General features: G+C 49.5%; 9 protein-coding genes; 7 read left to right on the top strand and 2 right to left on the bottom strand.

Annotated features, from left to right (window-relative positions):
* The first annotated feature begins 16,137 nt into the window (after positions 1 to 16,137).
* CHC_T00002841001 (hypothetical protein) lies at positions 16,138 to 16,680 on the top strand. The gene has a single exon (XM_005713915.1). It carries the CDS (start codon positions 16,138 to 16,140, stop codon positions 16,678 to 16,680), a length of 543 nt encoding a protein of 180 aa, XP_005713972.1.
* Positions 16,681 to 18,715: 2,035 nt separating this feature from the next.
* CHC_T00002840001 (hypothetical protein) lies at positions 18,716 to 20,431 on the top strand. Its single transcript, XM_005713914.1, has one exon. The coding sequence runs from the start codon at positions 18,716 to 18,718 to the stop codon at positions 20,429 to 20,431; it is 1,716 nt and encodes a 571-aa protein (XP_005713971.1).
* A 45-nt stretch (positions 20,432 to 20,476) lies between these two features.
* On the bottom strand, positions 20,477 to 23,112 carry CHC_T00009113001 (Serine/threonine protein kinase). XM_005713913.1 is given in 2 exon segments: positions 20,477 to 21,627; positions 21,628 to 23,112. 1 exon segment carries the CDS (start codon positions 23,110 to 23,112, stop codon positions 21,628 to 21,630), a length of 1,485 nt encoding a protein of 494 aa, XP_005713970.1. The 3' UTR covers positions 20,477 to 21,627.
* A 2,851-nt stretch (positions 23,113 to 25,963) lies between these two features.
* CHC_T00002839001 (hypothetical protein) lies at positions 25,964 to 26,434 on the top strand. The gene has a single exon (XM_005713912.1). The coding sequence runs from the start codon at positions 25,964 to 25,966 to the stop codon at positions 26,432 to 26,434; it is 471 nt and encodes a 156-aa protein (XP_005713969.1).
* Positions 26,435 to 26,443: 9 nt separating this feature from the next.
* Positions 26,444 to 26,536, top strand: CHC_T00002838001 (hypothetical protein). Its single transcript, XM_005713911.1, has one exon. It carries the CDS (start codon positions 26,444 to 26,446, stop codon positions 26,534 to 26,536), a length of 93 nt encoding a protein of 30 aa, XP_005713968.1.
* Positions 26,537 to 26,965: 429 nt separating this feature from the next.
* CHC_T00002837001 (hypothetical protein) lies at positions 26,966 to 28,540 on the top strand. The gene has a single exon (XM_005713910.1). It carries the CDS (start codon positions 26,966 to 26,968, stop codon positions 28,538 to 28,540), a length of 1,575 nt encoding a protein of 524 aa, XP_005713967.1.
* A 271-nt stretch (positions 28,541 to 28,811) lies between these two features.
* CHC_T00002836001 (hypothetical protein) lies at positions 28,812 to 30,128 on the top strand. XM_005713909.1 is given in 2 exon segments: positions 28,812 to 29,948; positions 29,949 to 30,128. The coding sequence occupies 1 exon segment, from the start codon at positions 28,812 to 28,814 to the stop codon at positions 29,946 to 29,948; it is 1,137 nt and encodes a 378-aa protein (XP_005713966.1). The 3' UTR covers positions 29,949 to 30,128.
* A 637-nt stretch (positions 30,129 to 30,765) lies between these two features.
* CHC_T00002835001 (hypothetical protein) lies at positions 30,766 to 30,861 on the top strand. The gene has a single exon (XM_005713908.1). The coding sequence runs from the start codon at positions 30,766 to 30,768 to the stop codon at positions 30,859 to 30,861; it is 96 nt and encodes a 31-aa protein (XP_005713965.1).
* Positions 30,862 to 30,870: 9 nt separating this feature from the next.
* Positions 30,871 to 41,544, bottom strand: CHC_T00002834001 (hypothetical protein). The gene has a single exon (XM_005713907.1). It carries the CDS (start codon positions 41,542 to 41,544, stop codon positions 30,871 to 30,873), a length of 10,674 nt encoding a protein of 3,557 aa, XP_005713964.1.
* Between the last annotated feature and the right edge of the window lie 10,725 nt (positions 41,545 to 52,269).

The raw sequence follows: 52,269 nt of genomic DNA, 5'->3' as shown, positions 1-52,269 counted from the left end.
CACGCGGCGCGTTGGCAAACAAACCGGGACACAAACTGCGCAAGCAACCGCTACGCCCTATAACCATTACGCCACTCCCGCCCTCCCCCGCCGCGCCCTCTCTCTTTTTATACGCCGCGGCTGCTCATCATACGTGCGCCCGCGCCGTGCACCGCGCTCTCGCGCACCCGCGCAGCGCCTTTACGCGCCGCCGCCCCAGCTGGGGGGTGGTGGCGGGCGGCGGTGGCGGGCGGCGCAGGAGCGCTTCGCACAGGCGCTGTTCGCGATGGACAGCTTTTGACAGGAAAAGAAAGCGGATTGCGGGAGAGAGGAGGATCGCAGCGTCCTCCCTTAGACGCCGCCATGGGATCGTCAATCGTCTTTGATATCATGTCGAAAAAGTCGTCACCCATGCCGCTCGTACCGCAACGAAGGACCTCACGAATGATAAGTAGCTTCTTAGATGTCGTGTTAATAAGCCGCTTCTCGTTGTAGACGAAGTCAATGAAATTATCCGTCTCCAACTGGTCCGATTTTGACCAGTTTTGATGTGCTGCAGTGTATTTGGGCCGCAGCTTCTGAAACTCTGTACGCAAAGAGCTACCGTTTTGCATTCGAGAAGGGGGTAGCGAAGGATCTATGTACTCGAGAAATCCGTGGCCCTCAAACCCCTGCTTCGGGATAAATTCACTGTTGTTATTAAACTTTCACGCAATTACCTCCGTCCACGCAGAGTATCTCGTCATACCAGCGTCTATCTCAGCAGCTGTCAGACTTCTTCTAGTACGGCGAAGAGATTCCCTTCCTGTTGAGTCGCGAAGCAACAAGAACAGGTGTGCTGTCTCGTTTAATGTTAAAACGCGCACGGAGCAGTCCCCATCTTTTTTGCAATTGGTGCTCGGTATCGATTGATTCCCGAACGGTCCTGAAGCGCCTTGATTTTGAAGCTGACCGAACGATGGGGTTTCCGTATCAAGCCAATTTTTGGCTGTGCGTCTATCGAAGAGGGCAAACCCAGCACAATGACAGGAGCTTTGCAAGAAAGAAGTGTAGGCCTCATTGGTTCCACCGTTGGAGCTCTTTTGTACGTGAACGGTTAACCTCGAAACTAAATCTTCTTTGGCCCCTGACCTGCGGAGACCCCACTGACGACAAATCTTTTTTAGAGTTTCCCCCTTCATGTTGTTGAAATAGTTGTACAAAAGTAGCAAGCTGTCATCCATTCGTTTGTGCATGGCATCGGTGCCCATATTATCTCCCCCGCAATTCCCAATGATGGCGCTAGCACCTTCTCTTCCTTGTTCCAACAAGGGCTGCGTACCGTTGGAAGACAATACCCTCCCTTGCGATACAGTTCCAATATCCATCATCCACATATTTCTTCGCAAGGATTTGGTAGGGGTTTGCTCAGGCGCAGGAGTTCCAGACTCAGTAGTGCTCATTGTGCAGTGTTCTGCAAGTGATCGAAAGAATTTTGAAAGGATATATCGAGATTCTAGCACTTCTCGCGTCTCATGAATATGGCTAGGAGCCGCGAGTAACTTCTGATGTGTACGCCGAGGCGTCGGGACTGATACCGCGCTGCTGATTGTCCTTATAATCGTTTCGATGTACCATTCAACTGATTTAACAGATGTCTCTCGAGAACCTGAATGTTTGGCGAAGATCGTTCTTCTGGGCGGAGGTGGTATTCTGCCTAGAACTGATACAGTATAGTATTAGCAAAAGAGTGTGAAAGTGCCCTGGAAATGCAGAGTAGAGAGTGCACGTCGCTGGAAGAACGCGAAGAAACGGACGGGAGAAAAGCGGTCAAGATACCACGTCGAAGCCGCAATGTCGCGCTAAACTCGCAAAGAACTGAGAGGAGACCGAAAAAGCAAAGGGCGACGCTATGAAATTGAGAAATGTCGCTTGGTAGATAGATAACCGTAGAGCGTGGAGCGGCTTGGTAGAAATTGGAGCAAGGGAGAAGGTACAGGAGGGGATGGGTACAAGTGGGACAAGTCGGGTATAACCCGGGACATGTATTTTTTAATTCAATTAAATATTTCGTTTGAAAACAGCTCTCCCTGACAGACTTTCCGATCAACGGTTCTCCGTTGTAGCTGAACGGCTCCATGAAAGTAAAAGCTAAATATATACAACGCTGGATGACAGTCTCTTTACAGTTCCCGCGAAGAACTGAGAACGATAATGCAAAAGTACAAGTGATACGGGCCACATAAAATGGATATCAAAGCATAGTTCGCGGCAAAGCGAAACAGGACCGGAAAGAATCCAAAGAACGAAAGTCCATTTCGTGGGAAACAGTAAATGTAAGAATATAATATGTATAATAGTGGAGCATTCCGAAGCATAACGGCTTTTTCCCGTGATATTGGTACGTCATTGCTTCGCCATGACAAAGGCACAGCGGTATCAGAAGCGTCAAGAAGCTCGGCTCCGCGCTGCATTGCATTCCCACAAACAAGGCCTGCCAGTCCGCAAAGCCGCCTGCATTGCGCAAGTCAGCAAGTCCGCTTTTTATCGGCGTGTGCACGGCATGATTGGACAGGAACACCCCGCCACCCCATCAGCGAAACGCGGCTAGAATCGCGCGCTGTCGGACGAAGAAGAAGCTACCATCTGCCAACTGCTTGTTCGTGAAGCAGACCGCGGGCGTCCCCTCAGTCGGCGGGACCTCAATGACGCTGTTTACATGTTTGCATCTGCGTTGAGCCTTGAGCGACAGGCAAAACTTCCGTTCGAGAACCTCACCCCGGGAAGGGATTTTCTACAGAACTTCCTGAAACGGAACGCCGAAACGATTCGCTTGGGCCGTCCCGCAAAAGAGGCTGAAGAGCGATGGAGAGCGTGCAATGCCGATACGCTAACAACGCATCTAGCCTCTTTCGAGAACGTCCTGGTGGCAAATGGAATCACTGCTTCACAGTTGTACAATCTAGATGAAACCGGAGCTACTCCGAACCGCGATACGTCCAAGCGCACATGCCAAAAGATGCTTCTGCGCACCTCTATGTCCAGGACCACCCAAGTGTGCACCACCGATTTTAAGAATGTCGACAGGACAACGATGATGGCGACGGTATGCGCAGATGGTTCATCGTTCCCTCGGTTTTTTGTGTTGAAAGGAATGCGCATTTCGTACAGGGAAATCGTCGTCGACAACCGATACGAGATGGAATCAGTCTTTGATTGCCTCCCGGACGGCTCCCTGCTGACGGTACGCAACGAAACCGCTTCTGTGGATCAGTGGAATTTTTGCGGATTGGGCTAGACATTTCGTAACTGCGATGAGGCCGAAGACCATGAATGGGCGCAAGCTGCTCTTCACCTACGATGGATATCGTTGTCACATTACTCTGGGAGCGCTGGATATTCTGAGCAAAGGCGGTATTATCGCGTATTGCCTCCCGGCCCATACGAGTGGAAAAACACAGCCGTTACACGTTGGAGTATACGGCCCGTTTAAGTCCCGCTTGCATGACGAGGTCCATACCGCAGAGCAGTGTGGGTATGGTTCGGAGTTCGACCAGTTCGATTTACTCCATATGATTACACGGGCATACGCGGCGTCGTTCACGAAGACCAACATTCTGTATTCATTCCGGAAGTCTGGTTTGTGGCCCTTTGGCGGATCCGCTCTGATTGGGGTTCCACGCCCTGCTACTGCATCCGAGCCTGATGCAATGATTCCTGTGGACCAACTCTTTGCGATGCTGGACGCGAAGCGAGCGCAGGTGCGTGAGGGGAATTGTCTACAGCCAATTGAAATAAGAAGGGGGTTTCTGAACACTACGCGGGGTCTCGTAGTTTCGCAGGAGGAGGCCATGCGTGCCCTTGCTGAGAAGGAGTCAGCGGAGCGCCGCAAGAATGCGTCAAAGGCCTCAAAAGAGGCCGACGAGCAGATGGCCTATGCAAAACGGCGCAAATTGAAGCGCGCGGCTTTCAGGGAGTTTGAGATGTCCGCTATGAAGCGTCGCGTCCTCGCGTACGGCGATGCTGCTGTTCTGCCTCGCTCTTTCAAAGTTCGCGCAGCAGTCGCGAAGGACATGAAATCCAAGATTGGCATAGTGATCGATTAAAAATTGCACGATAATTTGCATTCTGCAAATTTTACCGCAGTCCCACTTGTTGCCGACTTTTCGTCTAAATATTGCCCGGACTTCGCACTAGTGTTGCTCGCTAACCAAATGTCCATTGCCAACCATTTCATAGAGTCATACAGGCCCTTGAAAGAGCTTTCTAACCATATAAATTTCAGATTATACGGACGCCTAGAGGACAAATACTTCTTCCATCTTTTGATTTGTCCCATTTAAAGACCCCCTTCCTGTACGAGGTTTGGGCAACGTGCTGAAAACCAAAAGCTGGAAGGTGGTACGAACAAAAGGAATGTTGATGTCAGTGGGGTGGGAAGAGACCTAAGTTTCCGTCAGCCTCGCGGGCAACTGGTATGTGCGTGTTGGCTGCGTACAGTCAACGATGCGAGATTTCAACCTAAATTTTGAGATTGCTCGAGCGGGCCTCGAAATCCGTGCAAATTGTGAATACATGCATACCCAATAGGAAGCGGTCCCCACCATTAATATTAACATTGCAAGGGACCAATAGAAATTCCGCAAGTGTTTCCGAAGCATAACATTTTTTACAGACCGAAAAAACACACCCAGTTTGGAGAAGCCCTTAGTGGCAGCACTGTAGTCTACAGCCTGTTTGCAGTCTAGTCCATCTCATGTACAGCGGGTTTCCCTAAAGTTCGGACGTTTCACAAAAATTTTAATTTAAAGTACAAAATATTGTGCTCTCGCATCGTAACTTCAGCAATTACTCCTAAGCGATGTGACGAACACAGCCACGTTTGATTGGTCACGATTGATCAACTTTCGCCGTATTTGTGAGAGCGCCTGGGGAAGCGTCTGAGAGGCCTTTCTTCAGCCAGAGGTGTCTTAAAATCCTGACAGCTTATCATATAGAATCATTCAAATTTTCTAATTTGGGAAGCCGGGGGGTGGGGGGGTCGAGTATAGTACAATTCCGCACCACAACCCCCTGGCGAGATGATAACCGCGCGGGAGGGCGGGTGCTACAGTAGTGAGCAGGCGTACACGCGCCCGCCGCCGTACACAGTAGTACCCCAAGGGTCCGACGTGGGACAGCCGGTAACAGCGGGCGTGGCCACGGGTAACACATGGCACCACCGTTAGCCGGGATCGTGGCCACGGGCACACGTGTATAATCCGTATGGTGGCTAACTAGTAATTAGTAGTTAATGGCACAAATTAGCCAATTTAGCACAGTAGCTGGTATACAGTAAGTAACAGCTACTGTAGCGGGACAGGTGTCCTGGCGTCCCACTTAGGGGTTAAGACCGAGGGCACCTGCCCAGTTCCAGTAAACGGGAGGCAGACTCGCCTCCCCTCCCTTTACGGCTAATTGCTATCCCGTTCCGGTTTCCCTTTTAGTCTCAGGCTTCTAACCCGTGACCGGCCGTCTGGATCTAACATTACCGACCGGCTGCGCGTCACCGGCCACGTGAGCGTTCCCTCTTTTCGAGTCCATCCATACGGTCTGCGTTCGCGCGTGGGTTACCCAGCGGGGCGCGCTCCCTTACCTCTAACCCCGCTCGTTTCCGAGTGGTCGGGACGAAGATAGTTATACCACATCGAGCCCACAGTTGTCGCACCGTCGGCAAAGATGCACCAACATTCTTCGCCATGTCCAAGGTCCTCTTCTTTGCGGCGTTGCGACGCTCCTTCAGTGTGCGAGGGGGCATGGCCATCCACTGAGCAAGCGGGATTTTGTTGATCAGCGCCCTTCGCATGTTATCCTTTGTTTCCCTCCCTTTGCGCACCTGCTCTTTTGCGATGGTCTTTGCTCTGGCCTTTTCCACCCTGGCCTTCCTCTTCCTTTCCTCTTCGGCCTTTTTTCGTGCATAAGCAACGTCCTGCACCTGCACCTTTTCCAAAACTGCAGCACTCGTTACTGTCAGACCGACTTGTGTGTCAATAAAGCCTCTGCGGAGTGTCGTCTGTTGAATCTCCAAGCCACCCCTGATCATAGTTTGTTTCTCCTCAAGCTTCTGGGTCAGTTCTGTCACGGACAAGGGCCTCGCGTTTTCGTCACTGGTCGCTGGAAGTGGGCGTTGCAAGAGAACTAGCGGATTTATTGGCCAAATTCCAGCTCGTCTGAACGCTGCCTGTATGTTCTCTTTTGTGAACGAACTTTGCATGGCCTGCGTGAGAAAGCGAGCAAAGTCAAATTGGTCGTAAACCATGGACTTTTTGCTGCTTGCCACTGAGTAGATGAGATCATTCAATATGCTTTTGAATGGGGAAAACACGCCAACGTCCAGGGGCTGTGTTGTGCCGCTTGTGTGTGCTGGCAAGCAGTAAGCAATCACACCGCCCTCCTTGAGAGTGAGAAGGACCTTGAAGCCAAGATGACTGCGGTACCCATCGTAGATGAGCAAGACCTTTCGATCGCCGGTCGTGAGATCCTTAACGCTTTTGACAAAATGTGTGGCCCATTCGAGAAAGTTTGTCTTGTCACATCCTGCAACATCTGGGCGTACCGTGAGTAGAGCATGGCGTGGGAGGCAATCCGCGATTGTCTCAGTGAAATCTTTGCCGTTCTTATTTATCGTTCTCGTCCGTAGACCGGTGCCTTTAAACACAAACATCTTTGTGCCAATTTTCCATCCGCGCAAATGGACGCCATCAACGTTAATCGATCGACATGGAGAAAAAGCGGACCGGGGTGCTGTCCACGGATGCCAGCGCGCGTGTACGTCTTCTTTGTTGTGGTGCCAGCCAGCCACATCTTTTCCAGGCGTTAAGCCGGCCTCGTCCATGTTGTAGACACGGCGCGCATCAAATCCCCATCTCTCAAAAGGTCTTCCAGTGCCGCTCCATGCGTTGTGAGGGTCTCGCCATTGCACGCCTTATACGTCACAGCCTCCTGCTTTGATGCTCTGCCAAATCTAATCTCTCCCTTATGTCGAGCATTGAATCCTCGAACCCAATTCTTTCCTCGGACTCCGTCTTTGAACCGCAACTTCGCGCGTCGTTCTCCAGGCATTTGTTTCACAAGCTCGTTCACAGCCTCGACATGGTCCGTTTGATTCAGAGGACAGCCCATGTCTGAAAAATATTGGAGCCAGTCGACCAGGGTCTGCTCCTCTTCTGCCGCTAAATCTGGCTGACGCCCTGGGCGTTTGCTTGCTACTCGATCCGATTTTTTATGCTTCGCAACGCGATCATGCCGAGTTGATTTAGGAATGTGTGCTTCTGCGGCTGCCTTACGCAAACTGATAGCGCCTTGGATGCATAGTTGGACCGCTTTGGCTTCGCGTCGGTCCTTTCTCACGTCTCGTCGAACACGTTTCTCCATCGCGTGCTGATGCCCGTTTTGAAATGCACGCAGAAACCGCGCATTCGGTTTTCATTGCGGTCAAGGGTGTGAGCTCAGACTGGCCATTGCAGTCGGTGATCAGCCACCTAAATGGGATAGATTATCCGCAAAACGGCCCTGGCAGGATGATTTCGAACCCTCGGTCAATCCCATAGAAAATAAGCAAATTTTAGATAGCTGTTCGAAGTAATACTCGCTTCCGTTTTGGCGCACGAGGTTTTCAACGGTCACCTGAGGAACGTGGAGGCCTCTCGTGATATGTGTGCTGACCTCACGCTTGAAATACTGTGCCTTATCGTTACATTTCTTGTGTGACGCTTGACAAAAAGGTGCTCTCTACGAAAATAGAAGTATTCCTTCCAGCTGAGGTGCCTTTCGAGCTCAAACCTGTGTTCAAGGCCACACTCCACCCTTCTCGGCTTTGTTGCGCGTTTTGAACATCTCAATCTTCATACCTTGCATTCAACCCCCACCAAGAAGTCAATTGCCAAGTCCATGCAATCATAATTAGTTCTATTGCCGTGACTGTGGGTGTCGCTAGTACCAGTAACGCTCTGCACCTCCCCAAACAATGGATGTTGACAGAAATGCGGTTCTACAGGATTCGGAGAGCATTCATGACGTTAAGATCATTCAAATGCACCTTAGAGGCGGCAAAGGTCTTCGAACCTACAATAAGGTTCATGTTAACAACTTCAAGCGAGCAAAGGGTCAAGTTTTTTTACTTTCGCGTGCACTTTCGATTCGTTTATGGCATCGTTATAAGACTGTCAACGTTTTAGACCGCTCATGGGATTCAACGACTGCCTGTGAACAGGCAGCAAGCATAGAGAAGATACAGATGCCCGGTGAACGTTGTAATACGTTTCTTGCCTGCATTCAAAGATCATTAGTTCGCAAACACTCACGTAATGACTTTCACGCCAGCTGGATTGCCCCTCGGACATTGTACACGCTTTGGTCAATTACCAGTTTCGTTAGCACGGAACTATTTGCGGACTCATTTAACGAAAGTGGTGTTCTTCGAGACTACTGTAGTTTGGACCTGGGGGATTTGGAACTTGGTTCTCTAAGAAGTTGGAACTACGTTGAAGACAGCATAGAAGGTGGTGAGGAAATCCACCCTTCAACAACGTGCTTTTAGAAGACCTGTTTACCAAGTTTGAGAAGGGCGTTCAAAAGGAAAGTACGTACTGTCGCTGTGTATTATTGCCTATCAGAAAGGGTTCTGAACTGCTAAAGCGAGTTCAGCTACTTACGTCAGAAGCGCATCTTCTGGTATCTATTCCACCGGGATGTCTACCGTTCAGAAATGAAAACGTGTTGCTCACACAGCACTATTTAAAGCCGAAACCGCACTTACACCAGTACATCGGCCTTTTTGTGTGGTGCAACAGGCCTTATCTACTTAAAACAAAGCACCTTTGAATATAGAAGACGTTTATCAAGCCTGGATTGATGACACTCTTCTCTGCCCAGAACGTGCAGTATTGCACAGCGAAGAGTTTTTAAGGGCTTTTCCTATGGAACTACGGGGAGAAGAGGGCATAGATGGTTTATTGACAAAGCTTTGGAGTACTTAATTCTCATTGTCTACAGTGTGTGTCAATCGCTTGGAGAAAGTAAGTACATGATACACCAAGTTTTAGTGCTTTCTATACATTTAAAAGTAAAGGTTCCATGTCGTCAGGTTCCATGTCAATTGTGGACGTACTTTCATTTGTGTATACAGAGTTATTGTCATTTTGCTCCTCTGAATCGCTGCTGCTCAGTACCACGGTAGATACAAAGGGTTCTGATTCTACTAGCAGCTGATGGTTGCTACGGGGTATGAATTCCGCCAGTGCTGAGTTAACTGCACCTTCATGTTCTGAAGTATCGGGAAAGTGGTTGGTGCAGACTACTTCGTTGCAGTCGCACCCAATGCACTTTCTTGCCTCTTTCACACATGAACATCGACGAGTAGAACATTCTCCCTTGCATTTGCAGGAGGACGTTACTTGTCTTGGTGTTCGTTTGCTTCGAGCAGTATTGAGCCATCTTCATGATAGCCATTCTCAGGTGCACAGCCCCCTATTGTTTCATGTGAAGCATCCATGCAGTGTGCCCTTCCCCAATACTTGTATACAACGAAAAATGACCTCCTTATCTGGAGTTCTAGGTGTTGTACGTGAGGTACTAGCTCATTAATGCTTTTTGCATTATCAGAAACGAAGTTACGTACGTCAATCTTCCATAGATGTGACCCGACTTCATGTGTTGAAGTGAAGATGCTCTTCTTAAAGGCTGAGAATTCTTTCTGTTCTAGAAGTCCGTTCTGTAGTTGGTAAGTTGCTTCAGTGAGAAATTGTCTCGTATGCGTTTTAGGAAGCAGTCGTTCTTTGCCATGCCTGAGTAGATACAATATACATATGAACGTTTCAAATGTTTCAATAGTTGTCTTGTTGATGCCAGTCTCTGGCGGCTCTAGATTAAGCAGATGTTTCCTCAAAATGGCCAACACAAGCACGAAGACTTCATGACTCATGCCAAAGAAAGAGGGTGTAAAATCACTGCCAGCCATACAGTACAGCATAGCTGCAGTCTTACCACTGCTATGTATAGAACATAAAGCGGAGATTTCATCATCAACACTACGAAAGTTGTCCTTCAAAACATGAACGATTCCTTGTGAGTGCATAACTTCGGAGCACAGTAGAATTATGAACACGTCCGTATCGTCTGATAGTATTAAAGACCCTGAAATCAGACTTGTGCTTCGTATATCCCTTGGTACTCTTTCCACGTGGTCTGTTCTTCTATTGGGTTCCATTACACCAAACTGCCTCTTAAACTCCTGGAATGGTCCGGCAATGTAAGAAGTGTACGTAGCTACAAATCTAGTCTCAGACTCACCCTGTTTCATTTCATGTTGACCGATGTATGCACCTCCTCTCGTCTCGAAAACAAGGCAACGATCGCGAGGAATCTGAAACAAGTTACCATCACTATTGCCATTCTCCTTCTCTCTTTTGAGGACAATACATTCTTGAGTTAACATGGATTCAGCATCGTTACTGTCCCTATGCGGTGTTAAATCTTTCGGAGTACAGTTTGTTAAATTCTGTTGGTACTGCAAACATACCTCCATGGAGGAATATGCAACAGTTATGCTGTAAATGTTTCAGCAACTCAAAAGATGCTACCGCTGCACAATGCAAATGCAGAGATGCAAGCTCGTCTTTTTCATCTCGGTTGTTGAGGAGGGAGCTCCACGGGACAGTAAGTTCATCGTCGAACTGTAGCCGCCTACAAGTGGTTTCCTGATCCACCTCACTCTCTTCGGGAGTACCTCTGGACCTGTTTTCGTCCCGCCGAGTTTGCTCTGATTTCTTATGCACTATAACCTTGCTTGGGTCATCAATATGAAGGTGAACCTGTCGTAAGTGTTTTGAAGCTGCACCTGTCAAGTATGGTCTCATAATTGATATCATCTTACCAATGACAACACTCTGCAGGGACGTACCCCCACCTGCATTGTCCCGTCTGAAGTGGAGAGAATTCATAACGTCTAGTTGAACAGAGTAGTAAGGTGTTAGCGACGAACCAAACATACTTCGCGACACTGGAGAGCTCGTACCACTGTCGAAGGGTATTTTGTTAAAAGAGTACAGAACGTCTCTGTTGTTCCTTCTTGTATACTTTAGAAACCTTGATTTGACTGGATGGTTAAACTGACCGTTCAGGTCCACGAAACAGTCAGCAAAAGTTGAAACAAGGTGTCTCCGATCATGAAGGGCGTCCCATCGCGCCATAACTTCCTTTAAGTACTCCCTGTTCCCGGAATTTATCGCCTTTCCTTCCTCTGCGTACAGCGCGTCCTTAGCTCTCGCCATCTTTCTCCTTCTTTCAACCATAACAGTAATGAACGAATGTTTGCCCTTAAGTCTTTTTATGAGACTCGGTCCATCTGTGACGCTGGCAGTCAGAGTGACGTCACCTCCTGAGCCAGTAATTGTGACCACACCACCGTTCTTTGACATAGACTTAGATGCTCTCGTAACTGCACGTGATCTAGTCCACTTTTTGAAACGTTTCCCTGAAAAGTGGTTGACCGCATCCTCTTCAGACAGTCCACCGAACGCATTTGGAAACATTACAGAAGAGTGCAGCTTGGTAGTCATCCTTCCCAGCTCTGCGACCTGCAGCAACCTGTTTTGGTCCTCAACTATATTCATTCGTTGGGGAGGGCTGGAAAAAACGTTGGTGAGCCACTCAGAACCGCGATGTGCGATGTTCAGAAAGCCTTTCTCTCTCATTACGTGCAACATTCTGGACACAGTTCTCCACTGAACAGCGTTTCGGTCAAAATGTGACAGGGGCCCTCCCTGCTCCCCTCCATCGTCCAGTATCCTCTTACGACCGAAAGCCCTTGACGCACCAGTGCAATATCTAGACAATGCTCTAAACATAGATACCTGCAGCAGCCATGCCGATGCATTCTGCAGATGACCTAGAAATTTGACGCTCAGGCTTTTCAAATGTCGACCGCCAGCATTTCAAGAGACTCATCCATGTGCACATAAGTCCATCCCCTTCTGTCTATGGCATCTTTTCCTCTTCCTGTAAAACTTAAAAGCTTGACAAGAGAACGGCCTGGCTTCTTGTCATACAGTTCATCCACCACGTATGTTGGTAGAATACCTCGGAAAAAGGCATAGTATAGACTCAACTCCTGATATTTTAAATAGGTCGTTGAGTGCAGGATGGGCATATGCTTGAACCAAAAAATATCTGTGACGTTACTATGACCAGTTCTAGACAGCACATGGAATCCAATGGGGGGTAGTAAGCATGAAAATAGAACAGTGTTCACAAAGTGCTGCCCATTGCATCCACGGCGAAATGCTTTCACTGCCAAATCCCTGATCCTTCTCCCACAGTTTATCGTATCCGCAGTAACAACCTCAGTTGTTTCTTTGTACAATTGACCGAACGGCTTTTCGTTTTTGTGCTGCGATGTTGCAGTACTAACACGTGCCCCCAGAGGTTCTTTAAATACCCCGTCGGCGGAGAGTTTTTTCTCAGAAGCGTTCTTATGCATGCTTGCCACTTGTCTGGCAAGCTCATAATTTTCCAATAGAAGCATATCAGTGATGTGAATAATCATGGCACATGCAAAGTTGAACAATACAGCACAGTTGTTACGTGCATGGGAGTGAGTAAGGATATTTGAGACCTGGCATTCAGAGAGGCCAGCACATGCAGCAATCTCATCTAACCCAAGACCGTCAAGCATTTCCTTGCGTATAGAGTACATGGCTTGCTTTTTTCGTATGGAAGAGTCCTGGGAAAGGAACTAGCCACTCATGTACTCTATAAACATCATCTATTATTCCAGGACTCCTGTTGGATGTCGTATTGCCATGCTGTTTTCTGTAAGATTCCATCCAAATCTCTACAAACATCTTGTACGATGGCTGGTCCCCTCCCACAACCACATGTCTAGGGCACCCTGGATGGCCAGGCCTTATTTGTTTCTCAATTATCTTTAAAAACCTTCGAATTGTGAGCTTGTCTGCAGCAATGTCTCGACTTATCTCGACGTAAACAACTTGCTGGTCGTATAAAGACTCATCTGTAACAGCCTTGCCGCCGTGCTGCTTAAAAGCTGAAAGAAGTAAAGTCCTGAAGTTCAGCCGTGCTTCAGTGCAGCCATGCTGAAACTCAGTCCGAACAGAAGTGTTGTACTCACTACCAAGACCCTCTTTTCCACCGACAAGACGGTTTCGGTAACCTGAGCACAGCCCGAAGACAATTGCACTAAACTCTGAAATAATTACATGGCTTTCGGGTGGCAATAGCTTGTCTACGAAAGAGCCCCTATCGCCACGGAGGCTCGAAGTTTTCCAGTCACCAGGTTCAGCTTTAAACCTTTTCCTATGGGGTTCTATATTCTCCAAAGGCCTCCACTTTTTTGTGATTCCTTGCAGTAGAGAGCTATTTACCTTCGGCATTGGGTTTCCATCAACCTTGACAGCATGCAGTGGTGTAGTGTCCCAGTTATCGAACTGGAGAAGGGGGAGTGCTTTTGTGTCCACAACAGTACTGTCCCAGGGACCATTCCTCTCCCTCTCGGCAATAAGATTCTGCCTATATCGTTCTGTTGTAGTATAAGAGAGAAAAAGGCCCAGGGAATTCAAGACGCTCACGAATGAGGGGCTAACCTCACAAATACCTGCAATTGAAATGCACGTCGTCAGGGGTCCTGACACTCCGTTTGTGCGACTTAAAACTGTCTACTCTATTGACTTCAGTGCACGAACACATAGGACAAGATCTGCACGTGGATACTCAGAACCATGGCTTAGAGCTTCCTCTATAGATGGCTGTGGCATCAACGCAGGGTTATTAGATAGAGGAAACACATCCCTCACCCTTTGACGACTAGCTCTTGCAGATACTGACCACGATACAATACGGCGGTCAGAAGCCCTGGTGTACACAACGTCTGTCCACAGCTCCTTAGGCAAAACTGATATCTCATCTGTCAACGACCAGTTACGCCCCCCACCAGTACTTTTGCTTGCTGTCTCGAAAGTGTTTGGCAACAGTATCAAGATATGATCTAATGTTGGAAGGGGTAGGTCTAGTCCATGTAAGTCCCTTTGAAGTTGTCTTCACACTGGCAGATAGCATTTGCTCAATTTGCGAAGCAACTACATAAAACCTTGAATGATACCCTAGCTTCTTTAAAATTACCCCCATACCAGCAAGAGAAGGTTCTAAACGCTTCTGTAATGTGCGATCATCAACACTTGCTAGCTTAGAGTGTGTATCACTCTTGCGAAAGCCACAAAGAGCTTTTAGGGCATGGCAAACATCAGAGAACGGCAGCAATCGGACTGTACCACAGTCATTTTCAATGTTCACACAGGAGAGCCGCAGAGTTTTGGCGACCGTTCTAATCTCCTCTGCTATAGACGACTCTTGCAACCGCAGGTAGTGGGGTGAGGTCTCTGGTTCAACGGAGAACAGAACGCATTTCACAAGCCAGCTTTCGATAATGCTCTTTAGACTGTGTGTAGAAAATATAGGTCTGCCTCCTCTCTTCCCTTCCGTGACGACATACAGACATGAGCGACAACATCGCCTTCCCATTACCTGTCTTGCACCAAGCGACCCCCCTGAATGGCTGTACACGCTGTCATCTAGTTTGGATAGTAGTTCGACGTTATTTGAGGTGTCTAAATCAATCTCGGACATCTCCCAAAGTCTTCCTATAGCCGTCTGGTCATCTATAGGACATCCTCGTCTGTAAAAGATGTACTTTGATGTTCCGGCCTGGGAGAGCTCGAAACGCCTTGCCTTTAGCTTAAAAAGACGTATGTGATTAATGTGGTTGTAGCAGTGATAAAATTTGCCTGGATGTTGAAGTATGTCATCAGCAGTTTCTCTGCTATACTTCAATAATCGACAGAGCTCATTGATGAATTCTGTCTGGACCTCTACACTGCACAGCTGAATGTTGAATAGTTTCCAGTCCCGAGAAGGGTTTCGCACGTTCTCTGCATCTTCTATTCTAGCTCTACTACACATCTCACACGTCTGGCGTTCAGCCCTATCCCTTTTCGGAAGATACCGAGTCTTCCAGGCAGCTAAAGACTTTCTTGATATTCTGGGGTACTTTCTAGACGCACATATCATATTCCAGCCAGATTTCTTATCTCGACAATAGCTGCAAAGGTAAACAGTGGTCTTGGAGTCATGTGGAAGTGTCAGAAAGGGGTGTGGGATGACCCTGGTATCCACACTGGACCTGTTCGAGATTTGAGAGACAGTTGGATGCACAGGGAGACTAGGAGTGCGCTCATTGCGCACGTTACAGGCGAAACAGAACCGTTTCGTACCCTCTGCTCCCATGAACGGATCGGGAGAAACCCTACCCTCAGAGTTCATACCTTGGTGTTTTCAAGAACTGAAAATGGTGATGGGAAGCTAAAGCTGCATGTATTTCAATGAAGGGGATGATTTTGTGTGTCGTGAACAGGAACATAGGAGGAGAGCAATCTGAAGAGTCGCCGTCGCGAGTGTGGCGAAAATATGCCTTTATAGCGTCGGCGGAGTCGATCGATGACTTGTGTCCAGCTCATCGACACAAAAATTTATCATAACTCTCAAAATGCGGAATGAAATTGCCAGATCACTGACTGATTGAGCCCTGGCGAAAATCATTTAACAGCTCCTGCGAGCCTCACCTCAACATTGGCGTGGGAAAAAGGCGCCATTCTACAATTTCGAAAGGCAAGGAATCCAGTGGCGAGGTCGGTATGACGTGGCGACGAATGGTTTACTGCTGAAAGCGCCCTGAAGGTACCCGGAGAGACCCTTTATGGTGGTCAGGAGGGCCCGAATCATGATTCCGAATAAAATTTGCAGAATTAGCTTGTGTCCGGGGGTTAGGGCATTTGTCTGAACTTTAGGGCAACCCGCTGTATAGGAGTAAACCTGAAAGCCTCGTACAGCAAACACCAGCCTTTCTCGAAGTTCATGATGAATAATATTTTCCCCAGAGAAGCGGAGATGAGTTCTAATATGTCGCCAAGTGAAGTGCAGGTCTTCAACAATTAGTACACGCATTTACATTGTATTCTCTTTGACATCCTCATGTTCGTGCCGTATGGCTTCTCCAAACTGTACTTTCGAGGTTGACGAATGGTATCTGTACTGGTGAACTGTCACCGTTTAGGGGTTTTCTCATCGGTTATGAATCTTGTTCTCTGTCCTATAAACTTGTTCCTCCAGTATGGCATTGCTAGCCTGCGTATGGGCGCCGGGATATCATTCTCAAAATCGTCCCTATCCGTCTGCGTAGCCACGATGGGATCCCGCCGCTGGACGGCATCCTCGAAAATGACGAGCGAGATCCTCGCTTGCTTCCCAGAAATTCGTTTCAAAACCGAATCGTTGAACTTTCCCTGCTCCTTACTTTCAAACAAACTCACCACTCTAGGCACGAAAACAGCCTCGGAAGCCCCGAATAACGTCACAGCATTCTCCCGCAGTTTTCGCACTTGGTCCGTGATCCCTCTTAACTCCCTCTTGCACCGCGTCGGGTTTGCTTGCACCCACCTCTGCACAGCTGTCGTCAGCCCTTTCGCGTCTTGCTGCAACAATTCCCTCTCTTCTGCGACAAGTTTGATATGTCTTTGCAAGGTGGGGTCGAGTGGCATTTTCCTGCTGAGCCATGGCACGAATAACGAGCGCTCGACAAAGTTATGTAGTTTCCAGTTGTCTTCAAGTATGTAGTTAAGGGCATCAAGCACTTGCTCGCGGGTACCTTTCCCAGCTCTTCCGGCAACGCACATCGTGGGAGAGGTGGAAAGACCACGCTCGAGGCGCGAAAGGTCGCGCACGATGCCCAGATGGTGCCATCGCCAGGCGCGCACACGGAAGTCGGGGAGATGGTCGCTGCTTCGGCTGGTGCGCTTGAGATGGCGCAGTTGAGTGCGACGGGCGATGTTCGCCGGTGACGTTATTTGACCGAACATTCTAGGTTGAGGGCGGTGTGCCACCTGTTGCCTGCATGGTGAAAAAGAATGATGGGGTTTTCGAAGTTTGGATGACACGATCGGAGAGCACAAAAAACCCTAGAAGTGTCCGAAATTCAACCTTGCTATTCGCCAGAGCTATACTGTATCGCACTGTACTGTTTCTCGAACTTTTCTTTATCACAGGGTATCATAGGGGTTTCATTGTATTTTCTCTATCACAGGGTATCATAGGTGCATATCCTAACGCATACGGTAGAAATAGGGGTTTGGACATCTTTGCAATGATGGAGCACTTGTCGTTAAACAAATGGGTTACTTGTACAGCGTTTTGAGTTGCAGCAGACACATCGTGAACAGCAGCAACATGACAGGGTATGGGCAGTAAAAAGAGTGATTATCTTCCTCCTCCTTGCATTGCCAACGGTTTAGACGTTCCACCACAGTATCCTACGAATCGGCTCTCAGTCAAGAGTTTTCTCTCGGGATTGCTTTAACAGACTGTGCAGTTCTCCTGGCTCATAAACACGTGCTACTTCACTCCACAGACTTCTTCTTCGAGTTGCAGATTTATCTTGAGTTCTCGCTTCCGATTTTCATGTTGAACTGCATCTTTCGCTTCTAAAAAGCCCAATACAGACCATTCAAAGCACTGCTGCTAGTCATGGCTCTACCTGAGCCGGGCGACCGGAGCTTAAGATGTGGGCAGTGTATGTATTTGGTTAAGAGCCATACGGATGGTAGCATGAAGGCTAATACCCATGCACGTAAAGGATGTTGACATCCTCTACGTGCATGGGTGTTAACTGACATCAGTTAAAGCAATCAAGGCTTTATTTCAGTGATTCAGCCCCCTTGCCGCATGACTCGATTGGAAATAAGTCGCGCCTGAAGAATGCTGCTGTTTCAACATTTCTACATGGTGGATGTTTGGTGATCGTAATTCCACATGAACTTCAATTGCAATAATGCTTTTCCTCTTGAACAAAACGTCACTCTTTCCGTTCATGAGATCGTATAATATTAATTGGAAAAGAAGGGTGATATCGGTATGCCTGCTGATATCATAAACGCTTATTATTCAATAGAACATCGTCGTATTACTCAAGACCAGGGCGCACCTTCGATGCGCCGTGTCCAAAGTTTTTTCGCAAAGATATAAACCATAGCCTCAATGTTTTTGCGCGAAGTTGAGCGAAGTCGTTCCCAGAGGGTCAAGGATTGACAGTTTTGACAGGTAACACGCACAGATGATGGCATAAGTCTAAACAAAAACGAGAATTGGTGATTCTTTTATGCGCATATGATTCTCGGTGCCTGGCAGACAAGAATTTTAGAATCCATATCGCAAGCAAGTTATTGACCAGTGCCACTGTATACCGCACTGCAAAGCATAGACGTTCCTCGAACTCTGGAGTAGAAGAGACAACCCACCCTGGCGCGCGTTGCGGGCAATGATCTGTCTTCGCAGGGTACTGACCTGTATCTCGATAAATTGCCAAACAGCCTGCGGAGTAGCCGCCAATCGTATACTTACAGTACAGTATCCCAGAACGATGACTGCTTCCAAGCACATATAAAATATCGAAAATACTTCATAACTTCCAAAAGACCTTTGCGGATATTGGGGCTAGCACATGATTCTCAGGGCGCCAGACTGCACCCCGTGATCTCATCTGCCAGTTGGGCCACTCGCATGGGCATACATTGAAGGTACACAGAGCAGTCCTCCAGCCCCTGCCTACGTATTCGTATTGCTGCGACCTTGTTCCATTCCGACATTCCGCATTGTAATGACAATGGCCCTTCGCCGCCTATCCTCCGCATTCGTAAGCACCTCCCTCCACCTTTCGCTCCGCCACATCCGTACCACCCCTCTTACCAGCCCCATCTCCCCACCACTTCGCTACTCCCGCCTCTCCCGATCCACTGTCTCCGCACCCACCATGGTCGCCACAAAATCGGCCCCGGGCGCACTCGACACAGACGAGTCGGGTGGCGTTCTTATCGCCCCGCGCAATGGCATGCTCGACATTGGCTTTTCTGCAGATCTCAGTGCCCATACGGGGGAAATTCTGGTCCTAGGCGTGTGGGCTCTGGAAGACGATGAGGCGGAGTTCAAGATCCCGCCTTCGCTGGCTGTATTTGACAAGGATGGCGTGCTGAGTGAGGTTGTCGTTGATGCAGAATTTAAGGGAAAAGCAGGCTCTTCTACAGAGATCGTGCGTGTCTTCGGGTCTGGGGCGAAGAGATTAGTGCTGTACGGTCTTGGAAAGAAGAGCAAGGGCTCCAAAGCCGTGTCTGGCGCTGCCAAATTTGCCGTAGAAAAGGGCAGGGGGATCAAATCGTGCTCCTCGGTCGGCTTGTACGTCGACGATGCGTCTGTCGGCGACGTGGCAGCGATCGCTGAGGGAGCGAACGTCGGAGCGTACATAGACGAGAGATACAGGGAGAAGAAGGAGTCGGAGAAGGTCCCGTCGGAGTTGCTGATCGTTGGCTTATCCTCGAAGGACGAGTACGCAAACGCTATCAAGCGCGGCACCGCGATTGCGACGGGCATCATCACGACTAAAGAAGTTGTCGCCGCGCCAGCGAACGCCCTGACGCCCCAGACGCTTGCGATTGCCTCGGAGATGGTGGCAAAGGAGACTGGGCTTGACATTAAGATCATGGGACGGGCAGAGTGCGAGGCACTGGGTATGGGGAGCTACCTAGGTGTTGGACGCGGATCGACAGATGAGCCCAAGTTTATTCACATGACGTATAAGCCGGAGGGCGGGGCTACTAAGAAGGTATGCCTAGTCGGGAAAGCAGTCACTTTTGACACGGGCGGGACGAACTTGAAGGTAGGAGCGTCTATGATTGAGTTGATGAAGTTCGATATGGGTGGGTCTGGCGTTGCTCTGGGTACGGCAAAGGCGATTGGAGAGATTAAGCCCAAGGGAGTAGAGGTGCACTTTATCATGCCCGCTGTGGAAAACATGCTGAGTGACAAGGCGATCCATCCCGGGGACATTCTCAAGGCTAGCAATGGAAAGACGATCGAGGTGCTCAACACCGATGCGGAAGGGCGCCTGTGTCTTGCAGATGCGTTAGTGTACGCCGAAAATCTTGGCGATGTTGATTATATCGTAGACATGGCAACTCTGACCGGGGCGTGTATTGTGTCTTTAGGAAACGATATGGCCGGGGTGTGGAGTTCGTCAGATGAGCTTGCCCAGTCGATAGTCAGCTCTGGTGAAGAGGTCGGGGAGAGCATGTGGCGCATGCCGCTCTATGAGGATTACGCAGAGCAGCTCAAGAGCAAAATAGCGGACTTGAGGAACATCGGTGCAGGACGAGCGGGCAGCTCGATCACGGCAGCCCTGTTTCTGAAGGAGTTTGTGAAGACGAAGAACTGGGCTCATATCGATATGGCTGGACCTGTGTGGAGCGAGAAGAAGGGCGGGGCGACAGGTTATGGTGTTAAGACGATGGTCAAGTGGCTCGAATCCGTCGTGGACGCATAGAAGGGCAACAAAGAATTTTGACACCAGTAAAACTACACATACGCGAGTAGAGAACAAACAGACGAGATCGAACTGGATCTGATTTCTGATTTTACAAGTTGGTCGATGTGAACGTATAGCAACGCAGCGCCTGGCGCCACCGCACATCCACACCAACGATCACTACTCCTGCTTTGTGACGATCGTATTCCCGGCGCTGAAGGTATAGCCGTGCACGCTTGAGTGCTCGTATTCGTTCTCCTTTGGCAGCTGGTGTTCCTCCTGTTGCTCTTGTTGCACGGTAACGACAGGTTCCTCTTGCGTGGTGATGTTGCTCGGGTGCGCGAGCACCAACGACGGCATCGGTGGTAAAGGTTGATGCGGCACATGGGCAGGCCCTCGGCCGCACTTTGGCGAGTGCGACTGGTGCAGGGCGGGGCATGTCTTTCCCCCGAGCGGCGCGCCGCGCGGCGGCAGAGCGGGTGAGCGTGTCGGAGACGAAGTAAGAGGGTCCATGTTTTTCGATGTGGCGTGAGTGAAGAAGTCGTTCATGCTACTCGGCTGGCTGTTGGTGCTTAGCCTTTTTGAAAATATCGGAGACTTGTAGATTCCAAAGAGGGGGCGGGATTTTAATGTGAGATAGTGCTTGTGCCGAGATGCCGGGCTGCATTTTGCAGAAGGCCAATCAGGTTGCAGCAATAGATATTCGCGACTCATTGAATGAAGCGTCGAGAAGCGTCCTGGGGGTGGCTGTAAGCCGAGAGAGTGTGGGCCATTTATTGGGAGGAGTGTACAGTAAGTACAATATCGGGGCAGTATCGGGGGGAGTATCCGGGGCAGGGGTTTTGCAGCTGGTGCCGCTGGTTGCGCTGTCAGTGTAGTGGAGGTGTGATTTGCTTGCTTGTCACACATGTCTGTTTTGTCGACGAGCTGATTGCTGGCCGAACGGCGACTTCCTTTTGAGTGCATACGGTATATTCAATTTCTGCTCGTGTCGCTGTGTCATACGCTGCAAATAAATCTCGTCACACCCTAAGATATGACACAAAAGCCTCGCAGCATAGAGCACAAACACCAGCATCGCGTACAATCTTTGAAGCCATTCTCCTCATTCCGGATTTGCAGCACTACTGAGGACATCCTTAAGAAACAGAGCGCGCATGATGTAGTTGCGGCAGCATCATCATTTATTGCTTTTCAACAAAATGCAACCCCATCTAAACATCGTCGCCATCGACAATCTCTACTGCCTTTGCCGCGTCCAGCGAAAAACTTTCGAGTTCGGCAACAAGAGGATCATCCTCCGCGACGGCCGCCGTCACCCCGCAATCCGCGGCTGCATGCGACGGCCCAAGGAACACGGGGCCTTCAGCGCTGTTACTGGTAAGAGCGAAACCGCTGCCCGGTACGGAGCTATGGAGCGGGGACCGGTCTTCAAAAGCCGGTGCGAGCTCGAAGTGAACCTCCATGCCAGGGGCCACAAAGGAGAAGCCTTGCCAGATGGCATCAGAAACCTGACCAGCAAGAGCTTCGCCTGCCATGGTGCCCTTCTCCATGGCGACAGGGATAGGGATCCCGTTGGAAGGGGCAGTTAAGGTTAGAGGGGAGTGGGGGGCAGAGTAGGCCATGCTTGTGAGGGAGGGGGAGAAGCACGCCGTCGGTGAGCCCTGGGTAGGAAGAATCGGGGGCGTCACTTGCTTCTTTTCCATCGCTTCCCAGTCGACGGTCTTGAACCAGGGATGCTTCCTGATTTCCGCGGGGTCTGTCAGACGCTTCGCCGGGTCCTTCGTTAGGAGTTTGCGCAGCAGTGAATGACACTGAGGCGTGAGATACGAAGGAAGCTTGTACTTGCACTTCAAAATTCGGTCATGCAAGCGCTTGCGTGTGAGCTTTCCCTTCTCATGCAGCGGCGAAAACGGCGGATGGCCGCACAGGCAATCGAAGATAAACACGCCATAGGCCCAGTAGTCTGCCGGCTTCCCCGTGTGTTGCTGGCGGGCGAGGATCTCCGGAGCCATGTAGTCCTCGGACCCGCACCACGAGTGTGCCTGGTCGCCCAGCCCGGTGATATCTTTCGCGAGGCCGAAGTCGGTCAAAACAAGGTGGCCTTCGTTGTCCAGCAGGACGTTCTCGGGCTTGATATCGCGATGTACGATGTTCATGTCGTGCAACGACTCCAGGGCGATGAGGAGTTCGGCCGCGTAGAAGCGGCCGGCGTCTTCGCTGAGCATGGCCTCGCGGCGCAGGTGGAACATGAGCTCGCCGCCGGCTGCAAAGTCCATGACGAGGTAGACGCGCTGCGAGGTCTGGAAGGCGACATGGAGTTGGACAATGAACGGGAGGTCGTATTGGCCGACCATGGCGAGAACGTTGCGCTCTGAATGGGCGTCACGGACGGCCTTGCGCTCGACGAGGACGTCCTTCTCCATGACTTTCATGGCGTAAGTGTAGCCCGTGGCCTTGTGACAAACGAGGAAGACTTTGCCGAAGCCGCCCTTGCCAATGAGGCAGACAATGTCGAAGGCGTCGAGACGCTGGCGGCCCAGCGAGGGCGGAGACGGGGCCGGGAGCGGCAGCTTGTTCATGAAGGGCGGCTCGGTCGGCGAGCCGCACGGGGTGACGAAGTCAGCGGGGTTGAAGTGCGGGGTGGACATGGCGGCGACGTCCGGTTCGAAGTTAAGGCGCGGCAAGACGACTTCCATGGCGGGTTAGGCCGGGGTTGAGCGGTGGTGGAGTTTGAAAATGGGGTGGGGAGCGGTCGGATTGTGATGGATGCGGGGCCCGTAGCTTCGCTGAGTCGGTGACGGCGAAGCTACGGGGCGAAGACAAGTCCAGTGCGCATGGCTGCAAGTGAGTAATGGTACGGGGTGGGGGTGCGAATGGTCAAGTGGGCCGCGGTGAGGGCGGGGGGCGTGGGCGGGTGTTGACGTGCTCGGGTGCAAGAGAGTAGGGCGGGTGGGGTGACATGCAAATTGGGGGTGGCGGGAAGGGAGTAGGCTGCGAACATATGCACAAGGGGGAGTTGGGTGCGAGGGGGAGGAGTGCAGCGATGCGGGGAATGCCGGATATGGGTGCAAATTGGGGAGGGCGTCGGGGGGTGTGGGCGGGAGTAGCAGGCCGGACGCCGTGGGCGGGGGTCGTGGGTGAGAGTAGCAGACGGGGACGTCGCGGGCGGCGGTGCGGCGGGAAAATGCGAAAGTGGTGCAAGTGCGACACCCCAGGCGGGGCCGTACAGTAACCGACGAGGCAATGCGACGTGTGAAAAATGCAATGGCCAACCAGAAGGCTTTTCCGGCGCACCTAATTGGCCGGGGCGTTGGGGCTGAGTTCAAGCAGACCAATGAAATGCGGCAGGGTCACGGCCTTACATGCGCATTGCCGGAGGGGCTGCCGGAGGGGCTGCCGGAGGGGCCCGCGAGGCGCTGCTGCTCCTCGGCAGGTGCGTGCCCCCTCCGCCGCGCACGCCCACGTTATCATCTTTATCGCAAGGCATCATACAGGCATACTGTACCAATCATACCCATGCCATGTACTGCGCTTGTTCAAGCGACACTTGGCACAACCCTCCCTCTCTCTCACCGCCCATTGCACCTCTGCACCAAAGGGTGTGCTCCCCTGTGAATCTGGTGAATCTCACATGCATTCGCATTTCCTTCACCAGCCCTGCCGATGTGGCCCGAAATCCGCCACCATCGTTGATCAAAATCGACGTCAACGGCGCAACTGGAAGCCGACGCCTGAAGGGAAAAATCGCTCAAGAAATCCACACATCGCCGCCGCCCACCTTCCACTTTTTCAGCCCACTAGGTCACGGGGCCACTGGCACGTCATACGGCACTGAACCTTTCCCGTGAATTCCACCCCTCGAAATTCCTTACTGTAGACACTGTATGCGGCAAGCTCGCTACACATGTATCAACAGACGAGACTCGAGACGGCGCTCCGCGTCGTCTTCACTTCAACGAGCCTGCACCTGCTCAAAGACTGGCCCACGTGCACGCAGCGCTCACTACGGGACAGGGCGAAGACGATGATGCAGTAGAACACCGAAACTGCGCATCTCCACAACGCTGACGTCTCTCCAACGCACGACGATTCTCCCCAAAGCAATGCCATAGCCTAGCATCAAAGGCCCGAATCTTCATCGTCTTGTTCCAGTCCGCAGTACACGCCGAGTGAGAGTGCGAAAGTGCACGGTTTCGTGACGACAGTTGATCTGTTTGCAGAGTTGACTCAGGCGATTGCCTGCTGTTGCGTGCGGTCCCAGAGAGATCTGCAAGTCCCCTTGGCCTCTCGGCTTGACATGAAAGGTATCGTTGGATAGGGCCGCAGGCGCGACTTGTGGTGTCTCTTGTAGATGCTACCGGGGTCGAGTGCTTCGGAGCGCCAAAGGGCTAAAAGGAAAACATGGCACAGTCGCGAAGCGGAATAGAAACATCCAGAGACCTGCTCGTGAAGCACGCGCTTCGGGCCAATGGCATGCGAATCGAAAGTGCCTTTCCATTTGAAAACTTTCTAGAAAACTCTCTAGAAAGCACTCAAGCTTTCATTTTCGTGCAACCGACGAATTGAATATTTCGAGCGGCCGCCAGTGTGCTGGAAAGATCCAATCCACCCATACTCTGCATTGCTGCATTGTACGGTATCATATAGAGTGGCTGGAAGGCGCATTTCGCTCCCAGCCCCTCCTCCCTACGCTTTGGAGCTCGAGTATCTTTCAGCGCCATCTCTCTACCATCCCGCGCAGAAACCAAGGCCCAACTCTACAATGCCGCTTCCGCACCGCCACGACATCTACGACGACACGGGCGCGGTCGGCCCGCGGCACACGCGCCAACCGGGTCGCCGGTCGGAGCCCCCGAGCCGCCGGCGCCACGCGCGCGCCCCGCCCGACGCGATGAACGCGTTGGACGCGTGGGACCCGTTCGACATGGACGGCGCTATGTCCCGCCTGCAAGAAGAGAGCGAGCGCGCGCTTGGCGCCTGGGGCTTCGGCTCTCTGTTCGGGGACGCACCGGCGCGCCGCGGCGGGCTGTTCTCCTCGTTTGACGGCATGTTCAACGACTTGTTGGGGTCGGCCACCACGAGCGCGGAGAGCAGCTCGACGTACGTGTACGTCGATCCCGATGGCCGCGTGCACGAGGAGCATGTGCGCACCGTGCTGGACGAGAACGGACAGCCTAGGACGAGCAGGACCGTCAGGAACGGCGAGGTCGGCGACGGGGGATGGAGCGCGTTCGACCAGGCGATGCCCGGGATGATTGGGGGCCCGCAGCAGGATGCCGGCGTCATCGTTGAGGAGTTGGATAGCAGCGGCGACGAGGCGCAGGGCGGGGGACATCATGGTGAATGGTCGGCCAGGACTGGCCAGGAAGGTGTGGAGGTTATCGAAGAGGAACGTGAAAGGCCTCGGCCGCATCCGGCCGAGTGGATGCGGCAGAGGTACAACCAATGGATGAACCTCCCATGAGTCGACGGTGTAACTCATGCTGACGCCGCAACTGCACAAAAAATGCTAGAACCTTAGACTAGCGTTAGATCTTTTATACTCGAATGCTCTCACTTATACTTGGGGAACCTTTACAAAACTCAGACCAAGGCTTCTCATTGCCTACTTTCATCCACTACACCTATTCCCCCCCGACGCTCGCGCACGCGACGTTCGAGGTCCTCCTTTTCCTGCCTTCTTTCCTCGCGTCGGGTCGCCTCGAGGCGCTTGGCTGCGTCGTAAAACGTCTCGTTGCCGATGCGCACGTACGTCATGAAGAGTTCGATCCCGCCGCCCACGACGAAAGCCAGCGGAACAACCTTCATCAGCGCTTTGGGCAGCGGCACTTGCCTCGCCATAGCACAAAGTTTGGAGCTATTTGGGACAAGTGCGTGTGCCGTCGATTTCGTAGAGGGTACGATTCAACGCGACCAAATAGTCGGATTCAGTCTGACAGAGCCGGCGAGTTTTGGCGAATTGGAGGAAAGATTATCTACCACTTCAACGCCCTCCCCACGCTTCCTTTCTCTAGGTAGTGGTTTTTGATGGCTGTCGTGGCTGAACTCGTTCAATGCCGCAGCACCGGAGAATGGGCTGGCACCAACATGAGCGATAGAAGAGCGGGGTCGAGTGGGTAACAGGAGGTGTGTACGGGGGTCTTCGCAAGCTCTGAAGCGGCATTGATCAGGCAGCCGCTCGCTCCCGCAAAATTAAAGGAATTCAAACGTTTTGTTTTCGTCCCCAGCAGCATGCCTACCAACCCCACGACTTCTGCATCATCCCGATACCCTTTCTACGATACTACGTACACGTACGGTACTACCAAAACGGCGCGGCCTTGCGAGATCCATACATACAGCGACCTCGCCGAACATACGAGGATTTTTGCGTGGAGACGAGCGCCCCGTTCGTTCGAGCTGTAACTCGACGGGGAGGGCAAAAATTTCTGCAGGTTCGAATCCGACGGAAGAAAGCAAACGTTGCGCACAAATGAGAGAGTGACTACTGCTGTGATTGCATTAGCAAAGCCCTCTCAAGAACAGCACAAAGGCCCGACAAGCAGAACCATGTCCTCATTAGAAGACGAACGCACAGCAATGCCGCTTACTCCCGAGGCCGAAACTCTAGACGAGCAAACGGTTGAAGCCGTAGAGACGCGTCTGCTAATCGACTCTGGGCGCACAGCCACCTACGAAAACATCGCTCAACCGGAGAGCCTGTTCTCACGGAGAAGCAGGGGAAATCCTATTGCCCCCTTTCTGGTGGTCCTGCTCGCCTTCTCAGGCGTTTTCTTTTATTTTTTTGACCGCCCCAGCCCGAAGGATTGGAAAGCCACAGAAGCGAGCCTCCCCCGCGGCGCGACGGCCGCAGTCGCGCCGACGATCCTCATCAGCCTGGACGGATTCCGGCACGAGTATTTATCCCGCAAGAAGAAAGCCAGCACTGCCTTCCTCGCGCCAACCTTACACACGCTCGCAACGAAGGGCGTGCACGCCAAGGGCGGCATGCAACCCGTCGTGCCGACGATAACATTCCCAAACCACTGGGCGCTGGCGACGGGTTTATACCCGGAAAGCAACGGCATCGTGAGCAACACGATGTATGACCCCGTCAAAAAGTCGTGGTTCCACGCCGACCGCGTGAACCCCGGCTGGTGGTTTGGAGAGCCCGTGTGGCAGACGCTGCGCCGCACGCTCCGAAAAGTCAAGTTTTCGAATGGGACGCAGGAGACGTTGCAGCAGAACTACACGACGGCGAGCGTGTTTTGGCCAGGGTCGGAGGTTGAGAAACATGCGCCAGATTTATTCTTTAAGTACGACAATACGTTGCCGCTGCACGAACGTGTTGACAGGGCCGTTGCGGCGCTACAGGGAAAGAACGCAGACTTGAATCGTGAGGCGCAGTTCGTGACGCTGTACTTTGGAGACGTTGATCATGAGGGACATGAGCATGGGCCATATTCTGACGAAGTGACGGAGGCAATCGAGAGAGTGGATGAAGCGCTGGCCTACTTGTTAAAAAGTTTAGGCGAGGACGTGGCGGAGAGGTATAATGTAGTGGTAGTGTCCGATCACGGGATGACCACGACGTCAGAAGAGAGGACAATCGATCTGAAGCATGTGTTAAAGGAGGGGACCGTGCAGGATGTAATATCGTCGCCTATGGGGCTATTTATGAACGAAAGCATCTCCGCCGAGGAGCTGTACTCCACGCTGAAAGACGGTCTGAAGAATGAAAGCGAGCACGTAAAGGTGTACCGCAAGGCCGATCTGCCCGAGCGGTGGCATCTGAGTGCGAGCCGATTAATAACACCAGTAGTGACAATGGCAGCGCTCGGATGGACGGTGCGGTACCCCCATCAGCATATCGTGCCCGATCCAGACGTATCCGTGCGCACGCCTGGTACGCTGCACGGACAAGGAGATTGGGAGACGGACCCCGGGAGCCATGGATTCGATAATACTTACGAGGATATGATGGCCATATTCGTGGCTAGGGGGCCCGCGTTTAAGGGAGGGACGACGGTGGAAGGGATGAGGAGCATCGACGTTTATGAGATGCTCTGTAACGTGTTTGGCGCGACTCCGGCTCCGAACAACGGGAGCTTGGGTGTGACGATGACGTCAGTGCTCAAGGGTTAAGACTCAAGGGCTAGAACCGTTGACGGGAAAGGGTACCTTGCGCAGATGGACATCACTCGTGGCACACCAATCAAGCATGCGATCCAAGCAGAATGGAAATGAATATTCTCTTTACATCCTTCTTTTACCAATGAATACAGGCCATCACACCTGGACACTAACATGGGAGAAGAACGCACCAATGATTTTGCAGGGCTGTGAATGAGCTCAATTTTCCAGGATAGCTACCGCAAAATTTCACAGTAGCTAGAAATACCGAGATGTTGGTGAAATGAAGAATTTCGAATGCAGTCCCAAAGCAGAATTGGGGCACAGCACACTCATCCGAGGTCCCCGAGGAACTATCTTGATGACCTCCTTCATCACCTCACCAATCCTTCTTCGCCCCTCGCTCTCCCGCCTCCGCCCCCTTCTCTGTCGCCGCCCCACGATGACATCTGCGCAAGATAAGCCACATAAGGCCGCGATGGACGACGTAGTCTCCGGCCGATTCCGGCGAAAGCCCTCCGTCTTCCGCGACTGGATCTCCTCCGCCCCCGACGCAAAATTCACACCCGACGACAATCGCTACCGTCTCTACGTATCACTTGCCTGCCCCTGGGCCTGTCGCTGCTTGATAACCCGCGCCCTCAAGGGTCTGCAGAAGACCATCCCCGTCACAGTTGTCCACCACTACATGGGCCCGAAAGGCTGGAGGTTCGTGGAAGAGGGCGAGCAGAATGTTCCGCCGATGTGCGAGCCGGAACCGCTGTTTGGTCTCAAGATGATTCGCGACCTCTACTTTAAGGCCGACGAGCAATACGGGGGGAGGTTTACCGTGCCTGTGTTATGGGATACTAAGCTTGGGACAATTGTGAATAACGAGAGCTCAGAAATTATTGTTATGCTGAATGAGATGTTTAATGAGCATGCAGAGAGACCAGAGGTTGACTTGTATCCGAAGGAGCTCCGCACAGAGATTGATGACGTTGCCGAATCCTTTTACAACTCTTTGAATAATGGTGTCTATCGGTGCGGCTTCGCACAGACGCAGGGGGCGTATGACGAAGCCGTCGGGGAGCTCTTTGATATATTGGAGCACTTCGAAGAGCGACTGGGAAGCCGTAGGTATCTGGTTGGGGACAGCCTTACGTTGGCGGATATCAGGTTGTTCGTCACGCTCATTAGGTTTGACCCTGTGTATGTATCCCATTTTAAGACAAACAAGAAGCGCATTTTCGATTATCCCAACCTATCGGGATTTATGAAAGACCTGTATCAGAACCCAAAGATTAAGGAGACAGTGTCCTTTGAACATATTAAGAAGCACTATTTCGGAAGCCATCCGTCGATCAACCCCTTAGGGATTGTCCCAGCGGGGCCAGATATGTCGTACCTTGATACCCCGCACGGGAGAGAGCAAGTTTGAGAAGGGGTTCTCGTTGGTTTGGGTGCTTTATGGGAAAGGTAGAGTATCTGCGAGAACTGCGTTTTACTATGGATTCAGGAATTGAAGTTGTGTTCATATCTCCAGTACAGCTGCGGAGTGTTGCTGTGGTGTTCATTTTCTGTCCAAGCTACTATGCAGTTCGACAACACCGCGGAAGTATCCAAAAATTCGGTACCCTAGCTTTATGGTAGCATTCCGTTTGATTAACGTGGGGGCACGTGTACCGAAGAGGTCTGCAGAGGTCTGAAGGCGTCTGCATGACTCTAGGCAAAGGAGACTAATTAGAAAGAGAATAATGTCACGCGCCCCCACCCATAGGAGGGACCTCTCCCGTCCTCAGCGCTTGTCTTGCCTCCCGGCCGGTGCCCCTTGAGGTTTGACAAAGAGGAGCTTAGATATTCGCAAACCCGTATTATCAGTAATTTGTTCAACCTACACGGGGGCAGTTCATATTATGTACTACCTTGTCTTCCGGATAAAGAAGACTTCGGTAGTGGATCGTTTCTTTGACCTTATGCAATGCAGAGTGTAGGTCACATGGACATAAACGCGAAAGGACTCCTTTCTGGTGCAGTGGTTAGTTATAGCTATTCTAAAGTCTCTGGTCAAGTTTCTGTTTCTGTACAGAAGCATTCGAAAACATAATCGTACATCACATGCAGCTAGCATCCCGGCATTGAGACATCTTTTGGCTCGGAACCTCCCCCCCCCCCCCCCTTTTTTTCTAGATTTTGGTGCCTTTTTGGTACACGGCGATAACTCCCTCCAGATAACTAGCGGCGTTACGCTAAAATAAATGTATGTATGTTCATGGCAACACCGCCTCAAGCTGTGTATGGCTACAAAATACAAAGGCGCATCTCTGGTGAGATGCACCCTATGCAATGCATAGTCCTTGTTCTTACAACCATGGTGCCCATCCAGGGTATACCGCTGCTATTACATGGAAAGCTTGAGCTTCATCTATCAAACGAGCGACATGGGCCTCAACAGACAATCGTTCCGTTCCTTCCAGGCCATCCAGCTTCTCCGAGATGCGGTTTAGAGCCCGATGAGCCTCGGTGCTTCCACTGATATCATTGTTCACCTTTTGGGCGACTGCCGACTCATCAAGAGACCTTGAGAGGTCGTCCGACTCAAATATATCTTGATCGCTGCCGTCCCTCGAGTTTTGTTCCCGAAGAACTTCTTCTGGTGTTAGAGCCCAGTTAAACATCGGGTCATGAAGCAAGACTTCTACAATTGTCAAGAGTACGTCCTTGTTCCGCTGCATCACTGACAGAGTCACCTCGCTACATCTGCGAAACACTCCCTCGACGCCAGCTATACCAAATCCATCCACAAGGTCGCGGGTTAGGCGGAACGGCATGCGTTCAGGAGTTGGAAGGAGTTTTCCCTGCTCAAAAGCTATACCAAAATCAATATGCACTACCTCTCCGGTAACGATATCTAAAAGAATGTTGGAGAGGTGGCGATCTCCGAGCCCCAAAATGAAACCTACGACACTCATAACTGCCACAGATCTGGAATATGCGAGTTGGTGCGAAAACCATTCCGCCGGATCCGGCCATTGTTCTAAGAAAAAGAAGTGGAACACAGGTTGAAAAACATGCCAAACCTTTGCCAAAAACTGAATCCGCTTTGTCTGGTTTTCACGTGACTTGAACTGGAAAGCCTTCTCAAAAATCTTCTCATGCTTCATATCATTCGGTCGGTACCTCTCATGCAATGATGCGCCTCCACGGTGCGGCCCATTCGACTTATTTTTCTCCGTGAGAATCTCCTTGAACTGCTGCGTATTGCTAACAAACTGCATAATACCGGAAAATGGCGACAAAGGAACAATTCGATACGTACGTACCAGCAAGCTCCGTTTCGCCGCATCGGCATCTCTCTCCAGAAGGCTGTTCAGGATGGTGAATAATTGTTCCATGACAGCGTCTCCGCGAAGATCATCCCGACCTTTCACCATTTGCGGATAACTCTTTCCGTCTGATCCATAACAAACAATCCGCAATGGCTTGCTAAGCCCCGCACACACACTAGCCTTCCTCTCGAATTTCACTATGTGAGGCAGATCACCCCGATAATCGCTGGCATTCAATGGCAAGGGCACAGTTGGAACTGGCACATTCTCCAGTTCACCTAACTTCAGTAGCAGAGATTTGCTCATATCTAAATAGCCTCTACTTTTCTGCGAGTCGGTAGTCTCCGAAAGTAAAATATATGCATCTGCAACTTTTTTCATGTCTCGAACAGCGTCTCCATGCAATGCCGTTAAGTCATTCAAAATTTTGTCTGCTGCCTCTTTTTTGTCCTTGTCTCCAAGATATAAGGATGCATATATCTCTTGATTCACGGATATCCTTGTAGAATTGGACAAAGCCACTAGTTGCCAGATACAGTAAGCGGGAAACGCTTCTGCCATTTGCCGAACAGTATTCGATAACGCGATCTGAAACGCACCGCTGCCAATGTTTCCAAGCGGGCTTAGTCGAGACGAAAGCTGCGGCGCCAGAGGCAATAACTTGGACACAGGGACCCCGATATCAACGCCATCCGTGTCTATAGCTAATTCCGTAGTAATCGTGTTTCGCATCTGACCCGCATCCAACCATAGCGCCACAAAACGAAAGGCTGCTCTTAGGTCCTGGGCGTTTCCGTCTCGAAGGCTTGAGGCAAAATGCTTGCAGGCGATTATTTGCCACTTTCTGTACAAGTCATTCAAATTCTCCAACCGCAACCTATCCAACTTAGCTTTTCTTGCTTCGTTGTTAATCAGCATTTGTAGGTCGCGACCGATTTGATGATCAGTTGTCGCACCAGATGTTACTTCTGATCTGCTTGAACGTCTCATACGCCGTGACGATTTTTTTGGTTTCGCCTGGCGTTTACTCTTCATTGCCTTTAGCTTGCATATCTTTTCCTCAGCTGCTCGCAGCGATGACACCATTTCGTCGTACTTCCTTGTCTTCCGATAGGCGTCAATGTTCGCCAACTGAGCATCCGCGAACGTAGCCATTGCCATGTGGGCAGGACATGCCAAATGCTTTGCTTCCGCTGATGCATGAACTGCTTGTAAACCGGACTCCAAGAAAGTTTCAAATAAATTCATAGGCTCATGCGTTCTCATGTCAAGAGACCATATCGCGGCCAAGCGACATGCCTCTGACCTTAAGAAAGCGTGTTTGTCGCAGTCATCTGCTACTGCATCCCATACCACTGCTTGAGGCGGTGTTGCATCTTCCGAAACATTAGAATTTCCGCTTTCCGGGCGACCTCCGAGTTCTGAAGAAATTATGTCTTTCACAGCAACCAATGCTATCTTCCGAGAAGCTGCATCATGGCTGGACAACCATCGGAGACGAGCCTCTTGCAGCTTCCACGCAACGCGATCTACATGAGAAGCACTTACCAGCTGTGACGACAATTCCGTACCAAGACAAGAAGCCGACCGTGACCAAGCTCCGCTTCCCCCCGCTCTTAAAACGCGAGCAGATATTGTCGCGGCAGCTCTTGAAGTCATTTTATCTGCGCGCAGACAATGAACCAGTGCTATAGGCAGCTCTTCGGCCAAGACGATGTCGCTGAAGGCGTCGCGGAACGGAACAATCGCAGAGTTGGCACTGCCAGCGTCGTAGCCTCCAAACGAATCATGTAAGACCCTATCAATGATGCCATCTGTCTTCTTCAATGTCAAACCAGGGCGTAGTATTACCTGCTCTTCCGAATCTCTGTCGAATTCGCTCCTGAATTCAACATTTGCTTGTAGTGCGGGGGCTGTGGGATTTCGAGTCTTACCCTCGCCGTCGAACCACTGGGATTCTTTCCCTGCTTCAGTGACAGGAGGAGAGCATTGGAGCTGAGCTTCTTCCAAGATTCGGAAGATTTGGAGCCTTGCTGCAGTTGCATACACCGTTCCAGCAGATACACCAGAGCTATCCCGAACGAGACCCAAGAGCTCCCTCGTTTTGCTGCTTGACAGAAGCTTGCATGCTTCCACAAAACGTTCTGTACGAAACGAGTGTAACACGCGATAAATGGTACAGTGAAATCCATGGGGACGCTCTGTTCCTCCTGCAGAAGGCAAACATGAAGGAAGCAAAGCCGGTGATTCCCACTGTCCCAGCTTCCAGGCAACAGCATACCGGAGATCATTTAGGTTTTCTATTGGCGAATTCTCATCGCATGGAGCAGCGTCTTGATGCTGCAGACCATTTTTCGAGGTTCGGCATCGAAGGCCACTCCAATAGTCTGTCGCTATGGAGAGCGTGCCAAGGCGGAGCAAAGAATGAAATAATGAAAGCTCCCGGTTCATGTCAAGCATCTCAGACTCGATTTCACCAGTTGACTGTCTCGCGATAGACCAGCTCGAGCCCCTGGTCATTCGAGAAGCGATGTCCAATGCGCTAAGAGACCTTATCCAGTCTTCATCCAGCATTGCTAGCCCAGCCGCAGCTTGTGATAAATCGGCGTTGTTCCCAAAAGCGCGCACTCCATCTGGCTCTTGGATTCTTGTCATCGCCAATAGCAAAATCTCCTTCACATCATTCCTTGCATTTCCCTCCGCTCGCTCGACAGAAGAATCACGAGTCATATAAGAAGACCGTTTACGGTCTGTTTTGTGATTCTGTGTCCCGGAAAAGATGCGAAACTCCCTTTCTGCAACTTTTTCGTCAACATGCATTTGAGAGAATCGAACAGCTGAAAAGTAGCACCCAGTTCGTAGAGCAGCTCGCGCTGCGTCGATGTAAGGCACTGCTAGAACATACCTCGGCCGACAAATGGGCCAAGCTTTGCCCTCTTCGATCGCTGATGTTATCCCTTTTTGACAAATCACCCGGGAGCCTACTTGACACAAGACGTCAAGTGCGTGAACGAAAGCTCTAATTATATTTGAAGGAGTCTTCGGATCGTTCAGGATATTTTCGCAGAGCAAATACCCCATGTCCACATGATTTTGACTTTTGTTTTGTGTAACAACATCCATCAACAAGTATGGAAGCATCTCACTTGCAAACTGGTACGAAATATAACACGGCACCGACAAAGTCTTCAGTGCTCCCGACTCACACATATTTGCAAGCACGCAGCAGAATCGTCTCATCCAACTTTCATCCCCAGGCAATGAGAGACGCTCGTCCTTGTTGATATCCCACAATTGCGAATCCATTAGCGCCGGGAAGGATGCCCAGGGCGCAGGTTCCCCGGTGCTGGGATCAATGATATTTACAGGACTTGAAGAGCCGGCGGTCACCGCTAGTTTTCGCGCTGCATTTCGAAAAGGCGTGCAGATGCCCAGATTAAATTTGTCGCGAGCGTATAACCTCTTCCCGTCCTCAGTTCCCAATATTTGGATCAGGGTAGTTATCGCAGCTTCGGCGGCAATTGGGGAGGAACCATGGACCATTTTGAGCAAAAGAATGAGACTTAGCCTAATTCCACAGGAAATTTCTTCATAGCCCTGGTTTAGTGCCAAACTAGGAATTAACTTGTGCCGTGACTCACCGCGTATGTACATTTCTGACTGCGGTTGAAGAAGACCAAGCAACGCCATGACGTCGGCTATCTCATGAGCCATTCCTTCCATTTTCTTAGCCCTCTCGTTGTCAATGAGTCGAGTAGACGTCCGAGATACAAAACTTCCCTCTGGCTTTCGCTTCCGCAAATCTCTCTCAATTGCATGGACAAATTGAATGAGACACGCTATCGCGCGTCGCACATGTGGAGCAGTTTGCTCGTGTTGGCCATTGCTTCTCACCCAAGCCTCTGAATTCATCCGACGAGAGAGCTCACTTACAGCAGAGTCTGATAGTAGCCTGTGCAACTCCTGAATACATGCGAAAGTTGGAAAGAAGGACTCATTCTGTGCTCGCAGTCGACACACAACATGAAAGCGCTTCAAACCCGCCACGATGGCACCAGCAGCATCTTCTGTTGGATTGCACTCAGCGCTTGCCTTCGAGGCTTCATATAGTGCTCTCACTTTTAAAAAGTGCTTCGACTTTGGGTAGGGTCCATTGCACAGAATTGATGTCCAAAGCCCTTCATCGTAGCAAACCTGTACGAGGTTGTTCAATGCGACAAGAGAAACGTTATTCAAAACATCAGATGAGGCGCGAGTAGACTTAGAAATAATGGATACCAGAACGGGTGTTACAGCACTTAACAACTCAAACATCTGGCGTTCACTAGAGGTGGTCATGCAGTGCAAATGTTCACTCTCCGCCGGGTCCACACGAAGATCAGTAGCAATAACATTCACTTCGGGATAACGGTCAGCCATACAAGACATTTCCTTTTGAACCTCTAGCAGGAGCCAGGCTGCGTCATGAACAGTCTCATAGTGTTCAAATCCCTTAGCCATCAACTTGTAAAAAATGACGCGCTCACTGGACGATTTGACAAGAATATTGACACCCAGTGTGCGCCAGAGCATTCCGACGCAAAAGAATGCGTCGCGTCGGTGCTGTGCAGGTTTCGGGTTTGGCGGGCCCATGAGAAAATTTGAAATCATTACGAGCATGCGGATGAGAAATACTTTGCTCTTTTGGCATTCTTCCAAGAACCCGTTGAAGTTTGCAGCGAGACATATTCCATTCTCTTCGTCCCTAAGATCGGAAAAGAGAGAGCCCTTCAAAATGCTCCTCTGAATGATTAGTCTGTTGGAGTCAACTTCGAACAATTGGTCAATCGCCAGAGCCACGACTAGAGGATCATAAAGTGGTGGCTGTACTTCGCGTGTATCTCTTGAAAATCCAAGGCTCTTCGCCTGATCCAATCTATGCCGAATTTCGGGTTGCCCAGTGTGCTGGAAAGATGTGCTAACCAAAAAGGACCGCAAGACTTCAGTCTTGTGTTTGAACATAAGCTCCTTCGACTTTCCCTCAAGGACGTTATCGACTGCCTTCCAAAGAGCTCGACCCCTTTCATGTAAGCTTCCCGCAAACTGCATTGGAAATATAAGAGATGAAGAAGCAACATTTGTGGACAGCAGAACTTTCAGGTCAACGCCAATTGCTTCAGCCAGTTCCGTCGTTCGAGGTAGAGATGGGGCAGTATCTAGAACTAACACGTGTGGAAGTATCACTGATTGCTGTTCTCGTATCCAATCGAAAAGTACTCCATCTCGATGATGGTCCACGTCCACTAGAACGGAGGCAGGAAACTGATACAACCATTGAAGTGCTTGAGGATGTTGGAACCATTTCGATAGTAGTAACCTTGCAAACGTGTGATACAAGTGGCGTGGGCTGCGGTATCCTTTTGTCATGCACAATCGCACAAGGGCTTGATAGGCCGCAGAAACGTGCTTGCCATTCTTGAGCACACGCAAGAGTATCAGCAGCAAACATAATGGTAAAAGATCCTCCCGTACACTGCCCAATTCGCAAAGAGCCACAAATACGGTGTGAGCCTTTGCCCGAGCCCCTATCGCGCGGAATGACTCACTTATGGAAGCGCAACCAATCTGCTCATGTGCTGATAGACTTAATTGTGTCACAACAGCATTTTGAGTATCCGCTCCGGTACGCACTCCAATCACCTTTCCGTAGTATGAGGCGCTCTCCCGACACGCACTGCTCTGCGGAATACTGTCTCGCAGAATCGTTTCGAGTTGTGATACTGGACATTTGAAAGTCGCGAGTAACCGCGGGAACAGCAGAGCTGCCACGAAACGGACGGTGGCCTCAGAATCAGACAAAAACTTCAAAAGCGCGGCTCGAATTGCCTGTATCATGTTTTGTAGAGTCGTGGACTGGGGAGATTCTTGTTCCGTCACGGCAGTTAGATCCACTGGTCGTGCACAGAACAGTTCTAATGCCGCTAGTCCAAACCGGTAGTAAGAAACACGAGTCATTCGGGGCATTCTGAAGGCGTGCCGTGTTCTAAAATGTTCCGAAACTTCAACAATACTACTGACTAAATGCAAAGGACACCTCTGCGGTTCACGGATATGCGCGCGATTGGGCTCCACCGCATCTGAGTCATCCGGGAGCTGACATTTCTTCAGAAAGATACGTGCATGGTCGAGAAATGAAATCCGAAACTGCTCAAGAAAACAGGGCAGCGGGTAATGCTTGCGACTGTTGTTCGAAAGTTGCAGTGATTCCACGTAAAACGAAACGTATTGGTGGGCAGTCGTCTCGAGGCCCCTCCAATACAGGCCTGCTTTCAGCAAATCACGGGCGGCAGCTTCGACGGCTCTATTTGTTCGCAGAGAAAACAACACAACCCACAATGATGTGCGCAAGTCGAGAAATGTATGATCGACGAGAGTGGATGCTAGAGCCGATCGTTCAAATCCATCCGGGCTCAATGCACTTTCCAAATCGTCAAGGTGTTGAATTCCTTCTAAGATGTTGTCAAGGACAAGATCTTCTACTGTGGGTAGCTCTTTTACGCATGCTCGTAGCAAACAAGAAGCGTTTTTGGCAAGTCGAGAAGCAGATATCTGCTCTCTTGGGTTGCGTCGACGTTCCCCACGCATCTGGTTTTGATCTGTCTCGAAGTTATCAAAACCAAAACCATCTGATTCTGAAGAATCTGAATCAAAGTGGTTGCTACCTTCATCACCAAACGCGTTGTGGTCCTCATGACTGGAAATCATGTCCCTGTGATCATTTTCATCTTTTCTCCTCTCAAGATCCAGGTGTCCTCGTGAAACACGTTTCCTCTTGGCTCGATGTCTTGTAGAGGGTGAGGTTGGACCCCTGCTTCTTTTCAACGGTAACAACTGTTGAGATGATGGATCGCTTAAATTACCATTCGTGAACTGATGGATTTTCCTAATATTCTCTTTCGTTTGCGTCACACATGCTTCGGCAAGACCTGTGGAGAGTTTGGCAGAGATAGAAGACATTGATTTCGATAGTGCTTGCAGTAGTTGAACCCAAACAGAATGATCTTGCATTCTACTTCCTGAAGATGGCCTCAGACAGGTCTCGAGCGATTTTAAAAGCGAGCATGATACCTGTATCACACCGAGCGACAACTCAATCCTAGACACCAAGATTGTGAAGGGAGAACACGAAAACGATTTCGTAAGCTGTGTCAAAAGTTTCATTAATTCCTCGCTAGCTCTGTTTTCATTCGGAGTTATCTTTTTCCCAGTAGAAATTGTTCCCAGGGATATGCCCTGTAGCAAGTAGCTCCCCAGGAAGACGATGAGCTTTGCTTTAGAGTACGAGAGGTGTTCCTCGGACAAGTGGTGAGCCTCTTCAACCTCTGAAGAGTGCTCCGATACACTCGTGTAAGAGACACCCATCTTTCTCAGGGATACAGCTCTCGTCGTGTTCAAGAACGCGTTTGCTTTCAAAAGAATACTAGTTTCAATCTCATCAGTTATTGCTGGGTCAACTGAGAAGTGTTTTCTTGTTTGAACACCAGACAGGTGTTTGTCGCAATCAGGAGTCACTGCTGATTCTTCAGAAACACCAGAAATTATACCGACTGAAGCAAAGCTTAAAGGCCAAACCAGTTCTTGTTGCTTGACTTTCGCAACGAGTCTGCTTCCCTCACCAATGATCTTCTCTTCGCTGGCACAATACCCAAAGTAAGACTGAAAAGCATTGAATGCATCGGAAGCAAGCCCTTTCGAAATGTGCTCCTCCACGTCAACACAGCTCTTCCCTGCCGGACAATGGCTTATCGTGCATTCCCCCCTCGCAAGCCCAAGCACTACGCAAGAGGCATCGACTAATGTCTTCACCGCAGATGTCCTTGAAGCGTCAAAGTCTTTACATAGTCCAACCAGGGCAAGCGCAAGGCGCAGCCGAAGACGGCGTCCATGGAGGTCTGGGACGCCATTTCGCGCTATCAAAGTTCTGGTGTACTCAATTTCCATTGCAGAAGGAACATGTTTCGACGAAGTTAGTCGAGATATAGGATAGGGAAGAGCGCTCTGGCTGTCCATGTGCATGGCATCAATTCTTGCGGGCCAATGTTCAAACAGCTGTAGAGACCTGAGCAGAGATAAAGACTGCAGCAAGTGCTCGTCGGTCTGAACATTCTGGCCACCTACTCCATATTTACCTCTTCGAGGCACAGAGTACTTCATCTTTCGTACGTGCTCTCGCAAAGCCACGTACAAGTCGTTCCAAGATTCCTGTGCAAACGAGTTTGTAGCTTTGCGGTCGACAGCGACTCTATCTGCAATGCATGCCGCCAGATTCACTGTGCGAGTGCAACAGCGTATAACTTCGTCGTAAAACGACTCCTGTATTTTCTCGTGCCCTCGGAGGATCGCAGTGACAGCTTCTGCCGCTGAAGTGCACTGATCCAACGCGTCTTGTGCATCTAGAACAATAGTTGTTCCCTTTTTCAGGACACGTCGAGACAGAATCGCTATACATACCCGCAACCACACAATTACCAATCCCCAGCTAGACTCGGGGGAGGAGGCAAAATGGAGGCTTTCCCGCAAGGAGAAGCATGAAGCTGCGCAATCCACAAAGTCATCCTTCACATCTTGCCCTGCTCTTAAGACAGCTGAGGACCCTTCATCACGCAAGTCTACAAGCAGCCGCTGCCGACACGTATCCACTAGCTTTCTGTGTGTTGGGGCTATAAGCAAAAGTACTCTTGCAAGAGATACAGCAACGTCGTGATGCCTTCTGTCCGTCCAACATGCGATCATCGCCGTTAGGCTGACGTTAATTATTGATTCAACAGCGTTGCTCCCGATTGCATCCAGCAACTGATTGCTTAGCGTCGCAGTGAGTGTTCGAAAGGCGACAGCCTGGATCTGGCGGGCGTCTCGAGGAGAAGCTCTTCGCTTTGTTTCCGCAATGACCAGCATGAAGCAGCATCTTTCACAAACAATGGCATACCCAAAATCACCACCAAGCATTTTACTCGGCGCCAATGACTTTGTGCTTTGAGTGAGGGTATCGTAGCTGTCCACATTTCGCGCTATTGTCTCTAAAACATCACCTGCTAGCTGTGACACAACAGTCGATGAATGATAGAGGGGACCTCTGTTTGTGAGTTGTTCAACGCAGACATCAACCCAAGTACGAATGAAGGGAGGAGTGAGCATAGCGCGATTTGCATCATCTTGGAGAATATCTCTCACGCACTGCCATACTTGATCAGCCAGCAGTGGTCTCAAGGATGGCTCTGAGAGCCACTGATGTGCAAAGAAGAGAAAGGCTGGTACTACAGGTCGAATGACACCTGCAGGCCCATTGGCAAGGGAGAGCTTGAGCACCTCCTTGAAGCAAAAAACCAACTCGGATCTGAACGTTACTCTTCCTGTTTTCGAGGTAGCCCTTGATGTCAAGGCGTCACTACAAGCTTGATTCAACGTCTCTAACAGAACTATTGCAAGCTCCACCCATCCTAACGGTGGAATTCCTCCTGATGAGTCTTCCTGGGGTCCACGCACCATCTCCTGGACTGAGGCAGCGGTGAGTGCGTTGATAGTAGATTTCTTAGAAATCGCATTCCGTATAGCAACAACAGCCTTGTGTCGCTCTATCTTTCCTGTGCGAGGTCTTCTTCCAGTCCTGGGTGCTGAAGCATTGTAAAGAACGTCCACGTGAGTACGGACCTCAGCCAAAGCATACTCCATGATCGGACTCGGGATAAGGATGAGAGGAGATGACTCACTGGCCGATCAAACGATATCTGAGCGTGCCTCCAACATGAGGGGTCAGTGAAACCATTCAAGATTTTGCAGCAGACGCAAACATGGATGTGCAGATATGCTAACGACAGGCGAAAGGTAGACCGCCGCCGCTGCGAACCGAAAACACAGCCATGGGGAGAAACTAGTCCGAAGATCGGTCTCAATACCGTACCATGCCAGAAACTGAGGATACTGTTGCGCGAATTAGAGATCAACTTGATTCCGTCGGCCCGGCGTTTTGAGAGGGCAGCTGCCGGCCCACGAAATACAATCGAGAATCCCACCCGAAACATGGCGCATGCCACCTGTGAGGAATCTTACAGTGTTTTTGCTGCAAGAGGGCTACCACAGAACATCAAAATACCAACGATGCAAGATGCAGTAAAATCACGTACTACGTGATTTTACTGCATCTCCGATGCGGGCAACCGTTTTGACGACGGGAAACCCCCCAGCGATGCCGCCGGTATGATAAATCCTAACTTTCAATTAAAACAGTCCACCGCCCGAAGTGAAACTCCCACCTCTCTCAGACACCCGATAACGCAAAGGAAGATGTAAGCCAGGATGTCTGTAAAAGTATTGTGAGAAAAGGAGGATCCATTCCCAAAACATCCTTAGACTCAATACTACACTACATTGAAACCGCCATTGCACCCTGCATATGCATTTTTGCATTCTGCTGGAAACTTTTAGGAAACAAACGACAAACATACAATAACCAACCAGACCTCCGAAAATAACACTACACAAATACCTAACCATATCGAAGAGCATACTTTGCGTCGAAGTCCCCAAGTCTTCGGAGAGCCCAACTTATATACCCGACCCAACGTTTTATCTGGACCCAACGTCGTCGAAGAGTCCACTTTTTTTCTGGAACCAACCTCTTCGTAGGCCCCAACCTCTTTAAAGGGCCCAACTTTTGCAGGTTCCATCATTTATTCACGTATCTTGAAGACCCCACCTCGTCCAATGCCTCACTTTGTGTCGAAGACCCAACCCAACCTCTTGGGAGTCCCAAGTAGTCAGTCCAACGCTTCTACACTATCGAACTCTTTAGAGGTCCCAACTTGTATGCGACCCAACGTTTCATCAGGACCCGACCTCGTCAAAGAGCACCTTCTGTGTCGAAGGACTGTCGAAGACCCAACGTCTTCGGAGGGCCCGACCTCTTTGAACGGCCCAACTTGTGCGGGACCCAACCTCGTTGAAAAACACGCTTTGTGCCGAAGACTCAATTGTCTAAGACCCAACGTCTTCGGACGTCCCAACCTCTTCGGACGGCCCAACTTGTGCAGGACCCACCCTCGTCGAAGAGCACACTTTGTGCCGATGACCCAACTGTCGAAGACCCAACGTCTTCGGAGGGCCCAACCTCTTTGAAGGGCCCAACATGTGCAGGACCCAACCTCGTCGATGAGCACACATTTTGTCGAAGACCCAACGTCTTCGGAGGGCCCAACGTCTTTGAAGGGCTCAACGTGTGCAGGGCCCACGTTTCTTCAGGTTTTTTGAAGACCCCCCCTCATCGAACGCCCAACTGTTCTGCAGAGAAGAACCTATTTATGGGGAACATATCGTCTTCACAGTGTAATCCTTCGTTTACTGGCAACACAATGCGTATACGTCCATGGCTAGCTCTATTTTTAAATGCTCTTAAACGTTTCACAATCGGGCCATGTCTAATCAGACCATGTCTTCTTTAGTTGTTAATATTTTCATAATTTGTCATGCTCAATAGCATTATATATACACCCTGCGGTATTATCTAAGGATACATTAGTACTACTGTCTCCTTTAAATTCTCCATCAGTTTTACGTGTGTGGAACTATAAGGAGTAGAGTTTTGCAAGAACTGTTCTAAGCTCATCATAGCGATACATATCAACCATGGACGAGAGTTCTAGCCGTCTGCAGCTGAATGGCAAAAGAAGCCTAAGTGATTGTTAGTTTTGTCTTTAATCAACGCCTTTTGAGATTTTGTCGTCAAGATCTCTTTCAAGATCGTAACTGTCATTTTCTTGATTCCACAGTACGCTATGACATTTCATGAGTTGAATCACGAACTTCACAGTATATTACTTTCACAGTGAAATTTGCATTACAGTTTTATGATGGAAGAGTAGGTCAAAGGTTCTTACGGATAGCAAAGCAAGAAGACTCTTTCGCCATCATAACTATCAGGCCCTGCATTTGAAGAGAACGGGACTACAAGGGGTTATAATCATCTTACGTGTGTAAGTACGATCACGTTTAAGGATCAAGGTGTAATCATGAAGTCATCAGATTCTGAATAACTGATTGTAGCAACCAGTATGCGATGAAATTCCATTCAAAACTTTCTCGAATCTTCTCTAGACGTTTTTCCGCTAGAGTAGTCCTAAATACAAGGCTTTCAATTGAAATTATGAACATCAAACGCAAAATTTACATTCATATACAGAGAAAGGCACCTCTGACGTAATGGTGGACTGCCATTTGTGTTCAATTTGTGATTGTCAGAAATAATACAAACAGAGGTGCTTTTTTACGAAATACATGAATAGAATCGTGCGCTCCTGAAACAAATTTAGGTTTACTTGGTAGGTAAACACCGTCGGAAACAGTTCTCTAATGATTCGTGGGTTGCATAGAAAAGAATAACTCATTCGTTCCAAAAGCAGTAAACCCAAGCAAGGCGTACGAGTTGTGAACGTCTTCCAAGCCCACGTATTTCAACATTTCTGTCAGGCTCTCCCATGAGAATGCCCTGTAGAGAAAGAACAAATCTCGTCGCAGAACGTAGTAGTAGTACCCCGCTCCCCCTCTACGCGCGCTGTGCTCAGCCAATCCATAGATTCCACACTTCTCGCCCATGCCCCGTAAAAGACGGGCGTACGAACTGCCATCCAATTTAGTACCGCTTTGAAGGACGTTAGACTTCACTTGAACGAAGAGGTTTCCACTGCATACAGCGTGGGATCTTAAGACACAGAACCACCCCATGAGTGCTCGTAAGCCACAAATGGACACATCTACAGCTTTAGAAAATCTGAAGTAAGTGTAACTTGTTTTCCGGTTCTTAGTAATTGGAAGAACTCCAACAATTGGTGAATCAATTGTGTTTCCAGTGAAGCAGAAGTCTTTCATCTTGAGCGCTAACATTTCCGAACCTCTTGATACGGAGCTAAACTGCATCATATTCAAGCAAGCGACTTGAAGCTCGGAGTAGTTGACTGTCGGGTCTCTTCTAATAGCAGCAGGTAGCTGATCTTCGACAAATCTGTAGTAAAGAGCTCTGACATCCTCATGAGTTTCTTGGTATGCCCTTCTCGTTATATTTGCACGAGATATGCGCTGCGCTTCATCCAATCGGTTTATTAAGGACTGCAGGTCAGGAGACTTGCCAGGGTTACCAGTAAAGGATCCATCTGGGAGTCTGACATACTCTCCATCTATTCCTCTTCGTCTCCAGTAGGACACTACAGCACTTTTGATTGCGCCTCCTGTTGACTTTGCTTTAAGTCCCTCGAAACCATCTTCTCGCGGACCACACCTTGCGATGATAAGAGCACAAGCTACAAAAACAGGATCAGATTCCTTTTTTCTTGTAGGCGAGCAATCAAGCTCATCAACGTTAGCGCCAAGTGCCACCAGCCATTCATGGTACAATTGAGCGGATGACTTGTATCGTTTCTGAGACGACTCAGAAGTTGGATTGCGGACGATCCGTTCTGCAATTATACCTGCGTCAATATTTGGCTCCATTTTGTACCGAGTTGAGCGTCAGAAGTCGAAGATCGTAAGCCGTTCTGGGGGAAATCATAGGCTTTGCAAACGTTTCAACTGTCGGTTACAAATAAATATTTCAGAAAATTAAGTTTCCGTTGTTGCCCTTCATTTGACATCTGAGCGACAGCTTTCCAGTCCTGAAGGTATCTCTGTACACTCTCGTTCCCGTACCCTTCAGCATAGTGTTCTTTCAAGTCTACCACAGCGGTTTGTCACGTCTCAGAATGGGATACAGAGAGAAATCTCATCGCCGGATCAGTCTCGCTCAAACCGCACCTACAGATCGCCAAGTACAGATAATCCGGGCAGTAGCTGAGGTATTCAAATCTTTTTCTGATAAGAGTGAGAAGTTCGCTCTTTCAGATCCAACAGCATCACAAAATGGAATGCAGCAGCAGCTTTGTCCGATACAAGCTCTACCAGAAGGGTTTCTATCATATGAAAGCGACTTGCGACCTAACCCGCTGTTCGAGGCGAGAGGATCTAAAATTCTCGATACTTTTCAGGAGTCCTTACTCTTGTTGACCTCGGCAGTGAAGTCCACGGAACCATTGTATCATCCGCAAGGGACCCATCCAGTCACCGGTCAAGCTCTACCTCCATTGCTTAATTGTCCTACGAGACTTGCCACAGGAGAGGATATCGCATCACTTTCAAACACCATATCACGGTCATCTTTTGCCTTCCAAGTCATCAACAACAATTTATCATGTTTCCACCCTGCATTCTGGATCGCTCAAACACCCGGGAGCAGTAAAAGGGGTAAAAGATTTCACAGCGAAACAGAAATTGGAAGGTTTAAAGAACAGAAGAGAGATAGAGAAAAAACGAAGCACAAAATGCCAGTCGAAGACGCTGACACAGCTCACATTTCAACCTCCCACTTCAAGTACAGTGAGAAAAGCTGAGATACCACGTTGCTCGGACACTGTGGCTAGCATATTGAGGTGGTGGGTGAGGCCTGATCCAGTGGTAGCGCTTGAGAAAGCACTTATGGAATGGTCTGTATACAAAAGAAACCGAAAATTGCTCAAGAATGGAAAACAAGTTTCTAGTAAGGCGCTCTACGCGAAACGCAAAACGATAGCAATGGCTTTCTTTCATTTTTGTAGCGAAAGGTCTGTCAAGGAGTACGAAAAAGCTTTCACATCGTTATCCGAGTCAAAAATGATAAAACAGAACTATGGTTTGTCATGCGCTTATAGCAAAAGTAATGATCTCAAAAAACTGTTCAACGAACAATTCAAATGGATGGAATGGACGAAAAACGTACTAAGGAAAGATGATGTCAAATCAGCACTGTGGAAGTAGACAACAAAGATAATAAAATACTTTGTTACTTTCATTTGATTATTCAAATAGTGCTACAATCTACGAATTCTTGAGGATTTGTCACAGCTCATGACGAACCCAATGCGTTTTCTTTTATGATCAAATGATGTAGCCAGATTAAGGCTTTAACTCTGGACTCATTATGCACCTCGACTTTAATTCTCACTTCCAAAATGTTTGTTGATGGAAGCCTTCAGAGAAGAGAGGTGCGCATTCTTCTTTTCAGGCACATGGCGAATAAGCTCGTGGTTCTCGTGTGTCAACAGCGCACGAACGCTCCAACCCGATTCACTTGTGAGACGTCGAGCCACGATTTGACAGGGACATTTGCAATATTTTCCATAGCGTAAACAGCGAAGTCTAGTCCTTCCAATGTACTTACCGGTTCCATTCTTATATTTTCTTGTGAAGACTCTTCCAAAGACATGCCCTTCGTCGAACCGATCTCCTACAAATGATGTAAGGTTAGCTACATGCTTTTCTTCTACTTTTCCAATTCTTCCTTTCTTAGGTTGAGCTTCGCCGTACTTGTTTCGTTTATTTGCGTTCGAAGTCTTCAAAAGAGAGATAGGCCGACTGTGAGTATTTTGTCTCCCATTTCCAGAGTCATTAGCTCTATTCCCTGGCTCGAAGTTGACTCCTACCAGCGTCACTTTTTCTCGTATATGAGAAGGCTGTAAGTCTACTCCCTCAATAAAAACGTAATGCAATAGCAAAGAACTAATGTCGCAGCCAGAGATTTTGATGGTTTCAAACGTAGGTTTATCACATATCAACTTAGGGCTGTGGATTTGTGGATTTGAAGTTGTAAAGGAATATGAAGCGCTCCTAGGCGTGTTTTGCTTGTGGAAAGAGGAAAGAATCTCGCAATCGATCTCGTCTGAGGTCTCTTCTTCTTCGATATCCCAAATTCCACACAAAGAACCAAGGGAGTCCTCATTCGTCGGTTCAACTACGGGTGTTATTGGCATGATTTCATGGTCATCCCCTTTTTTGATGATGTCAGAGTCAGATGGGTGTTGCTCTTTCAATGCGTGCTTCGAATCTTGAGAATCTTTCTCGGAAATATCCACATTTCGCCTACCTTCCAGACGAAGGCTTCGTCTTCTTTTGCTGTTGTATGACACAACTCGACAGTCCGATATCTTTGTGCTTCCGAAGTGCTTTATTGCGCGGAGTGTCATAGTCAAAAGGGCTCGAACACAAGCCTGACCAAAGTTTTCGAACAACTTTTTACTTCTCTTTTTAAATGTTTCTACTGGCATGAATCCTCTCTTCACACAGAAGTTGGAAGCAGCCGATAGGACATAAAACCCACAGCTAAATCCATCCAATTTCTCTTTGTAGTTTAATGTGTCAAGGGCATGGTTCTCAGTGGCAACAGTAAACTTTATCTTTGGGAAAATATGGCAAAGATAACACTGAAGAGTCTCAAGAATTCCAGCTGGTGGCTGCCACCTCAGGCTGTCACCATAGTAGATTCGAACATGTTTACAGTGCTCTACACCAGCAGGTACCGCAGCTACGTATCCCCAATGCCCACAATCCGATGTGCTCATATGTATCGGAACAAAAAGGGTTGGAGGAAGCGCGAACTTTTCTGAAGAAGAATATATGTATCCATCTGTGAGAGTTTTAATTATTATCTTGCTAAGCTTACGGGATTTGTCTTTCTGTCGTAGATTATTCTCTCCTGTCAAAGTTATTCCAAGATGGGTAGTTCCAATCAGTGTTCTTTCCTCGGGCTCAAACTGACCCAAACCGGCGTCAAGCAGCATGCTATGAAGTAGCTTTCCGGCGGAAGTGCAATCTATCCAGCTAGAACCACTGTTTCCTGCAAGCTCTTGCCTTAGATTATGATCCAAAAACTCCTGCAGGGCACTCTCATCATCTTCTTTTTGTGAAGCGCCCATAATAGAAGGACGAGGAAACAGATTTCTCCTTGAAGCGTTTCTCATGAAAGTGAGAATCCTTCGACGGCGCTTTCTATCCTGTTGGTTGCAGTTGTTTCCGCCCCGCTTTTTACCCCGCGATGAAGGGGAGGAGTAATTATTTCCTCGAGGGCATCGTAAACTGCTCGTCAACAGTGGCCTCATTCCCTAGGTGTACTCTTCGGAAGTTGTACCTCCTAACCGGACGGCAGCCGCCTGATCCTCGTTAGCACAACTGAGTACACCTTCTCACTTCTAGACTTGAGCGGTCTTGTAGCTTGATTCTTCGGAGCGGTGAAAGCGTTGCGATCCGCAAACCTGGGCGCAAACCTCTCCAGCGTGAGACCTGTCTCAACGCTGTAAAACCGCAACAAAAGTTGCCGTGGGTAAGCTTCTTGGTAGAGTAGATAAACAACTTGGTGACGTAGTGGGGTGGACTGGGTAATGAAATCGTGAAGTTGCCTTGGTTGATGTGGTTGGTGTGTCGTTGGAAGTGAGAGCAAGAGAAAAATCGGACAGAGGCCGACGCAGCTTTTTTACAGGTCGAACTGGAAATTAAAAACAGGAAACATATTTCAAGTTGGACCTAAAACATTTTGAATAATTAAATTTTGAAACTAAAACTTCTAATTTGGAGAAAATGGGAAATGTAGACGGGGGAACATACAGAAAAGGCCGGTACTAGACCTCGTAAGCAATTTTATTTTCCTAACCAGTTCGGCTAGACGGTATCTTTGCCGAAGCCTTCTTCTTGGCTGATGCCTTTCTTCTAGCTCTCTTCTGTGACTTAGAAAGGCCTGCGCTCTCTTCTTTAGCTCGCTTGGCATGCTTAGCCCTTTTTCCACTTCTATTTTTCTCGTACGATTTCCAGTGCGCTTGGAAAGCTCCAACATAGCTTCTTGAACTTGTTGGTCGCGTTCGTCAACAGATTGAGTCAAAAAAGTGGTTTCCTTGAGTAAAGTATTAAAGACCAAGTTCTCAATTCGAATTTTCTTCTTCTTCCTTATCCTGTCTGCGAGCCTGTTCATTTCTTCTGCCTTTTCATCATCTTCTTCATTTATCCACTCGCGCCAAAGTGATCCCGTATACCCAAGCTCCCCGTTCCAGCTTACCTCATCTTCAGTTAGGAACTCCGGTTCTTTCTCCCCGGTATTGGCTTCTGTAATAGCGGCCAGTGCTTCAGGGTATGATTCGCCCTGCATCCATTCCGTATCTGTCCCAGGAGTTGGTGGCCTCTCGAGAACCTCATCGCCTGTCTCGAACTGGTCACGGTAGCTCTCTAACTTCGCATTAAATCGCTCCGATACCTGAAGCAAAGTAGAAAGAAGGGAATAGGGTGCTTTTCCTTCACGTTCTCCTTGAAAGTGGACTGCTTTTATAAAAGAATCTCTAACTTTAGAAGAAACAAATCTACCAAAGGCCGCTTCTTCACACAATTTTGCGTGCGAGAGCTGCTTTCCTCTTGAAGAAGAGGGTCTGGTAGACATGAAGAAAGATACTGTAGACCGTAAAGCAAAGAGATAGAAAGCCCAAAGCTACACCGGAAGTCTGAAAAACTAACAAAAACCAGTAATGTCCACCGGCCCAATAAAGCAAAGACGTTGAAGAGCACAAAAAGCAAGGCGAAAAGATCCAATACTCGGACAAAACGAGTGCTGGTATCAACAGAAACTGCTCTAGCGAAGAGGCAGTTGTGGAATAAAGATCAAATTCCAAAACAACGAGGCGACCCGAACGGTGAGAATAAGAAAAAAACCCGCAACAGTGATGCCGACAAGCGAAATGATATATCAGCACTGGGATCGACGAATATAGGCGAATAGGTAGTGGCACGAGGCCAAAGAAGCTCCGAAGTGAGCCAACGACACAGCAACGGCGTCCACGATAGGTAGTAGAGCTGCAGGCGAGGTTCCAAGGTGACAATCACAGTAAACCTTCCGCCACTCCCACGTGAGTTCAAACTCGAACGTAGTAAAACGACAGAGTCGTGGGCAGAAGATGGGTTTTGCGCGACGGCAAAGCGGAATTGAGAGAACTGGAAGGAGTAGAGCAAAGAGAGAAAGGCCGAACGAGAAACAGCAGTACGGAGTAGTGGTGGGATGGGTGCTGCCGCCGCCGCAGCGGGGGTGAACGGACGGACTATTTGTATGCACGGACTATTTGTTTGCGTCGAGTGGCTGTAATTACTATCAGCCTCAGGGCCCAACTTGCACTACCTCTTGGGCCAAACTTGCACTACCTCTGCCCCATGCCGGGTCTGGGGGCCCAAGTGTACAGGCCCAACCTGCGCTAACTCAGCCCCATGCTGGGTCCAAGTGTACAGGGCCCATCGTTTTCCAAGTGTGTAGGCCCAACCCCTGCATGCACTACTAGTGTTGGGCCCAAGTGTACGGGCCCAACCTGCACTACCTCTGTCCCATGCTGGGTCCAAGTGTACAGGGCCCATCGTCAGGTTACTAGGAGTTACTTGTTGTTGGGCCCTGCACACACAGTACAGTACTGTAGGACTACTGTACAGTACGTGTGCATTGCACCGCCGAGCGAGTGGGTTTCTCTGGGGTGTTTCTCTGCACATAAAATATAGCTTTTACGGGTCAATTAGGGGGTTTCGGGCGGAGTTGCCCGCGCGGCAGGATTCAAGCATCTTTGGTATTTTACGTGACACGTACAGTACAAGGGTACTGTACCACTAAGAGCACCGCTACAGTAGTGGTTGAGTAAATGAGTAAATTTTTGATTTTTGGAGATAGATTTGGTCACGAGCAACTCTAGTGTCTAGACGACCGGCAAGTTGCCTCATATGAGGTCAGGCTTGACCTCATATGAGGCGGGTTTTTTTTTGCAAAAAAGTATACATTAAATCGAAATTTTATAAAATCAGTTTAGACACCATTTCTTTAACCAATATTCCCTCGGCAATAGCTTCCTGCAACACATCGGGATAGCAGTTATGAATACACAGAAATACTAAGAATCTAATATACATTTCATGCTGGAATAATTTGGCAGGTAAATTAGGATTTGGCACTAGGCCCTGCAATCAAATTAAAAACCACAATTTTTCTGCCCCGTATACAAATGGCCACTCATCTTCCTGCAATTCTAGATATGGGTCATGGGATAATTTGGACAAGAGGACAAGCTCGACAGTTTTATTTACTCGGTGTCAGCAGCCCCAGATTGCCCAGATCTCCTAAATTTACGCAAAGGGGAGATCCCCTTCAATGGAGAGCGGGTCCTTTTCTCCGAGTTATCCACCAAAGCCGAAGCTGAAGCCTTCTGAGGGGTGCTTGGGCCAAAATTGACACCCTTGCGTCCCTTCGCTGCTGCTTTTTTGTCTCGTGCAGCTCGTTTTCGGCCCTGTACCGCCTGTTTTTCGCCAGCGCAGCGGCTTGCTATGCATGCTTCCTTTCCTGCGCGGCTTGCTTTCTTTTCTCCGCTTCAAGCTTTTTAACCTCAGCCTTGCGACACTTTTCTGCCGCATTCTTCAGCTTCTCAAGACGCTTCGCCTCTTGCCCCGTGGCGAGCAATTCTGCTCTCTGTATCTTCTCCCGTTTCTTGTCCTCCTGGTCAGCTTTCTCCTTGTCCAGTCGATCCCTCCGCTTGGTTATTGCTTCGTGTACTGTTATGT

Source organism: Chondrus crispus, genomic scaffold (genome assembly GCF_000350225.1).
Source record: "Chondrus crispus Stackhouse genomic scaffold, scaffold_158, whole genome shotgun sequence".
NCBI classification, from domain to species: domain Eukaryota; phylum Rhodophyta; class Florideophyceae; order Gigartinales; family Gigartinaceae; genus Chondrus; species Chondrus crispus.
The sequence above is the reverse complement of the archived record's forward strand: the minus strand, read 5'-3'. Positions and strand labels throughout refer to the sequence as shown.

Bases quoted from the DNA above. Each gene is read 5' to 3' on its own strand.
- CHC_T00002841001 (XM_005713915.1), top strand. From the start codon at position 16,138: ATGAATCTTGTTCTCTGTCCTATAAACTTGTTCCTCCAGTATGGCATT.
- CHC_T00002837001 (XM_005713910.1), top strand. From the start codon at position 26,966: ATGTCCTCATTAGAAGACGAACGCACAGCAATGCCGCTTACTCCCGAG.
- CHC_T00002838001 (XM_005713911.1), top strand. From the start codon at position 26,444: ATGGCTGTCGTGGCTGAACTCGTTCAATGCCGCAGCACCGGAGAATGG.
- CHC_T00002835001 (XM_005713908.1), top strand. From the start codon at position 30,766: ATGTATGTATGTTCATGGCAACACCGCCTCAAGCTGTGTATGGCTACA.
- CHC_T00009113001 (XM_005713913.1), bottom strand. From the start codon at position 23,112: ATGGAAGTCGTCTTGCCGCGCCTTAACTTCGAACCGGACGTCGCCGCC.
- CHC_T00002840001 (XM_005713914.1), top strand. From the start codon at position 18,716: ATGACAATGGCCCTTCGCCGCCTATCCTCCGCATTCGTAAGCACCTCC.
- CHC_T00002839001 (XM_005713912.1), top strand. From the start codon at position 25,964: ATGCTCTCACTTATACTTGGGGAACCTTTACAAAACTCAGACCAAGGC.
- CHC_T00002836001 (XM_005713909.1), top strand. From the start codon at position 28,812: ATGAAGAATTTCGAATGCAGTCCCAAAGCAGAATTGGGGCACAGCACA.
- CHC_T00002834001 (XM_005713907.1), bottom strand. From the start codon at position 41,544: ATGGAGTATGCTTTGGCTGAGGTCCGTACTCACGTGGACGTTCTTTAC.